At 36.4% G+C, this 72,089-nt stretch overlaps 2 protein-coding genes and 1 long non-coding RNA gene across 3 annotated transcripts; 2 read left to right on the forward strand and 1 right to left on the reverse strand.

Moving 5' to 3' along the window:
• Positions 1-10,549: 10,549 nt before the first annotated feature.
• On the reverse strand, positions 10,550-11,272 carry LOC110689130 (agamous-like MADS-box protein AGL29). The gene has a single exon (XM_021865860.1). It carries the CDS (start codon positions 11,239-11,241, stop codon positions 10,711-10,713), a length of 531 nt encoding a protein of 176 aa, XP_021721552.1. The 5' UTR covers positions 11,242-11,272; the 3' UTR covers positions 10,550-10,710.
• A 13,661-nt stretch (positions 11,273-24,933) lies between these two features.
• Positions 24,934-27,187, forward strand: LOC110691588. Its single transcript, XM_021868534.1, has 5 exons — positions 24,934-25,463; positions 25,563-25,802; positions 25,886-26,158; positions 26,259-26,492; positions 26,915-27,187. The coding sequence occupies exons 1-5, from the start codon at positions 24,939-24,941 to the stop codon at positions 27,185-27,187; spliced, it is 1,545 nt and encodes a 514-aa protein (XP_021724226.1). The 5' UTR covers positions 24,934-24,938.
• A 9,010-nt stretch (positions 27,188-36,197) lies between these two features.
• Positions 36,198-37,455, forward strand: LOC110689139. The gene is made up of 2 exons (XR_002504814.1): positions 36,198-36,385; positions 37,215-37,455. It is a non-coding gene; the product is annotated as an uncharacterized LOC110689139 (long non-coding RNA).
• The last annotated feature ends 34,634 nt before the right edge of the window (positions 37,456-72,089 follow it).

Here is a 72,089-nt window from a genome sequence, read left to right on the forward strand (position 1 = left end):
TATGGTTGGTAACTAAGGTATGAATAAACTAGAATAATCAAGAAATTCAATATGCTAAACACTAGGGATATAGGTTCCACATGCAAGCTCAATGATTATGCTAATTGACAGATCACTTAATCGATTTAAACATTAAAAGGGGAAAACAATAGTTGCAATCAAAGGAATCCAAAAGCTATCTCCTATAAGACAAGCTAGGGCTCACTATGAATGGCTAATAAGGAAATTCAATCAATTAAAGCAATTCTCAAATCAAGGGCTCATGTCATTGAAATTTGCAATGCAATCTAGATTAATCTTATAGGTCGATCACTCCTAGTCTAATTAATCACATTCACAACTATGTCAACCAATTTAATTGCAACAATTCAATCAATCAATGATTATCAACTAGCAAAAATCATCAATCAAGCATGCTTCCTCTTCTCCCTAGAAACTAATATACTCACTAATCATGGTGAAATTGAAAGACGAAACAAATTCAATCACAAACATATTCATTTCAAGTTTAATCAAGAAGGAATTTAATCATTCAACAATTTTCAAACCTAAACCAAAATTCAAATCAAACATTCAAGCATTAAAGGAAAATGCAATAAAAGTAAATTCAAAGGTAAGAAATCTCACAAACTTTCATTGATATGAAGAAGAAATCCAAACTTGATTGAAGCAATGTTGTAATACAAATCAAAATCCAAGAATTTCGATCTCTACTTTCTCTCTAACTTCTCTGTAGTTTCTCTCTAAGAAAATGAAATTATCTAAAAGTTAGCTTTGAAAAGGGATTACAAGAGTATTTATAGACAAAGAAGGTAATCTGATCGGTCACGCCCTCTCCAAGAATATCCTGCGGGCGCGGAAAAATGGGTACGGAACCCATAACAAACTCTACGGGCAATATGGGCAACTCCCACGCCGTGGGTACTGTAGCTTGCACCTGCGGCTAAAGCCACCGTGCCCGCAGCAAAAGGCGCGATAAATGCCTTGCTCCCAAGTTAATCAGGGAAGTCACGGTCTCTCCAAATTGAAGCGCCCTCTCAATTCTACCCGTGCCCGCGGCTAGGCCACGGCCAGGGCGCGCGGTGCTACTGCCAAAATTTCCAACTTTTGAGCACTTTCTCCATGCCTGCGGCCTTCAAGATCTGGGCCTGCGGCTTCTGGCAAAAGCTGGGAGCCCTCTCCAAGCCCTCTCCAAGCAGTTTGCTTCCTCCTTGCTTAGTCATTATGGATCATATTGATCCCTTTGCAAAGACAACTCCCTAAGTACCTACAAAAGCAAACAAAGGAAAGAAATAGAAGAGAAATGGATCCAAATAAAAGGAAAACACGAAGAAATACACAAAAAGGAAAGCAAAACACGAAGAAAGAAAGAAATAGAGGAACTAAAGGAAAAAAAACCAAAATAGGAGAAGAAAACCATGAAAATAGGGTGAAATCATCCTAAAAGACTACCCTATGAGTGCCATAAATTACACTCATCACTTGTACTTTCCAAAAAACGGAGATTTCGGGTGGAAGGAGTTCCACCTCTGACAATTAAGTTAGAAAGTGTTCGGAAAATGTAAAATTATGTGCGAAAAAAGGTAAAGTGAGATCTTCTCGGATTCTGAGATCAGGCGTTTTCTTTTTTGTGATGAAATTGATTGTATTATAATAAATGAAAACGCTTCTCCCTATTTGTAGGGTCATTGGAAAATGTGTCCTTGCTTAAGTAATTCTGACCTAAACAGATTGGGGAATTGCGCCGTTATTGTAGCTGTAGACACTTAATTGTATCTCCCCAAAAACCAAACCCAGGGATAATTTTTCATGTTAATTATTATCGAGCAAGGTGAAATGTGAAAGAATCTCGTGATTCCTCTGTTTTTAATAATAATACTTCTTTCTGTTTTCAAAAATCATTCATTTCGTACCCTATTTGTGAAAAACATCATTTCTTGTTTAATTTGATCCATAATAAGGGTCCAACGATAAAGTATTTGGATGAGGCTTGAAAAGAGCTTTCCAACGATATATTATAGGCCCAATTCCGATTAATAATAAGGAAGTTATGGCCAAAATACTAATCTGGGCTCAAACCGAATTTTACCTACGGCACAATGATCATGAGGAGGGGTCAAAAGTTTTATCCCATTCATAAACTAATTAGTATTTATTATCATCTTTTATAATTTTTTAAAAGATCTTAATTATCCGTTTTGAAAACATAAGATTAAAGAATTTGAAATTGAATTAAACTTTCCTTTTTTTAAAAGTCCTAATCAAAATGAAAGACTTCAAAGACAGTCATTTATTATTTTTGTGCCTCATAATTTTTTAATCCAAATCTTATATGGTTGGATAGCTCTTGAAATTATATTTCCAATGATATATTATAATATTAATTCCAAGTTATAACGAAAATGATATGAAAGAAATACGAAACTCTATCCAAAACTGACACCGTCCCACTTTTTCGGCCATATCTTTATTCTACAAAAGATTTTAATCAAATTCTAATTGGGTTGTAAAGTAGACTTTAAGAGATTTTTGACGATATATTATATGACTTATTTGGACTTCTGGATCAAAATTTATAATTAAAACAAAATACGTAAAAGCTGTTGACCGTCGAGTTTTATTTCGATTCGAATTCGGATTCTTTTATATTCTTTCGCCCCTCTATTTTTTCTTATAAATAGAGTTCATATCATCCCTTTTTAAATCACCAATAATTAACAATCATCTTTCTATTCTCTTCTCTCTCTCTCAAGCTAATAGCTTAGCTTTCTCCCTTTTTCTAAGCCTAGCCTTTTACAAATAAAATACCGCGTTCACGGATCGTAGACACACCTAGCCAAGCTCAAAGTTGTCTTCGTCTTAGACGTTAAAGGTTTATAATTTCTAAGGGTTTGGTCTCAAATCTCTATTTTAATTATTAGAATTAATTGTTTGATTTAATATTTTCCTTGAAGTTACTAACATGTGTATTGTTTTGATAGAAAGAGATACGAGGCAACAAAGTAAGTTATTTTAATTGCTCTATTTCTATAGAAATAATGCTTTAATTATAATAATTCCTAGTACCATGTTAGGATGTCTTTTATTTCTTTCTAGTATCATGCTTAGGTTGCTTCCTATTTCTTATATCATGTTAGTTTCATGTTAAGAATAAAGCTTTGATATATATTGTTTAGTGACATGCTAGGATTTGTTATTAATAATGTTAGTATCATGCCTAGGATCTTGCTAATATTATTATATATGCTTTATTGAGAATATTATGATGATGATGATTTGTTGTCTATATTTTTATGTTGCTTGATATATCATTGTTATTGCTTGATCACGTCATCTCTTGAATGATTAAACGAAATTTGTACTTGTAATCACGCTTAATAATAGAATTAATAATCTTGTTTAGGCTATCTAACATGATTATAATTCAAGTGATCGCCAATAATAGATTTGTTCGTGCATTAATATTCAACCAACATAGATTAAACAGGTTTAGGATTAATATATTGATCGTATGTTAGTCAGAAAGCACACATAAATATGACAAGAATAAAGTATAGGCCTATTTTATAGGGCAACTTCAATCTCTTTTAGGTTGGATTTGTACCTTCATCCCCGAATATCCAATCAAGGTTCCAGACCACTATGGAGTTAGCGTTCTCATGTATCGTGAAGGGGTGTAAACTTCACCCTGTGAACGGTTTACAAGTTCCCAAAACTTGTTTGCGACTCTTTTGCTCTAGTTTCCTTCCCTTTGGACGCCACCATACTTAAGTGTATGTTCACAGTGGGGCTCAAGTGTGGGATGCTTGAAATTATTACCTACAGCAGCGGCATTCTAGGGAATTGTGCTCTATTGAGCCGTCATTCTTTGATGAATATCTGAATGTCACGTGTCTTAACCAGGTAAGCCCAAGTGGACTTTGTCAGTGCGGACACATGTTGCTCTCCTATTGGCCCACGTGGTGGGGGTAAAATTCCCCAAATTACCCATTGCTGCTAGTTGCCATTATAACGTGTCACCCTACATATAGTGCCAAATGTTTTAGATTTATTAGCTCCCTTGGGATACTACTATACAAAAGTAATGAGTCAACTTACGAATTATGATTACCTCAAATAACGAATATCCCTTGGATCGAGAAATTTACTTTTAATGGTCAAGTATGTTTCTGTAAATAGCAATGTAGTGAGGGAAATTAGAGAAAAGTTAGAGCGTGTAGGCAATGTCTTGTTAACGTATCCTATCAAGAAATGATGGGGGTATTCCTACCCTCCTAGGGTGACGATTTTAGTGTATTGAGATTTAAAAAGGTGTGTTTGATTGGATACCCAATAAATGTGTGACATGTGATAGCGTTGTCACCATGTTTGAGCTAGGTATTTTTGATTTGGACTTTCAAATATTTAACCATGAATTCTAATAATTATGAGGTGCCACGTGTTATGCTATCATGCTTTAAGACATTTTCTGGCATTAGATTGTTCCACAAGGATTTTTTTACCATAAAAAATAACTAAAGTTGAAAAAAAAAAATTCAATTTAGTAAAAATTCAATTTAGTATTTCTTTTTATAAGTTTTAATTACATGTGTCACAACTTTATTTTTCCAAAATTAAAAAAAATTAACTAAAAAAAAGTGAAATTCACTAATAGAAAATATCAAAAAGACACCCCCTTATTGGCACTGGTTCAATCCAAATCGGTGCCAAAAATGGGCTAAAAAATAGGCGACATAATATACCAGTATTTAAGGCACCGGTTCACTTCAAACCAGTGGCAAAAACATAAAGCCCACCGGTTCAAGTGAACTGGTGCCATTTAATATTTAAAAAAAAAACCCACCCCATAAACCCCCCCCCCCAAACCCTACACTCTCTCCTCAGATCATGTGCCTCCTCCTCTTACCTTCTCTCTCTCCTCTCCTCCCCTCCTCTTACCTTCTCTCTCTCCTCTCCTCTCCTCCTTACACACGGGTTTTTTCTCAACTCTCCTCCACGGGTTTCTCAGCTCCTCCTTCAATTTCTCATCTCCTCCTTCACTTTCTCATCTCCTTCTACCACGAGCATCCGAAATCGAGTTCCACCACGAAGACCACCACGAAGACGAAGACATGCAACACAATTCTATGAGTTTTAATTGATTTTTATTCCTTTTTTTTTTACTTTAATCGAAGACATGCAACACAATTCTATGAGTTTTAATTGATTTTTATTCCATTTCTGGGTTTTTTTTTTCGAGTTCTGATTTTTTTTTTCGATTTTAATTGTTTTTTTTTTCAATTCAACTTTTTCGATTTTGGTTTTCTTGTTTTTTTTCGGATTTGTTTTATTTTTCGATTTTGGTTTTTATTTTCGAGTTTGGTTTTTTTCGATTTCTGGGATATTTTTTTCGATTTTAGTTTTCTGGGTTTCAATTTTGATTTTAGTTTTTGATTTTGGTTTTTTTTTTTCGATTTCTGGGATTTTGTTTTTGATTTTGGTTTTTTCAGTTTCAATTTAAATTTTGATTTTGATTTTGGTTTTTGTTTTCGATTTCTGGGATTTTGTTTTTTATTTTGGTTTTTTGGGTTTCAATTTTGATTTTAATTTTTGGGTTTCAATCTTAATTGTTTTTTTTTTTCGATTTTGGTTTTGTTTTTTTTCGATTTTTTGGTTCTTTTTTTTTCTATTTCATTTTTGGTTTTTTTTTTCGATTTTGATATTTTTTTGATTTCGATTTCATTTTCTGTTTTTTTTTTTCCATGGTTTGAACTAATGCTTTTTTTTCTGGGTTTGAATTGTTTGGATTGAATTTCTAGGTTTTTTTTTCCTAAGCTTATTTTTACTAATTGAATTATTATTATTTTTTTGTTTTAATTGGTGCAGGTACAGATTATTCAGAAAATTGAATATGTTTATATTGTAATTTTCTTTTAGATTTACGAGTATATTGTAAATTTTTTTATGATTTATAATGTAATTTTATTTATTTATTTATATGTTAGTTTTAATTGATTTATTTTGTAAGTTTGGATTTGATTTTATATTGTAATTTTGGATTTGATTATATATTGTAATTTTGGATTTGATTATATATTGTAATTTTGGATTATATTGAATTCCATTTATATTGTGATGTTATTTTTTTTAGATGATTTAATTGTTAAGTGAAAAAAAACCAAAAAAAAAATAAAATAAAATAAAATTTGGACAATTTTGGCACCGGTTAACCGGTGCCAAAAGGAGGGATAATATTTTTTTTTGAGTATTTTTGGCACCGGTTAACCGGTGCCAAATCCGGTTTATGGCACCGATTTTGAACCGGTGCCAAAATGGGGGTAATTGGCACCCCTCACATTGGCACCGGTTCAAACCAGTGCCTTAAGCCGGGTTTGAACCGATGCCCTTTGCTATTTTTCTACTAGTGATAAAATAAAAAAATTAACCACCACACTTTCCTTACCCACCACTAGACCTAGCAAATGGATCATTTCGGGTTGGGTATGGGTCAGATCATTTTGGGTCGGGTCAAGTTCGAGTCAAAAGATTATCGGGTCAAGTTTGGGTCGGGTCGGGTCATTTCGGGTTTCGGATTAATTTCCGGTCGACTGATAATCAGGTCGGATCGGGTATCGGGTCAACAGTTCGGGTCGAGTTCGGGTCGGGTCAAGTTTGGGTCGGGTCAGTTTGGATCGGGTCAATTCGGGTCAGGTCAATTTTCGGGTCCAATTTTCGGGTCAACTTCTAGTCGAGTCATATTCGGGTGATTCATTAGGTTAAATTTAACTTTGTATATATATTTATTTATTTTTTGAAGAAAAACTCACTATATTTATTAAGGCTATTTTTTCATGGATTATAGTAATTGTTTGACTTTTATTAACCTTTTTTTTTTTGTGTTTAGAACTTTAGGCTGAGAATCACTTTCAGGATCTCCTGAAACTAAGAAGGATGCTCTAACTAATTGAGTTATACCTCACTCTCTTATTGATCTTAGTTTTAATACGTACTCTTATTATCATTGTCATTGTTGTAATAATTTCTTTGAATTATTCTTATACTCCCTTCGTCCCAAATTACTCTTAAAGATTTAACATTTTGCACTATTCACACATCAATCTTTGACCATCTTTTTTAACTATTATATGAAAGTCAATGTAGTCATGTAAGACGTTATGGATCTATTTTAATGTATAATTTCCTAATATAAACTTTTTATACTACCTTCGTTAACTTTTATTTGTAACTTTGGGGTATTATTTGTGAGATATAAAATATTCCAAAATTGCAAATAAAAGTTAACGGATGTAGTAACTTATGTAATTATTTACTAAAAGAAGTTAAAGGTCGGGTCATTTTCGGGTCGGGTCGTTTCGGGTCTCAGGTCAACTTTGGGTCGGGTCATCTCGGATCGGGTCGTTTCGGGTTGGGTCATTTCGAGTTTCGGGTCAAGGTTAGGTCAGTTCCACTTCGGGTCGGGTCGGGTTAATTCGGGTTTTTAATCAATTTCGGGTCACTGATTTCGGGTCGATTTCGGGTCATGGGTCGGGTCGGGTCATCGGGTCTGGGTCAGGATTGCCAGATCTACCCACCACCCACACCAAGCCTCAATCCCCTCTCCCCCGCGTTAGCCACACCCAGACCCTTCAGCGGTGTCGTGTCGCACAAACCACCAGCCCCATTAAAATTTCAACTTCAATGCCAACAACCCCCCAACAACCTCATCGATCTCGACCTAGGCTTCGAAAACCTAAGGCAAAACGTGCAACGAACATCCAGAAGCAAATCCCATCAACAACGACGAAAATCCACTCGATTCGTTGAACAGAAAGAGCTGGGGACGGGGAGGTCGACACATCCGGAAAAAGGGATTGGGGAGGGGAGGGGGGATAGGATCGTGACAGAAAATGGGTTTTTAGGGGTAGGGAGATGCTTGGGTTTTTTTGGGGGAGGGAGGGAAGGGGTTGGTGGTTTAGGGGACGAGAGTCGATCGAGCGCTGGAGCCGGCGCTAGGTTTGGGGGCAGGTAGATCGGAGTTGCGTTGTAAGGGACACAGGGAGCTGGGAAATGATGCCTAGGGTTGTTGGTGCCTTGGTGATATTAATTTTTTAATTTTAATTTTTTTCTTTAAACAAAGAAAGAAAACTTTTTTTTTAATTTTATTGTTTCATATTCATTTTATTTTTGAATAATTAAGAAGAATAATCCCAACTTTGTGTGATTCATCCAAAAAAATTCCAACTTTTGATTATTTTTTAATAATCCCAACTTTGATATGAATTTATTGAGTATGGTCCCAAGTGACCGATAACCAGTTGAATAAGTAATTTTTTTAAAAAAATAATTTACACATGTCACTAATTAATATTCAAGTAAAATTAACACTTACTTAACTTATCTAAAAAAAAAACAAAAAAACAAAAAAAAAATTAACTAACTAATTTAAAAACTAAATAATAATACTTATACTTCCTCCGTTCTTTTTTACTTGACCCGCTTTGACTTTTACACTATTCACCACTCCTCCTTTGACCGGGTTTGGAGAATAATATTTAAAGAAAAACATATTCATGTAAGATATTTTTAAATTCGTCTCAACAAGTACTATCATAATATATTACTTTTATAATTTTTACTTATCGAGAATTAAAGTTATTGATCGCTATATTTTTACATCGGCAAGTGTGATAAAAGAAACAGGTCAAGTAAAAAAGAACAGAGGAAGTATGTTTTAAAATTTATAATAATAATAATAATAATAATAATAATAATAATAATAATAATAATAATAACAATAATAATAATTTAAAAAGCAAATTAACAATTCACCATCGCCAACGATCTAGCAACGGAGCAACCTCCACCACCTTACCTCCCCTGAGCCCCCAAAACCAACCAACCACCATAACCATATGTATGCATTACAAAAGCCTAAGAACAAGTTATAACAATATTAGCAGTCTCCTTGGATCAAGAAACATAGACGTGGACAAGGCGGCTATAGAAAAATCAATGGCGCGGTCGGATCAGCACACCAGGCATAGGTCAAGCTTTCATCCCATGGACGAAACCGACGTTGGGCAGCGCATGAGAGGAAAACGAGGGACTGGAGAAGAATAGTCTCAATGGTGGGCGACGTAGTTTAAGAGGGTTTCGCGGGAGAGGAAGGTTGGTGGTTTAGAGAAAGGGGGGCGACACGGCGCCGGGGCATGGGAGGAAATTTGTGCATTGCCGGAGTAGGGGTGTAGGGAGTCTAGGTAGAGTAGGTGGCGGAAGGGGTGGTCCGGGTTGGTGGAGTATTTTTTTATTAAGATAGATTTATTTTAATTAGTTTTTAATTAATAATTTTATATTTTTTCTTTAAGAAAATTATTAACTTTTTTATTTTTTATTTTATTTTTTCACTAACCAGGCGTCGACATGTCTCATCTAACTTGTTATAACAAGTTAAATGACTTGTTTGGACCATTTTAAGCAAATTCACATCAAAGTTTGGATTACTAAAAAATATATTCAAAGTTGGGATTATTTTTGGCGAATCACACAAAGTTGGGATTATTCTTGTCAATTTTTCCTTTTATTTTTACCAATCACAGGCTGCCACGTGTCTTGTAACTTGTTATAACAAGCTACATGACCGGTTGTAAATATTTTGAACGGATTGGGATCAAAGGTCAGATTGTTTAAAAATAATCCAAATGTGAGATTAATTTTAGCATATGCCCCAAAGGTGTGGTTATTCTGGACAATTTTTCCTTAGTAAAAACATTTAAATTTAGTAAAAATAATTCAAGTTAAACAAAAACAATTTAATTTTGTACAAATGATTTTAATTTAGTAAAAATATTTTCATTTCAACAAATATAATTAAGGTGAAAAGAGTGGGCCTTAAACTTTGGGATATGGAAATTAAAATTGCAACCTGCTAAGTTATGAATCAAGAATTTATGGAAATTGAAATACCCTACCTAATTGAAAAGGTTATGAAATATCTTTAAAACTGGCAATAAATCAAACTAATAAGGAAACATATCATCTAGTAATAATTATTGAAATGTTTTATTAAAAACTTTTTCTCACCAATTATTGACTTAGGATGTGCAATTGTCATGATACACCTAACACTTAGGTGTAATTTTAATATGAATGTCATTACACATTATAATTTTACATACTCATGTAAAATTATATAATATTTAAATATCAAATGAATGATGTAGTGTGTCATTTCTTCTATACATTGTGAAAAATATAGTATACAAAGTATATTTTAAAACATGTATTTATATATTATCAACATTGTGAATGACATGAACAATAGCTAATTTAATGTTCCATGTATCAATTTTTTTTATCAAATTAATTTAATGAATTTATGTTAATTTTAATACCAAAGCTTAGTATGTAACATTCAATTATAATTTCAAAAGTTAGGAATAAATTAAAAAGTTGTATTTATGTATTGTTTAAATAATTATAGTCATGTAATTGGAAAAGTATACTTTTGCTGGAAGTAGAAACATAAAAGCAATAATAAACTTATAATTAGACTTAAAATTTAACACCCAAATTTATTATGATTTCATGAAAATTAAGATTACAATATTACTATTCAAAGGAAAAACAACAAACATTTAAATAACTTTATTGACCATCGTCTTTATGGCTTCTATTGAAATAAGATATTATTTAATTTAGTAACCAAGTTTTTGCTAATCTTTTTGAATTGAATTACTCCATATTTGCCAAAAGCAATAAGGATTGCGATGCTTCATATTCCATCACCTGGCTATTTGAATTGGTGCAAAAATCATTTAGTTGCCTCTGAAATATTTTCAGGTGATTTAAGTCAAGTTTTTCAATTGGTTGTTTTCCCTCAAACAAACAATTGTTTCCCCATTGGTTAAATTTCTCATTTTTTTGAGTTTCAGACTCGATTTGAGCATCCAAATTGATGAGTTCATGGTTGAGCTTTTGAACTCGATTCTGAGTCTTCTTGTTCGATGCACGAGATCCATTTTTATGGCTTCTACCTCGTTTCTGATTTCTATTTTGAAATCGATTAACCACAGTTTCAATATTTGGTTTCCCAAATGAAAAGGGTTTTCCTCCGGGAGAAAAGACAAGAATTGCAATCTCTGCTCCACACAAGGTAGAAAGCTCATTTGCTTTCTTAAAAACGCCTGATCGACGCTTGGAAAAAGTAACCAACCTTGATGAGCTTTTCTCTATTTTCTTCATTTCAATCTTTCGACGACCCATTTTCCTCTCTTATTTTTTGTTATTATGTATGTTATAATTTTATTGTGAATAACAAAGCTAGATCTAAAATCGCTTTTAAAGGAGAACAACGGATGATCCGAACGTTGTTTTTTTAATAAAAAAGATGTTGATCTAACCGTTGATATTTATTTATTAAAATGGGAATAAAAATTTAAATATGGGAAGGAATCTCAATAGATCGATCTACTTTAGCAGATTTCATAGGTATTAAAAATAATATATTTCCCACATGGAATCCACTTTAGCTTATTCCATAGTTATTATTGGTCTAATAATGATATATTTCCCACCTAATAAGCCCAAGGTGTTTCAATAAGTTTTGAACAGTCAAATATTTTAAATTATTTTACATTTTCCTCATTAACCATTTGTTTCATAATGGTATAGTGATGATGTCCCCTTTTATGTCTCATATTTAACAAACAAAGTAATACAAGAAAAATTATAAAATTTATTTGAAATTCGACTTCTTGTATACGAGGAAAACAAAGAATTTAAATAAAAATTGATTTTATTTTACGTATTCTAGATATTGGTGTTAGTCTACTAGATTATTATGAGATTAAAAAATAACAAAAGCTAAAATAACATAGAGTAAGAACATCATTTGATTATTAACTACATAACATTTTGCATTCACCAAGTTAAATTTAACAAAAATATTAGAGGTGTTAGAGTTATTTATATGAGTTAACTTTAATAAGGTTTTCCAATTTTTAAAAAGTTTACAAAATAAGAGGTGAGTAAGTGGTCGTTATATTTGAAAGTGTCTTCTATTACATGTTGTTAATGAGATTTTTTTTACTTTAAGAGGGATTATATTTTAATTGGATTATATGTTATTTTGGATAAAGATGAACAATTCTAATAATATGTATTTTTAAAGGAGGAATTCAAATGGTTAGTGTAGCATAATTATTATACTTCCTAGTTTTAAGAGATATTGAATCATAGAGATTTTTATGGTTCCTAATGTGAAACTTTAACCTTTGATATGTTTAATTCTCATTACGTAAAAATTATTAAAATTTGATATCTAGAAAGTATTAATCGGGATAAGTCAGCAAGATTTCACAAGACTATAATTTCACTAAAAGTAAATCATAATAAATTTTTAAGTAGTGTAATAGTCAACATGGTGTAATATATGTGGAATGAAGGAAAGCTTATTAAACGATTTTTTCACCATATAACGCCAAGTTTTCAATTTATTCGCTATACCACCCTTGCACTTTTTTAAATTCACAGTATACCCTCGATTTTAGGGGTGCCCATATAATTAAAACCAAAATCCAATCCAATCGAAACCGAATAATCAATTCGGATCAGATTGAGATTTTTTGTAAATTTATAATTTTAGATTGGATTAGATTCACCCTAATTGGATCCAAACTAAACTGAAAACCAAATTGTAAAATTTAACATGTATGACTATGGACTTTTGTAGTTGTTTCTCAAAGTTACGGTTAAAAGTTGTTGTTTCCTGTTCTCTTAACCTCCAGCCTTGTAGTTGTAATTGTGCATTGGGTTACATTGTTAACTATTATTGTAATGGACTAATGGTGCTGCCTTGTAGTTGTACTAGTTATTTTGAACAATTTATTTTGACTGGATATTAAATAATCTATGTTAGTCATGAATATTTTCCAGATTTGTATTAATATATATTAAGGATTGGACAAAATATTATTTTTATTATTGTTTTTTATTTTTATATCATTGTATTAGTCTATTAGATGCCTAAAATTTACGTATTTTAATGCGGATTTTCGAATCAAATCCTTATCGAATTTTATTTCAGATTGGATTAAGAGAGTGATTCGGATCAAATTGGATTGAAAAATTATAAACTGAATTATATTTCGGATCGGATTGGATTTTACTTAAATCCAAACCGAAAACTGAATGGGCACCCCTACTCGGGTTTTTTCAAAAATGCACTTAATATTCTTCACGACTATTGGTCGTTAGAACCATAAGTTAGTAAAGTTAATTATGCCACGAAACTACCATATATCCCTTCCTTTACCCTTTCAAACTAACCCCTTATCCCAATTCCCATCCCCCAAAACCAAATATTTTATTAAGGGAGGATGGACGGAGGAGATCTAGGGTGATTTTAGGGTTGGGGGAAGGGAGAGGTTGTTTCAGTATGGAGAATGGGATCGGGTGGTTTAAAGGTATAATTAATCAAATTTCATTCATCCTGTAGTCATTAAGGGTATTTACAGATTTTTATAAAAACTCATAGGTATAGATGCAAATACAAAAATTCTAGAGTGTATGATGAAAAAATTCAAGCTTTAATTGTATGTAAATTTCACAATTAATTAATGAATGGGCCTAAGAAAAAAAAATTAATTTCGACTAATAAATATATTTTGAAGATATTAAATTTTTATAGAAGTTTTTTATGATAGTTATAGTTAATTAGTTACTTGAAAGATTGAATCATTTTAATTTGATTTCACAATGAGAACGAATACAAACCAATCTGGGAGCAAAATTCAATTTACTTTTAGAATAAGAATTCTATCGAAAACAAAACAATAAATAACTTATCTGGAAAGTGGCTACTAGATCAGACTTGATTCTTGAATCATCATCAATTTAATGGTATTGGTTATCACGCCCGTTATTATCACAACTCCGAGAATTGATTGTAATTTCAACGAGTAGATGGATAAAAAGAGTAGAGTATATTAACCCCCAAAATTATGTAGAGAAGGACATAATGGCTAATTTGTTTTTTTCAATGTGATTGATGTTTAATCACATTTAAAAGTATGAAGATGTTATATAAGAATGGTAGGAAATCAATAAATAGATGGAGGAAAATCATGTTGCATCATGAAAGAAGGCAATTAATTATGTAACGGCGACTAAATATATTTATATACATATAAATAGCCAAAATGGCGTTACTAGTCAAATTAGATAGCAACACCAACAAAGGCAGTCAATACATGTAACCTCTCGAAACATTTATGAAAAAGATTAAGAAAAAAAAAAATTGTTTTAAAAATTTTACAACCTTAACTATTAAGAATGAGTAGGTTGAGGTTATATTTTTTTTCTAGGTGTAAGAAAATATATATATATTTTTCCTATGTACCACTATTTTCTCTAAATAAAAATGTCTTTTTTATTTTGTCATAAAAAAAAAAATATTGTATCTATGTATCTTAATTTTCCAATAGCTTATTTTTTATTTTTAGGAAGAAAAATTGTCAGAATCTACCCATCTAATAGGTCATTTTGTCAACAACTACTCGCTTAAAATTTTATCAAAAAAATACCCCTAAATTTAAAAAGTTTGACTATCACTAACCCATTTTGGTTTTCGCGCAATAAAATCTAGCTATTAGGGAACACTTTTATTTTTCCCTACAAAACTTAAGCCTAACCTTCGTCTATAACAACCAACCTCATCCACTTTGCAACGGCTTAACCTAAAAACACAGAAATTCAAAATTTTGTCAATTATAAAAGGGGAAATTAATTGATGATGATAGAACTAAAAGATATGTTACGTTGATTCTAAAGTTAAATGATTATAAAATCAGGGTTCATTTTGAAATAAAAATTGGGGTATTGCGACATTGAGGAAATTGGTTGATTTTCATTGTAATTTGATAATATAGGGTTACAAATATACTTTTTTTGCTTTTTAAATGCCTAATTTTTCATTTCGTTCTTAACTTTTGGAAGGAAATTTTAAAAAATGGACCCCACTAACCGGATTTTGCAGCCGAAAACCCAAAATGGGTAGTGCCCTTCAAACTTTTTAAATTTAGGGGGTAATTTTTTTGATGAAAATTTTAAGCGAGTAGTTGTTAATGAAATGACCTATTAGGTGGAAAATTCAATAATTCTCGACAATTTGTCCTTATTTTTGAAAGAAATGGTGCCCTTCGAACAAGTGTATTATTCTGATATCAAGTTCAGAATTATTAGAAATCTAATATATTCAGTAAGGTCAAGTGATCAGAATGCTGGGTGGAGGCCGCTTCCAATCAGTAATATTAATGTATAATTAATATTACAGCTTAATCTTGATTGAACCCTTCGGATCACACCCAAGAAAATATACGAACCGACTCGAAGAATTAATTCGGAAGAAATTAATTCGTCGCCCGAGTATTAAAATTAGACATCGGAAATTCGAGCTTAGAGCGTCGTAACCAAGCGTCGGAAGTCGAGTCAAAAATAATAAAAGACGAGACGGAAAAATTAGTAATAAATCAACAATGACTAAAATACCCCTAGCATCGGAATCCCGAGTGCTAGGGGATTAGGCAAGCTAGCAGCCCGCACCATGTGCGAGGCTTGCTAGCAAGCTACGGCCAGCAGCCCGCAAGCATTGTGTGGCTTGCTGGCGCGCGCTACTGCTAGCATCCCGCACATGTGCGTGGCTCGCTACTAGCGCCTATCGACAGCAGCAGCCCGCACATATGTGCGTGGGCGTGCTGGGCCAAGAAGGCAGCAGCTAGCAGCCCGCGTGTGCGGGGCTAGGCTAGGCCGAGTGCTAAGGTGAGTCATAGGGGAAGCATGTGAAGGGAGTGTGTTTGTGTAAGGACAAGTGGCACAAGGAGAGGAAGGAGTGGGGAGAAAGTATGGTCCCCTCCTCTCCAAGTGGTCCTCACTTCTCTTTACATACAACAAGGACACTTGTTGATTTATTACTTGCTTGCCTATTTAATTTATTTTAGCTTTAAATTTAATTGTGAAATTTCATGATCCCACATTGATGGGATTGAAATTCTCATTCCCACTTTTCCTTATAAATACCCATGTTGGGTTTTGGAGAAAAGTGTTTGAGTGGGAGTTAGAAAGAGCATTGCACTTTTGGCAAAAACTCTTAAACTTCATTAACACTTGGGTTTTGGTCGGACCTTGCTAACTCCAAGGTAGCGGACCTAAAAAGTCGGTGTTCGTCCTTTGTGGGTGGATACCGTTGGAGGCTCGGTATTTTCGGAGCTAAAGCTTTCAAGTAAGAGCCCATTTGGTCTGGCGAAGCACGTGTCAAAGGTAAATTCCGATTTTATCCTTTTATGTTTATTTGTTATGCTTCATGGTTTTATTAATTGTGAGTGGTTCTTTAGGTCGGGGTTGTTTCCGCGGTAAGTTGGACTTATCAAACCCCAACAATTTTATCATTATTAAAAATTCCACCATTAAAAAATCACGTTCAATAAAAAAAATCCACCATTAAAAAAATCCAGCATTATTATCATTTTTTTCTTTCACCTCCGATCATCAAAACTCCCTTATTAGACCTTTATTTTTTCTACTAATTTAAATCAACCTAACCCCTACTTTTTAATTTATTCATTCTTGTTCAACTAACCTTCACAATCTTATTTTTCCGTTGAATATGAATGATTCATAATATGCGAGTTATACTTTGGGAAAAAGGGAGTATGATTTTTGATTGACATCTTAAATAGGTGAAAAAAGTAAAGCAAGAAAGGTAATATTTTAATTCAAGGAAGAAAATCAATGAGAAAGAAAAATAAGTGATATAAATTAATTATGTAATGACCACATAATAATTTGTTTAGCAAAGGTGATTTCAAGTTAGTGCAGCATAGGTTAAGGACTCTGGCTACTTTTGCAGCTGCTTCTGGTTTGGTGGCTAATGAAGGCAAGTCTAATATAAACTATTGTAATATTGAGAAAGAGGAGAAAGACAGATTGCTTCAGAATTCTGGCTTTTGTGAAGGCATGCTCCCTTTCAAGTATCTTGGAGTGAATACAGCTCCAAGAAACTGTCTAGAGATGAATGTCAATGCTTAACTGATAAGATTACTACAAGGATTAGAAGTTGGGGTTGCAGAACTCTTTCCTATGCAGGACGAACACAACTTGTGAATTTTGTGCTTATGTCTCTTCACAATTATTAAGCTAATATCTTTATTATTCCAAAAGTGGTGCTAGATGGTGTTTATGCCATCTGTAGGAATTATCTTTTGGAAGGTAGAGTTGTGTATACCAAAGCTCCCCCAATAGCTTGGGACATTGTTTACAGATGCAAGAACCAAGGTGGTTTAGGGGTGTAGAACTGTTACACTTGGAATATTACAGCTATTGGGAAACAGATATGGAATATTGCCCCAGAAAAAGACAATCGCTAGCTTAGATATGTCAATGAGATGTATTTGAAAGGTAGAACTTGGAAGATGTTCTAGTGTGCTCAAAACACTAGCTGAAACTAGAAGAAGCTTTGGTGGGTTAAGGATAAAATGAAAGCAAGTTACTCTGGGAATGTTTGGAATGACAATTCAAAAGGGTACACAATTGCAATTGGGTATAATTGCCTGAGCACTCAACATGATAAGGCTGAGTGAGGTGATTGGGTTTGGTATAAACTTAACATCCCTAAGCATAAATTTGTGTGTTGGATTATTATGTGGAGAAGGATTCGAGTTAGATCTCGCCTAGTCAAGATTGGGATGCTCTCTTATTCCTCTTGCCCTCTCTGCGAGAATGCATGGTGAAGAGACCATAGAATATTTATACTTTGATTGTGATTACAGTAGGAAGTGCTCTTATATCCTACAAAGGAAGCTAAGAATTAAGATGGAGCCTCGAAATATTGAAGAGTGCAACAACAAGATAAGAACCATTAAAGGAAGATTTCAGAAGCAGGTTGTTTACAGCTGTTATGCTGGGCTATTATTTGTCACCTGGAGATAGAGGAAATAAGTAATCTGGGATAGGTGTCTTATGCAAACAGAGAAGGTGATTCAGGGTCTTTGGTTTGAGCTTTTTCAAGAATCTCTTATGCTATGTCATCTAAGACTACCAGAAGAAAGCAGCAGTGGTTAATGGACTTATTTAGCAGTTGATAGCTTGCAGTTGTATACATTTTGTACTTTTTTGTTTATGTTTTATTATCGTTGTTTTGGTCTCTTGGGGCTCCTTTCCCTTTGGTGTATGACTTACTGTTTTGATGATTTATAAAAAGAATTTATACCTTTTTTCAAAAAAAATAAAAATATCACATAATACATATGGAAAGAAATGGTGATAAATAAAAAGATGACTTTGAAAAAGGTTGTGGTAGATCTTTTTTTTTTTTTTTTTGTGGCAAGGAATTGAAACACGCTTCTTCTGTCTTCTTTTAAATACAATACTACTCATTACAAACATGTTGATGCATTATTTTAGTCATTAATATGTTTCATCCCTAATATGTAAAAATTATACGTAAAAATCAAAATGACTTTAAAAAGATCCTACATGCATGACTATATTTGTTCTGAACTATAAATCATCAAAGCTAGACAAAGTGATGTATATGAATAGTGAAAAAACAAAGTGTTGCATTTAAAAGAAAATTGAGGGAGTATAACTTTAATGCAAGTCCTTTAATTAGAATTAATAAAATTAGTTTGAATATAATTTGGAATTCTATCGAATAAGGTTTTTTTTTTTATTTTTTTTTTTATTTTTTTTTATTCCATAAAGTAGATATGATTCTTTAAAAACAAATATCAAGGAAAACTTAAATGGTACAATTAAGATCAAGTATTAATAATAGGAAATTTCACACTGGTAGCCATAAAGAATTGCACATTTTCAATAGTAACAATTTTTTTTTTACGAATTCCCCAAAATTGCATTACTTTTGTTAAGTATTCCAAACATGACAATATTTTTGTATTTAACAACTAATCAAATTTATTAAACAATAATCACTAGTAGAAAAATTCAAAAAGGCAACCCCCTTTTGGCACCGGTTCAAGCCAAACCGGTGCCAAAACCCGGCCCAAAAATGGGCGGGATTAAAAAAGTTGGTAAAAGGCACCGGTTCAACTCAAACCGGTGCGAAAAAACTAAAAAGCACCGGTTTGAACCGGTGCCTTAGTGAACCGGTGGTTTTTTTTTAAATAAAAAAAAAACCCGGCCCTTTATTTCATTCATTCCCTCCTTTCTACCCCCTTCTTTCTTCTTCCTTTCCTTAACCATTCACCTTGCCTTCACTGTTTCATTCGAAAAACCCAAACCACTGCTGCCTTCGTCCCCTCCTTTTCCCTCCACCACTGCTGCCACCTTGAACACCACCAGAAAACACATAGCCTGGTCTCCGTCCCCTCCTTTTCCCTCCATCTCTGCTGTTCGAATTGAACAAGCCGCGTCGCAGCCCTGCTGTTCGAATTGAAGAAGCCTCGGTCTGCCGCCGCGCCGCAGCGCTGTTCTCCTGTTCTCTTATCCTTTTCTCTACTGCCGCGCCACCTTCGACCCTTCTTTTGCTGCACCACCTTCAACCGTCGCGCCGCAGCCCTGCTCTTCTTTTCCTGCGTACAGCACCGCCTTCTTTTGCTCTTTTCATCAAATTCACCTTCTTTTGCTGCACCGCCTCCATCTCCGCGTACAGCAGCACGCCTCCACCTCCATCAACACGTACAGCAGCACGCCTCCACCTCCACCAGCGCGCACAGTCTTCCAACTAATTTAGGGTAAGTTTTTTATTTTTTTTGTTAAAAATTAAACAATTATTTTGAAATATGTAATTATATTATTTTCAATAGCATTTTGAACAATTATTGTTAAGAAAATTAAAGTCAAGGAATGTATATAATTTTACCTAATTTTTTTAATTTTTGCATTGGTTGTTTATTTAGAAATTTTGAATACATATTATACATTAGAGTAATTTTGTATGTTTAGAGTAATTTTGAATACATATTATAGATTAGAGTAATTTTGCATTACCTTGTTCCTTAGTTGAAAAATTTGTATGTTTTAATGGGTTATTTTGAGGTTGATTTAATGATTAATTATGAATATAATAGAGATTAGTAAAAATGTTACTTAATTAGTTGAGTTTTTGTATGTTTTAATGTGTAATTTTAGGTTGTTTTAATGGGTAATTGTGAATATATTAAAGAATTAGTGACCTTGCTTCTAATTAGTTGTGAATAAATTAGAAAATTGTGAATAAATTAGAGAATTGTGATTACATTATAGATTTGTGAATAATTTAGAGAATTGTGATTAAGTTAGAGAATTGTGCATAAATTAGAGAAATAGTGATATTGCCACTTAATTAGTTGTGAATAATTAGAGAATTGTGAATGCATTAGAGAATTGTGAATAAATTAAAGAATTGTGAATACATTAGAGATTTGTGAATATATTAGAGAATTAGTGACGTTGCTAATTTTTTTTTTTAATATATAGATTCATATGTGAATTGAAGCAAGAGTTTAATTAGCTTGAGGACTACGTACATATTGAGCTCAAGTGGGTAGTTGCTATATTGGTATGACTACTAAACTTTACTTAGCTATATTTCTTTCTATTCATCCATTTAATAAAAGTTTATTCATGAAATTGCAACTTGTGTATTGTTTAATTGCAAATAAATACAACAATATATAGAATACTTGAATTGCATCATCATATGCCTAGATACCCTTTCAAGGCTTTCTCATTAGGAGAAAGTCTTGAATAGTCCCCGGTTGGGACTGTTCTTGAATGTGTACTCTCACTTAGGTGGTGAATGTATGTTTTCTTTTCGATTTTAAGGAACATCTCGGCTTACCATTTCCTCACTATGTTCTCTGGGTACATATGTGGGTAATTAATTATCTACATCGTGTACTTGGAGAACTAGGGGGAAATGCTGCCGGATTTTCCTTAAAATTGGAAAGTTGACATACATTCACTAGTGAGTGTAGACATTCAAGGATGGGTTAGGTTGGAGTGATAAGGACCCTTTGGAAACATGCATTTTTTCACTATATGAATGGTATATTCACGTTTTGTACTTGAATTTGATTTACATAAAATATGTAGCACTTACACATTATAATTATATGGTGCTATATATATGTTTAGAGACAATTTACTAAATGGAGAAGGATCGTGGTTGGATGTATGGTAGACGCGATACATTGGAATTTTGGAATGGGGTTCAAGAGTTTTGCGAGAGGGCTTTAGCTTATCAACGCACACTAGGAGGCAAAGGCCTTTATTGTCCTTGTGTTGATTGTAATTGTGTGAATGTGGTCGATAGTGTTGAAATCATTAGAGATCATGTATTATGTCGTGGGTTTAGGCAATTTTACCATGTGTGGATTTGGCACGGAGAAAGTGGAGAGTACAGTGGGGATCTTGATCGGAATGATGTGCGTGTTAGAAGCACTGAGATTCATGTGGACGAGGAATACGAGAATGATGAGTATATTGTTGATAATGGTGAGGATGGGGCCGATGAAGATCAGGCGGATGAGGTCGAGGATGAACAAGTGGATGAGATGTTGCAAGGTGTTGAAGGTGAAGTGTTTGAATTATTATCGGAGGCTTCCAAAAAGCCTTTGTATCCCGGGTACAAAAAATACTCCAAACTATCGGCCGTGCTAACACTTTTCAACATTAAGTCGAAGCATGGGTGGACGGACATCAGTTTTACTTCTTTGTTGACCGCATTAAGTGATATGTTGCCTGATGGGAATGAAATTCCTAAGTCTTATTATTACGCAAAGAAGCTCATGTGTCCCTTTGGTTTGGAGTATAAGAAGATACATGCATGTCCTAATGACTGTATTTTGTATCGAAATGAGTATGAAAATCTGCAGGAGTGACCACGATGCAAGCGGTCGTGGTACAAGCACATGAGTTGCAATCCTGGCACGGAGGGACCCCCTTCTAAGGTGTTGTGGTATCTTCCCATTATTCCAAGGTTTAAGCGTCTCTTCTCAATACCAAAAGACGCTAAAAACTTGAGGTGGCATGCAGAGGGAAGAAAGAAAAACAGAATGCTGAAGTATCTAGCTGACTCTCCACAGTGGAAGAACATTGATTTGAAGTTTGAGGAATTTGGTAATGAAGTCACAAATTTAAGGCTTGGATTGTGCACGGACGGGATGAATCCATTTGGCACTCTTAGTACCCAACACAGCATATGGCCGGTACTTTTAGTGATTTATAATTTGCCTCCTTGGCTGTGCATGAAACGTAAGTATGTAATGCTTTCATTGCTAATAACTTGTCCTAAGCAACCTGGAAACGACATAGATGTTTACCTTGCGCCGCTTATTGACGACTTGAAAAAGATGTGGGACAAAGGGGTTTCCGTTTTCGATGCTCATCAGAACGAGATGTTCACATTGCGTGCAGCCCTTATGTGGACCATGAATGACTTCCCTGCATATGGCAACTTGTGTGGGGTACAAGGTCAAAGGGAAAAAAGCATGCCCCATATGTATTGATGACACATCAAGCGTATACCTAACTCATTCTCACAAAGATGTGTACCTACGGACTCGAAGGTTCCTTAGGCGTGATCACCCGTACCGTAGGCAGAAAAAGGCTTTTGATGGAACCGTGGAAGAGGATACTGCGCCTAGACCATTGACTGGTGCTGAGATTAGTGCTCGGGTGAAAGGGATACAAACGGTGTTTGGAAAATAAGAAAAAATTGTGGTCTCAGCTGCTTTGTTTAAGAAAGAATCAATCTTTTGGAAGCTGCCGTACTGGAGAGAACATGACGTTAGGCATTGTCTTGATGTGATGCATATAGAGAAGAATGTGTGTGATGCTCTTTTGGGGACGCTTATGAATATCCCAGGCAAAACAAAGGACGGAAAGGGTGCACGGTTAGATTTGCAAGAGATGGGGATTCGTTCAGAATTGTGGCCTCAAGAAAAGGTCAGAAAGGGAAAGAAGCCGAGAATAGAAGATGAAAGTGTTTCGAAAAAAGGGAAGGAGACGAGCAAGGGAAAGGGAAAGGCCAAAGATGCGTCAAAGAAGAAAGTTAAGGGTAAAGGGAAGGATGAAAATAATTATTTACCCCCAGCTTGCTATACATTGTCAAGGGTAGAGAAACGTATGTTTTGTGCATGTTTGTACGGCATTAAGGTTCCATCAGGGTACTCATCTAACATGAAAAGATTTGTAACCTTAAATGGAGAATTGAAGCTGATAAGTATGAAATCCCATGATTGTCACATTATGATGCAAGTATTCCTACCGATTGCAATCCGTGGTATTCTACCGAAACACGTGAGGGAAGCGATTACAAGCCTTTGTTCGTTTTTCAATACAATTTGTAGCAAAGTTCTTGATCCTTGTACACTAGATGCTTTACAAGCTGATGTGGTTGTGACTTTGTGCAAATTTGAGATGTATTTCCCACCCTCATTTTTTGACATAATGGTTCATCTGGTTCTTCATTTGGTGCGTGAGATTAAGTTGTGCGGTCTAGTGTTCATGAGGTGGTGCTACCCTTTTGAAAGACACATGGGTACATTACAAGATAAAGTACGGAACCGAGCTCAACCTGAAGGAAGTATAATGCAAGGGACAGTGGGTGAGGAGATAGGTAACTTTGTGGCGGACTACATAGCCCTTGCTCAACCTATTGGTCTTTCTACTTCTCGACATGAAGGTAGACTTGATGGTCATGGCACAATTGGGTCGAAACGAATGTCACCAGACCGAGATCAGTTCTTACAAGCACACCTTTATGTGTTGCACCATGTTTCAGATGTGCACCCATATTTAGACGAGCACATGGCTTGTTTGCGTGCCGAATTTCCATCCAAAGGTGAAAGGGCACTTATGCAGTTGCATAATAAGAAATTTGTTGATTGGTTTCGTGAACGAGTAATGAGTGGATTGAATGATACTAATGTGACCGATACAGTACGGTGGCTTGTGTACGGTCCTAGGGATGATGTTCGTTCATTTGAGGGATATGACATCAATGGGTACACTTTTTGGACCGAGGCTCGTGATTTGAAATCTTCCTCCACCCAAAACAGTGGTGTAACTCTTGTGGCATCGTCAAGGGAGTTTGCAAGTTCTAAGGATAAATCACCTGTCGATGCAGAGTTGTCATACTATGGTCGAATTCAAGAAATATGGGAGCTTGATTATTGTGACTTCACGGTTGCTCTTTTCAAGTGTAAGTGGGTTGATAATATCAGGCGTAACGTCAAACATGAGGACTTTACTCTTGTAGATCTTGGCCACTTGAATGATAGTGCGGAACCATTTATCCTTGCATCTCAAGCTAAGCAAGTGTTCTACGTAACTGACCCAATGGATTCAAAATGGTCTATAGTGCTAGCTGGCAAAAGAAGAATCCTAGGCATTGGAGATGTTGAGGATGAGGAAGAATATGATGCGTTTGATGATTCAGCACCTTTCACTGTTCCTAGACCTGGAGTACTAAATGACATAGACAACGAAGCAGGTTATATGCGATCAGACCACAACGAAGGAATTTCAGAATGAGGTAGTTTGATTAAAAGTTAGTAATGGTTTCATTGCAAATATAGTTTAGTTATCATGTATATAGGAGCATAAGTAGGCGAAAATGATATATTTGTAGTTTGAAATTGCCTAAGTGTACTCATTATCATGCATATACAAGGTTATAGGACCATAAGTAGGTGAAACTGGCATAAATAGCTTCTACTAAACCAACTCCTTTGTTTTGTGTATGAACTAACATTTATTCATTCTAACAACCTATTTTCCATATGTAGATTGAAATTTCCATTTTGTACTCATTATCATGCATATACAAGGTTATAGGACCATAATAAGTAGGTGAAAATGGCTAAAATAGCTTCTACATAACCATAATAACTATCATGCATATACTTTACTATAAACTAATATTGTTTTATGATTGCTTTGACAGGTGCTTATATCTCATGGCGGACGATCATGATCCTCGTTTGGTAGAGGACATTGACGATGATGAGTATGAGGACGAGTACGAGGATGACGACTCCGATGATAGTGATGGTCCTTATGATGCGAATAAGGAGGATGACTTGGGTGAGCCAGAGGATCAGGCTCAAGATGAGTTCGAGCGTAGGCTTGACGATTTTGAAATGTCAGCTGAACGTGCACCGGCCATTGTAACTACAACACGTGAGATTGTTGGTGAGAACCCGACTCCTGAAAGTCAAGGCCAAGGACAAGATGAAAACAACACAGGTGGTGGAGGGGGGGAAAAGGCACCGGCTGAAAGAAAAACAAGGGGTCCGACGAGAAGCTTTAAGAAACCGGACGGTCCCATGGTCTTGGAGTATGACAACAAAGGCCAACCCGGGCCCAAATGGCGTCGACAATATGCTAATCAAGTTGGCTTATGTTCGCGGAAAATCCCCATTACACTTGTAATGCGGCAAGTACCTCCGGGTTTGATTCAAGCATTTTGGGATGATACAAGGGTAAGTGTGTTTTTGGCACATTTAGACAATTTAAGATACCTTAACCTTATGATTGTTTTTAAATATCAACTAATAATCGATTTTAATTTGTGCTTGTAGAGGCAGTTTTCTATTCCTAATGATCCCGAGAAGAAAAGGGTGTTTGTCTCTTTATTAGGGGAAAGATTCAGAGGCTTTAAGACCAAGTTGACTAATCGGTGGATCCAGAAGAAGAAGAAGGTGCAAACAAAGAAGAAGAATGCCAAAGAGGATAACCGTCTCCCGTGGCAAATATGGCCGACCGTGTCAAAAGATGATTGGGAAGAGTTCGTTAGAATGAAGAGTCAAAAGAAAGCCATTGTAAGTTTGTGTAAATCTGATGTCAATTGAATAATAGCTTGACACTTTTTGTATTAATGAGACTAACATTTTTTGTTTTGTAGGAACTTCGAGAGCAAAATCAAGCGAATGCAGAAAAGAAGGAATACGTCCATCGTATGGGTCCTAAGACTTTTGCTGAAAAGAGACCTGAGTGGGCCGCTTCGGGTTTATACCCTAAAGCGCTTCTAGTGGGATCGAAGGAACCCTCTAGTTCCACGATCACTACATTGGTGAGTCGTGCCGGTGATTTCTTTTGTTCTCTCCATTCGTTTGATAAGAAAACCGGAAAATGGTTCATCAAGGGTCCGGAAGCCAAAAAACTGGCGGATAAGCTAGTAAGTTACCTATGAATTGTTGAAATTAAGTCACTTATGCATCTAATCACTGTACAAACCATTAACTGTTTTACTTACCTCATTTTTCCTTATGCTATAGCTTGAGCACACTCAAGAGATGGTGGAGGGAAAATTTGAACCAAGTGTGGAGAATGACCCTTTCACCATGGCTTTGGGAAGGCCATACCATCCAGGACGAGTAGTAGGTTCGGGAGGGTCATTGCTTGGATGGAATAAGGTGATGGGTCCCGAATACACAAAATCGAGTAGATCTCGAGCCAGTGTTAACTCACCGGGGGAGTTGGATGCCAAGGTGGCATCAATTAAGGAACAAGTACGCAACGAGTTAGTTGGTGAATTGAATGCTTGGGCGAAGCTGATGAACTTACCGACTTTGCCGTTCCTCACTCGTACCCCGGTCGACTCATGTTCTGAACCAGAAGGACAAGGAGAAGGTGATAGACATGGAGGAGATGAGATACGTGGTGAAGATGTGCCACCTCAGGTAAAATCAATTGGGTTATTAAAAGTTTTAAAATACCGAGTTAATTGAGATTTTAGGTGCAATGATTGATGTACTGTTGCAGGTTCCTACTCCTACTCATGCGGACTCGAGGGAGCTTGAAAATCCAACACCGCATGAATTTCCAGAGTTACAGGTGATTTGTAACCATCTACCTTAATGAATTTTGTTATATCTATGTTGTTGTAAAAGTCCTATTTAACTATCTTCTTTTTATATATATACTTGTGTAGGAAGACACCCGGTGTGCACTTCTAGCCTCGGGGCATGCAAATAGTACCGTGTTGAGTTTGGTGGCGTATGGTAGTGCCCAACCGACGACGGGTGCTACGGCAGGGCCACATTATTACTCGGTTGGGATCGATTCACTGGTTGCAGGGTTCAAAGACATCCCACTACCCATACCGATAGAGGAGGTTGAGATAACAGCGCTTTGGCAAGCTGTAGGTAGCTTCGTTGATTGTCCACGTGCATGGGTGAAGTTGATTAATAAGGAGGTAAATTAGCTACTTACTTGCCTATTTTCTTCATTTCTCAACTTATAAACTCCTTGCATCTCAAAACAACTCATAATCACATATTTATAAGTGTTTGTCATTTGAAATTACATAAAAATCGCCAAGTTCTAAGTTTTTGGGTCTAATTCATCAAAAAAAGCCATTTTGACCCGAAATGGCTACTCACTCGGCTATTTTCTTCATTTCTCAACTTATAAACTCCTTGCATCTCAAAACAACTCATAATCACATATTTATAAGTGTTTGTCATTTGAAATTACATAAAAATCGCCAAGTTCTAAGTTTTTGGGTCTAATTCATCAAAAAAAGCCATTTTAACCCGAAATGGCTACTCACTCGGCTATTTTCTTCATTTCTCAACTTATAAACTCCTTGCATCTCAAAACAACTCATAATCACATATTTATAAGTGTTTGTCATTTGAAATTACATAAAAATCGCCAAGTTCTAAGTTTTTGGGTCTAATTCATCAAAAAAAGCCATTCTGACCCGAAATGGCTACTCACTTGCCTATTTTCTTCATTTCTCAACTTATAAACTCCTTGCATCTCAAAACAACTCATAATCACATATTTATAAGTGTTTGTCATTTTAAATTACATAAAAATCGCCAAGTTCTAAGTTTTTGGGTCCAATTCATCAAAAAAGTCATTTTGACCCGAAATGGCTACTCACTTGGCTATTTTCTTCATTTCTCAACTTATAAACTCCTTGTATCTCAAAACAACTCATAATCACATATTTATAAGTGTTTGTCATTTGAAATTACATAAAAATCGCCAAGTTCTAAGTTTTTGGGTCCAATTATAAGTGATTGTGAGTTGAAACTTATTATTTCACAAACTATTTCAGATTCCAATGGAAGCAAAACTTCAAAGAGAAAGAGGGTGGAGAAGCCTAAAAGAATTTATCAACCTAAGAAGAAGCTAAGTGAACAACAGTCCAAGAGTGAACAAGCGTCGAAGTTGCACTCTTCGAAAGGTTCACACATGCCACCTACTCCACTTGTTGAAGACATTGTTCTTCAATCGCTCTCTACTGACATGACCTTTCTTCACAACCGTGCTTGTCATTTGCTCGATCCCATGGAAGTTGCACTTACTAAGGCAATGTTCCACTATGATGAGGATGCAATTGCATGGATCAGCAAAGAAGATGTGAAGGAATTTCTACGTGGTGCAAAGCTTAACATTTCCCTCATTCAAACATTCATGAGGTACTTCAATGCCCACATAATCTATACTTTTTTCAAGTTATTCAAATTGATGGTGATTATCCTACATCTGATAAATTAATCAATGTTCATGCACGCAGAGCACTACAGGAGCACTTAACTGACACTAATTCTCCTTGTAAAGTTGGGTGGTTATGCCCCGAGCAGTTATCCACTACTAAAATCATAGGCAACCCCCATGACGTGTTGTACTATGTTGAACAGAGTATAAGGGAATCAACGCGTGCGGGAGACAAGTTCATATTCGCCCCATGTTATACAGAGTAAGTCTAACCATGTCAAATTCAATCGATTTGGCCTCATTATATGTTGACTCCTAAATATTAATTACCTTGTCTATTGCGAACTTATGTAGGGAGCATTGGAGCCTCATGGTGATTTGTAATTCCACTAACACAATTTATCACCTTGATTCAGCTCGATCATCGGAGAAGTGGCTCGTGAAGTCTATATTGCAAAAGTAAATATATATAGCAACCTATAGTGATGATTATTGCTAATAATAACTAATTTAGTAATCATATGACTAATCAAATTTGATTGTATTTTTTTATACTACAGTGTTATGAAGAAGCTACATTGTCGTGCTCCAAAGGGTCCAACATGGAAGACACCGTCGGTAATTTACATGATATTATTGTGATTATCTTGAAAATCTATGGTAGTAAATATTTTCTCATTTCCTTTGCATGTTTCACTGATGTGATTTGTTTTTCATATGCTAGTGCGCACAACAAGAGAATGGACTTGATTGTGCTTTGTATGTGATGAGATTCATGCTTGACATTGTGACTCATTGTACGGACACTCAACAGCTTGATGAGGTAAGTCCTAAAACCTCTTGAAATTCTATATTGATGTGATTTCACGCCTTAGACACTTAATATTACCCAACAATGGTATGTTATGAGAAACAAAAAAGCTATTTCACAAGAAAGGTAGAAAATGGGCTGAATAGAAGTCATATGTGCCATGTTAGGGCCATTTTGTGTTAATATGCTCTTTTGATGTGATTTCTTTCCTTATACACATATAACTAGATAATATTGACATGTTATGAGATAAATAAAGTTCATTTAATAAGAAATGTAGGAAATAGGCAAAGTAAGGTCATATAGGCCATATTCGGGCCATTTTGAGTAAAAAGCGTCATAAACCTTAATAAAATGCTCTCCTATACAATTTTAGGGCTTACACACATAAAACTACCCAACATTGACATGTTATGAGAAAGAAATAGTTCATTTGATAAGTAATGTAGAAAATGGGCTACATAGAAGTCATATAAGCCCTATTTGGGCCATGTTGAGTAAAATGCGTTGTTAAACTTCTTGAAATGCTATATTGATGTGATTTCTAGCCTTAGAAACCTAATATTATCCAACAATGACATGTTATGAGAAACAAAAAGGCTATTTCACAAGAAAGGTAGAAAATGGGCTGAATAGAAGTCATATGGGCCATATTAGGGCCATTTGTGTTAATATGCTCTTTTGATGTGATTTCTTTCCTTATACACCTATAACTAGATAATATTGACATGTTATGAGATAAATAAAGTTCATTTAATAAGAAATGTAGGAAATGGGCAAAGTAAGGTCATATAGGCCATATTCGGGCCATTTTGGGTAAAAACCGTCATAAACCTTAACAAAATGCTCTCCTATTCAATTTTAGGGCTTACACACATACAACTATCCAATATTGACATGTTATGAGAAAGAAATAGTTCATTTGATAAGTAATGTAGTAAATGGGCTATATAGAAGTCGTATAGGTAATATTTGATAAAATACATATTTTTTGCCTAATTAATTATTTTTAAAATAATGTTTTTGTATTTCAAGTTTTGCAAGGTCAAAAAGGATGGTCCGTTGACAATCAAGGAGCTTAATAAAGTTCGTGACATGTTGGCGTCTTTCATCACCTTCAACATGTAAATGGCATGCATTGTAATTGTAAATTATTTATGTTAACTTTTGAACTATATATAACTTATTATTCATTATATATGTGTAATTACTATTATTTGTATATGTAAGCAACTTTTTTTTTTTTATATTGCGTTTGGGAATATTTATATCTATAATTGAATTCTTGTATCTAATATTATTTTTGTATATAATAATTAATAATATTATTATTAGTTATTATAATAATAAAATTATTAAGTATTATATTTAATATAATTTCTGGAATTACAGGTTATTATTATTGCAGGTTTTTTTTAAAAATATTATTGCACGATGGAAAAAAAAAACGAAAAAAAAAAATTATACAAAAGGCACCGATTAGGCAGGAACCGGTGCCAAAACTATCCACCACCCAAAAAAAAATGGCGGGAGAGCATTATTAGGCAACGGTTAATCGGTGCCTATTCTACCCTATGGCACCGGTTTTGAATCGGTGCCAAATAGCAGGTTTTTGGCACCCCTCAAATAGGCAGCGGTTCAAACCAGTGCCTTAGACCGGGTTTGAACCGCTGCCTAATGCTTTTTTTCTACTAGTGAATAAACTAAAAATTAACAAAACAATAAAAAGACAGTTGCCCGACCCAAGCCCCCAGCCACCTAAAGCTATCAATTCGGGTCAACGGATTGGGTTTGGGTTGGGTAAGTGTGGGTCGAATCAACTCGGGTTGGGTCAATTTGGGTTAATGTCGTAACCTATGCGGGTTAGGTTTGGGTTAGGTCATGCTTGTGTCTGGACATGCGGGTCATACATCTTATCGGGTTTTGGTCAGGTTAAGATCAAGTTACATTCGAGTCGGGTGAATAATAGGTCAGGTTTAACTCGGATTGAAAACGAGTTAGGGTCGTTCTTGGGTTTGAGTCGGGTTGAAATACCCCATATTTTTATATGTATTTTAATTTAAATAAGAATTTCTTAATTTATTTAAATAAGTAGAAATTAATTATTTATGAGGTTTTATTAATTTAAAGAGTTTTATTAAAGGTCCAATTTATATATTTATTTAATAATTTTAGAAATTACTTTATTTTATAATTTAAAGTCAATGGAATTGAAAAGAAAGTCAAAATGTTAGTTTTAATAGGAAATGGATCATTAAGGGTGGTAAAGGAATTTTAAGTAAGTGGGTGTAGTCATCGTTTGAAGTGTGCCTATGTTATGCATGTGTGAATCTGGCACTCTTAGAAAGTGAGTATTAACATATACGATTAGGGACAACAATTAGGGAAAAGGAAAGTAGGTACGGAGCCGCCAACAAGTTTTAAAGAACTTGTAAACCGTTCATGGATCATTAAAGATAACCACGATTAAGGGACAACGATAGGCAACAACGATTGACCCGTGAAGGTTACACCCCATTCATAATCCATTATATTACTAACTCCATATGGTTCGGAACCATGAAAGGAGGATCGGGGATGATGGTACAAAGTCATTCATGGAGTCACATTTGCCTATATTGGCCACGACTCGATTCTTATAGTGAAATGTGATTCCTGCGATCTCATAGGCGTACAAACAAAGATTCAATTTGCTCCAAACTATTGTTATGCTAAATTGTTTGAATATTAATGCAACATATAATTCTAAAATAATGTGATCGCTTCAATTATCATTCATGGAGTCACATTTGCCTATATTGGCCACGACTCGATTCTTATAGTGAAAAGTGATTCCTGCGATCTCATAGACGTACAAACAAAGATTCAATTTGCTCCAAACTATTGTTATGCTAAATTGTTTGAATATTAATGCAACATATAATTCTAAAATAATGTGATCGCTTCAATTTACGACATGATTAAAAAGGAACCTAAACCGGTCGTCCAAATTATGTCATTAGTCGTGATTTTTCTATTACATATACCCTTTAAACATGCACTATGGTGATCATAAAAATATAATAAAATCAACATTAATATTGAAAGAAATTTAACAATAATATATTAGTCAAATCAAATCATACTAAACCTAATCATGATACTAACAACAAGAATAAAAATAAGAGTAATTAAGTGAGTAATTACTCACTTTTCGTGTTTTCTTGAATTTCTATCTCATGAATAAATTTTTAGGAACTTCAATAAAAATATAAATCAAATGGAAATTAAATTAAATTAATGTAGAGTTTATTTGGTCCAAACCCTTAGTTAATGATACCTTTCGCGCCTTGGTTTAAGGATGAAACCTCGAGTCAATTGTGGACTCCTTGGGATGCTTAATGGATGTATGGTGGAAGAATAAGTAAGGCTGGAAATTAATTTTAAGCAAGAGAGAGAAAAGAGAGAAGGTTTTGAAGTATAAGAGAGGAAGACAAAATGGTTTATTATATGAGAGAGGAAGAGAGAATGATTTGATGCCCCCGGACTATAGAAATGAGGAGGGTATTTATAGAGGAAATAAATAGAGAGATGCACGGAACCCTAGAAAGATAAGATTAGCGGAAAAACCGTAATTGGGTACCATGACACGGTGTGTGTACCGTGACACGATATTGGGCGCCGTGACACGGTTTTGTCAACCGTGGCAAGGTACAGTATACCTTGTCGCAGTGTATAGTTGGTCCAAAAATGCGTCCAAATTCATTTAGCTCGTGATAAAAAACGCGAAAAAGACACGTGAAAGCAGCGTGACACAGTACAATGCACTGTGGCACGTTGGCATACACCGTGACGCGTCATTTTAGGTGTTGCGCTGTAATTCCAGTTTTTTTATGCGTTTTAAATGCTATAATAACTTTTAATCTTTAACATGGAAGAAGGCATATAATATATCTTTGCAAATAGTATCAAGTCTAATTTCCAACCCAATTGGAATCAAGTCAAAATAATTTATAGATTTTAAGATATAGGTGTTTGAGTGAAAGGGTATCGATTTTGGGCAGAGTTTAGTGTTTTGCTCATATGTACTTCGTTTCAAATAGGAATTAGGCTTATGATATACTGTTGGAAAGCCTATTGAAATGCTTATCAAACCAAATAATATTTGGAGCAAAATTATAGGGCCAGAAAATAAGTTTCTCTCGGTTTTGCAATGTGGATACGAAAAGTGGAAAGTAAGTTATGGTTTAAAAGGGGCTAGAAATTTGGTTGGTTTATGCGATGTATTGGGATTGAATATGAATTTTAGCACTCCAAGATTAAATACTTTACCTGACTAATGTTTGCGGTGAAATGTTGTTCATCATCAGGTTTGGGTTTGGGGAGACATTTTTAGGTGTCTACAAAAGCCACAACTTTGACTAAGTTTGTAGAAACGTCAGTTTCGAAAACGATAGTCAAAGTAGTAAATAGGGATGGAGAATGATTTAAGACATTCTACGATTCTAAATCACTGTGTATATGCCGATACCTGGAGAAAAGCGTTAGTTCTACAGATAAAAGAGTGAAGAGATAGAACGTGTATCTAACACCAGTGTATCGGTGATGAATATGTTCAATAGTATCTAACACCAGTGTATCGGTGGAAAATAAATTTGGTAGTTTTCTATGCCTGAAGAAATCCACCGGATAAAGATTTTCCATGCTTGGGGAATGTTGATAGATGATATAATCGTTGACTTCTTCGCCTTGACTGGTGGCCACGGCCGACAATTTTTCATGCATGAGGAAAAGCTTGTCTGATGATGAGATTGCAAGTCTCTGTGTATCGAGAACCTTGCGCCGTGAATTGTCTTCGCTTTGGGAGATGATCACTAATGTTTTTAAAATGATGATTGTTCGATTATCCTCAAACATGGGGTGTAGATGGTTCACTTATCCCCCAAACGTGGGATGTAGCTGGTTCGATTGTGCCCGAACGTGGGCTGTGACAGGCTAAAGTCGTATCACCTTATCAAAAATAATTCCTAAGTCCACTAACTATGCAGATAGGGAAGAAGGGTCGAACCACAGGGAAACAAGTCAATTTATTCCTAATAAATTAAGAGTAATCTAAATTATTAAGTAACCAATTTGTTGTTATATAAAGAAACTATACTACGATGAATAAAAGTAGGGAGAAACAAAAGTAAGGGGAAATCCATGAATAAAAGACCTAGGGCATAGGTTCACCAATAAATAATATTCCAGGGTAAAACATAATAATCAATCATCGATGCATCAATTAATAAGATCATAAATGGCTTTTGCTACGTATTACAATCACATAGTTAATTTAACGGTATTAAATCCCATCTCTCGAATCTCGACTTAACCATTTATAAATTAGTCCGCGTATTGAAACTAAGCCTAAACATAAATTCTCATCTCTCGAATCTCAAATCAACATTTCTAAACTCAAACATAAAATACCTGCGCAAGTCTAGTTGCATAGCATTAAATCAATCATTAGGAAATTATTTAAGCATTGACAATCAACAACAATAAATTACCCCTTCATATTATTAATGGATCCCCACAAACCCTAGAAAGAAAACTACTCACACATAATTAAATCTAAACCAATCAAAGCAATTAAACAAGTCATGATGAATTAAAGAAATAAAAATACTGAAATTAATAGAGAAGAAATTATTACCAAAGTTAACGGAAATAATGAGTTGAATCAAGAACAAAGAGTAAAGTTGTAGAGAGAGAAAACAAGAGAGGAAATAAAACTAAGTAGAGAGAGAAAGTCTAAGAGAAGATCTCCTAAAATTACTTAACAAAATCGTATTATTTTAAAATCCAAAATCCTAAATTAAACAAACTAAAATCGACTTAATTAACTTCCTAAGACACGCGCCCGGTTGAGCGCGCCTTTTCTCCCTCAAGTCTTCTCTCGAGCCCGGTCGGGCGCGAGATCGGGCGTCTTGCTTCTTCCGCCCCTCCTGGCTGGGCGTGCCTTCGGGCGAAGCCATCCTGGCCAGGCAAGGCCACTTTGGGCAAGTTGGTTTTCTTGATTGGGCCCCGATCATTCAGCCCAATCCGAGTTTCCTCCTTGGGGCTTGACTACTTGGTCCAATTGCCTCGGTATATCGGTCGTGCTCCTCCAATGCTCGTAGTAGCTTCATAAAATCCCGGGAAAATGCCCCAAATGTGCAATTTCCTGCAAAACTCAACCAAAACTACGAAAACATTAAAAAACAACAATTAGTAACTAAAGTGGCTCAAATGAGATAAAAAACACTACCAATTACGACGAATGGATGGGGGTAAAATACTATATAATATAGATATATTAAATTCCCCTAAGCCAAACCTTTGCTTGTCCCTAAGCAAAGAGCTTATCAATGAATACATAAAACATGCCAAACCCCAAATAATCAAAATCAAGAGCAACCAATTCAAGGCAAATACAACAAGCATGCATCAACATCAACCAATCTCATCCATCCAATCACTCATCCTCCCTAACAATTGTCAAATAGAGCAAACCACAAGAGCATATAGAATTCATGACTAGTGCTCACACACTCAATGCTCATTTATGTGGTGAGTAAAAGATGTATTCGATCGCTCTCCTTCCCAACCCCTTTATGTGAACAATGCCCTCCCAAACTCACAACACTCGTGTGTAAAAAAGAAAACATACACTCAACCTAAATAGTCGACTCGGAATATGTCCAGTCATTCTTTGCATTGATAAACAACTAACACTACTACAAAAAGTGGAATAGAAAACGCAAGATAGAGAACGGTTAGGTTGGATAAGCGTTTCATAGAACTATATAGAACGCTTTTCATGTTCAGGCGTTCTATAAAGGAAAGAGTATAGAACGCTTTACTATATAACCGTTGTGTACTACTTTCCAATGTAATTCAAATTGGTGGGCCTTGTGCTCTTTCATAAATCACGTACAACCTTTCTTCTTTAAACCTAACTCAACGTCTTCACCCATTTTTTTATAGCCGCCATTAAATCCTAAAGATTAAGTTTGCAACTTCCTATATCATATTCACGGACCCCAAAAAATACTAATGGTGATTAAAATCGGTGGTCTAAAGTTCGATCTTCAGAATTTTGTGTTGTTCCTGAATTTCTTATCATTGATGGAAATGGTATGTTCTTCTTGTTCATTTTCTAGATCTATCTAGTGAATTCTTTGAACAGTTGGTGTATTTTTTTTTTTTTTACATTTTTAAACAAAAGAATTTTTGTATCTGTTAGTTTTTTTTTTTTTTTTTTTTAGAATGAAGTATACTAATGGTTGTATATTTAATTGTATCCCAATGTATTGATTTCGAAATAGAGATGCATTTCCATTATCGATTTGATTCATGTTATAGTAACTCCAATTATTAGATTCAATTACCAGGCCATTAAACAAGTTAAGATCTGAAAATTTTTTTCTTATAATTTCCTCCGTCATATCTTCTCCTATGTAATCCCCAACTCCTATGAAATTAAAGATGCGTATTTTATGATATATATGATACTCTGTATCAATTACTCAATTAGTCCGAATTCTCCCTCTTTTTTATACTAGATCTATTTTTTTAATCAATTGCTCCCATAAATTTGGTTATATATTTTTAGATTAAATAACTTGTTTAACTTTATTTGATTTCTGATGATCTGATTGGAGTTCAAATAAGTTCCACTTGTATATTTTTAGTTGATTTTAGGGGACGGATATGCTTTTGTTAGTATAACTTTAGGATGATTGAGTTCATTCTTTTTCTTTTAATTGATAAGACTTAGGATTATGATATTCATGGATATAAGTTTTACAATACATTATTTGAACTTTGTATCTTGCTCTTCTTGTTTTTTTTTTTTTTCTTCAATTGATTATTTTCTAAATTTAATTTATTGAATATGGAGTGTGTTTTTATTGTTGATATATTAATCTAATATACAAAGTAACACTTTTGTTTGCATTTGCAGATATTTTGAAGTCAAAGAGTTCATAAGTGATATGGAGTAATTGTTTGAAGCGGAGTAACAAAGATTTGTTGAAGTTATAAGTTAAAATGTTTTAGTATACAAGGTTTTGTACATGAGCTTATTGGTTTTCAATTTTCAGGGTAGTTGTGATGATAGGGTAAAAGTTGTAGTTCTATTTGATATACTTGGTAATAATACTCCGTATTTTATTAATTAGATGAATTTATTGTATATTTACTAATACTATGTATGTATTTTACATTGTATTGTATAGTAGTATTTTAACAAAAGTTCCTTCCATGTATAAAAATCCGGCAACAATATAAATTAGATATTATTATTTTTTAAAATAAAAGAAAAATAGAGAACAGTTATCTAACTTGACTGTTCTCTTTTGTAATATTATATAGAACGGTTAAGTAGCCTAACCGTTTTGTTTTCCTACATTATTTTACGATTTTAGGAAGGGAAAAGAGAACGGTTGTGACTAACAACTGTTCTCTATTTGTCAGTACATAGAACGCCTATTTGACCCGTTCTCCATACTTTACACATCTCTTAGCAAAAGAACGCTCCTAAGACGTTCTATAAAGCCTATTTTAACCGTTCCCTAAGCCCTTTTTTTGTAGTAGTGTAATTTCACAGTCACACAACTCCGCTCTATGCACAAAGGTCAGAAGGTCTTTAATGCTTGTAATGTAAGGCTAGGGTAAAAGGTAGGATAAATTTGGGAAAATGTGAGAGTAAAGCCATGCTCAAGGGAGCCATATTCTAACAAACCCCAAGGTCAAAAACAAGTAATGACCGTATCATCACCAACACAACTCAACTCCACCAAAAATTCACCAAACAACTCCAATCATATCAAACAAATCCCAACACTTACAATTTCATTCACAAAAATATAACAATGTAAACTTGAGTGAATAAATAACTTTAACTTCCAAACTTGAATTTGTTTCTCATTGAAATACAATTTTTTTTCCTTCTTGATCAACCTTCTACTAGAACATTTGAACATTTACATTTTTTTTCCCTCTTTGCTCTTTTTTTCTTTTTCTTTTGAAGTTCACTCTTTTTCTTTTTTTCTTTATTTTTTTTGAACTTATTTTTTCAAAGAAATTTAATTTCAAGATCATCAAAAATAAAACACAATTAAGAACAAAAACAACTCCTCATATCCACCCGAATTGTGCAAAAAATATGCACACAACAAAACACCCTCACCTCACTCATTAATAGCTCCCGGAAGCCAAGCTTAGGACTAGTAACCAATTGGGCAAATTGGCTTGTAATGTGGCTAATAATCAACAAAAATTCAAGGCAACAACATGGGTAGAAAGAAGGGAACAAATGTATCTACAATCATCTAAAGGTCAACTAAAAGAACAAATGCCTCAGGCAACAGTTTTATTCCAATTAAAAATCTGATTTGTTTCTATCGATTCTGGACAATTTTGTTTTAAATAGGGGTCTTATCTCCCCGTTTTTATTCATTGAAAATCACCAAAAATTTCTCTCTTCTCTCTAAATCTAAAAGCTTATTCCCTCTCAATTCTTTTTCTAAACCTTCCCTCTTACAAAACTCCACATTCACAAGTTCTAGACACACCTAGCCAAGTTCGAAGTTGTCTTTGCCCTAGACGTGAAAGGTTGATAATTTATGAGGGTTTGGTCCCAAATCCCTATTTCAATAATTTGATTTGATTGTTTGATTTAATAGTTTCCTTAAAGTTACTAACGCGTGTAATTTGTTATTAGAAAGAGATACGAGGTATCCAAGTAAGTAATTTAATTTTTATTCTTTTAATGTGGAAATCATGCTTTAATTATATTAATTACTAGTATCGTGTTAGGATGTCTTTATCAATCCTAGTATCATGTTTAGGGTAATAACCAATATTTCTAATATCCTGTATGTTTCTAGTATCATGTTTAGGTTGTTTCCTATTTCTAATATCATGTTAGAGCTAAAGCTTTTATCATTAATGTTTAGTGACATGCTAGAATTTGTTATTAATCTTTTTAATATCATGCCTAGGATCTTACTAATATTATTATGCTCTATTGAGATTATTATGATGATGATCATTGTTGTTGTTATGTTGCTTGATATATATTATTGTTGTCATTTCTTGATCACGCCCTCTCTTGCAGGTTTAAAAGGAATTTGTACTTGTAATCACGCTTAATAAGATAATTAATAATCTTGTTTAGGTTAATGTGATAATAATTCAAGTAATCGCCAATAATAGTTTTTCTTATGTATTAATTTTCAACCAACGTAGATTAAACATGTTTAGGGTTCACCTATTGATTGTATGTTAGTCAGAAAGCGCACATGAGTATGAGAAGAATAAAGTAGAGGCCTATTATTAGGGAAGATTCAACATCTTTAAGGTTTGATTTGTACCTTCATACCTTCATCCCCGAATATCTAGTCATGGTTCCAGACCACTATGGAGTTCAAGTGTAACCTTCACCCTACGAACGGTTTACAAGTTCCTAAAACTTGTTTGCGACTCTTTTACTCTAGCTTCCTTCCCTTTGGATGCCACCATGCTTAAGTGTATGGTCACAGTGGGGCTTAAGTGTGGGATGCTTGAAATATTCCCTATAGTTTTTTGGCGACTCCGCTGGGGAGGATTTCTATTTTAATTCCTCAAATTTATTTTGGCAATAATTAGAATGAGTGGACGAGACTCGAAAAGTTCTAAGTATTCATGTGCGTAATTTTCATTGACATTATTGACATATGCATAAAAAAAGGTCCGTAGTGGAAAGACTAACAGTAATGCATCAAAAACATAGGATTTTTACACGTACAAAATTTGAGAAATATCTTTCACAACTAGGAACGAAAAAACGCTATGAAAAATCGGAAAATTCAAAGAACACAAAGCTGCTTAGGCATGTAGGAACCGGCGTCGAGAAAATAGACTATCGCCATGCAATAGCTCTGTCACTGCGCGACATCAATTTTGTTTGGCGACAAAGCTATCTTATGGCGACGGTCTCTGTTTTCTCGCGCCATGTTCTTCCAATACCAAGCTATAACTCTACCTTCTTTGTTTCGACTGATTCTAGTTTATTGTGTTTTTCTCACTTTTTTGAACCTATATGTGTTCTACATATGGCCATAACCCTCTGGGACTTCGTGCTCCATTTACCCAATGGAACGCTTATGGCAACAAAAGGTACATCCGAATTTGTTGAATTCACCAAACCGTGGAAGTAAGTTTAACTTGCGAGGTCCCATCCACTCGCGCCAACCCTTCTAAAGGTAAGGCTTCCGCGCGGTGCATTTGAACTCATAACCATGGACCCTCTTTGACTAACCCATATCATGAACATTAGAGGAATAGAGCCATGGTTAGTTTGCACCTTATTGCATCATATTGTGCCTACTTGACTACTTGGGCATTCTTTGCTTGTGCATAACCTATATGTGTTTACACTAACTGTTTGTTTGACTTGTGAGTGAGTTTAAACTAAACTAATTAATGACTAAAGGACTTTGCTTAATTAATTAATTAATATGAGTAATTAAATTCTTAAAAAATTATCAAACCTGATTTAGTACGACTTTAGTCTCATCCCTTTAGAGTAAAATATTAGAAATAGTCCCAGACTAATGTTCCAGCAATGGCGCAAAGGTTTAGACTATGGCGCAACACACTGGTGTTTAGCGCCAGGCGATAAAGTTGTCGTCTGGCGTTGGGATCCAGCATGTGGCGATAGTCTTGTTGCTCCGGTGACAGTCTAGTTTTCTGCTCGAGTCTTCACGACGAGTCTAATTAATGAATTTATTAATTGGTTAAACCAGTTTATTAATGACCGTAGTCATGTTTAGTCCTTAATTGAGTCTAAGTACGTAGACACATGGTCATGAGACGAGTCAAAATTGTGATCTACACTTATTAGTCTTAGCACACACTTTGTGCATATGTCACCCTGACCATGTTTAGGTTCATGCATGGGTTGTTTTTTCGTCATTTGAGTTGGGGGCCTATTCTATTCCCAATTCTCCCATATTTCTCTATTTACATCATTTTTTCACTCATATTATTCTTCATTTATTGCATGTTTAATAGAGCTTGAGTCAAAATAAAAATTTACCCCCAATTTCCCTTTCCATAGCACTTAGTCAAGGATAGAAGGGCGTTTAATCAAGGATAACACTTTTGTCCAAGTACTATTGTTTGATAAACCGATTCGACAAAAGAGAAAAGCAAAGAAGAAAATGGCGTCTCAGGAAGAAGTCAATGAACTTAGGAAAAATTTGGCCAATATAACTAAGATGATGAAGGCTATGGCTCTTCAGATTAATGAACCTATGAAACAACAAAATATGGAGCGAATGCAAGAAAGCTTGATCAAGCTCTCCAATGGTTATAGGTTCCAAGGAATTAGCTCACACAGGGTCTTAATGGACTAGGAGCTTCTTCCGCAGAAGTTCAATGCCAATGACATTCCTAAGTTTAAGCCAAATGACAATTCTTAATTTCACTTAAGGCCTTTGGAAACTATAATGAACATTAAGGGGATTGATAGGAATATTTTTCACTCTTTGTTCTCACTATCTCTAGAAACCGTTTGTCAACATTGGTTCTTTTCTCTTGATAAAGAGAAGACCGCTTCTTGGGATCCCATAATAAACGCTTTCATAGATAGATACAAGTGCAACATCCAGGTCGACACGGACCATAGACAACTTGAGATGCTAAAGCAAAAAGGAAACAAAGGGTTCACCTCTTTCTTCAATAAGTGGAAGGAAACTTCCGCTAATATGGTTGCAGTTGCTACTGAAAGGAGTCTATAAGGATATTTATCAAGAACCATCCAAACAAGTATTCAAAACATTTTAAATATCAACATAATTTGAATACTTTCAAGGTCGTCTATGACATAGGTATTGAAATCGAAGATGACCTTGCAAAACAGAAAGCTACTAACAATAACAACAACAGTGGCTGGAAAGGAAAGAAGAACGACAATCCTTCTTCTTATGAAAACACCCACTCTAGCAACAACGTTAGTACCTTTGATTTCAATGAAGTCTTAGCAATAGGTAGTCAAAGACCTAAGAAACAACTAAGGAAAGAGTTCACCCCCATTGGGATGAACTACAATACCGCTTTCAATCGACTCCATGCAAAAGGACTCATTACTCCTATTGGACCTCTTCAAGATCCATCATCCAAAAACAGGTCACCCAACTGGAATGCTAACGCTCATTGCAAGTACCATCAATGTAGGAGACACACTACTGAGAGTTGTTGGAAGCTAAAAGAGGCCATCCAATATTTGATTCGACAATAACAAGCTTCCCATACCTCTAGATGGCTAAAAGAGTGAGTGATGATAAGGCACAAGATAAGAGGCGAGCTTCAACAACCAGATTTTGTGACCTCTTTTCCTATTTTTATTCACCAATTCCCTAATAAGTCTAGCATAGGAACTTTTCATTTTCCTTAGATTTTATTTTGTAAGATTTTTCTTTCTCTCTTTAATAAAACGAGCATTTGTTTTGTTGCATATGATTATCGCATTGCATTGCATCAAAAAAAATGTCAAACTAAGCGCAAGGTATACTAATGATTTGAGGCACCCCTTATAGCCTATCATATCACCTTCACCTTTCAAATTAACAATCTTTTCTTGAGAAACCACTTTGAGTCTTGTCTAATGATAGCCCTCTTTTATTTTCAACCCACATTTACCTAACCTTGGGATGGGATGATGTGCAACTTATGAAAACACAAAAGCTTGAGTGATTTTACCTAGATCTCAAAAAAAAAAAAAAAAGCAAAGATAGCAATAAAAGTGTACAAAAGGGCAAGTGTTCCAATGTCTTTGACATGAACATGTCTCTGATATGAGCACATCTCAGATTGCGTCTCTTATGGAGTACTCGGTACCGTGCCTGAGAACCATGAATACCAAGTGAGTGATAGACCGTACGACCGGGATTTCCCACACTGATAAAAAAATGCAAAAACAAAAAAAAAAGAGAAAAATAATAAAAAAAAAAAAGAGATAGTTCAAGAGTGAGAAACCTCAAGCATAATAATACAAAGATTCAAAATCAAGGTTGCACATCTTGGGGGCTTATATAGGTTCTTGAGCCTTTATCCCCTTCTTCTTCAACCATTATCCTAACCACGTTACAAACCTTCAAAGACCTCTTTGAGGCATACACATATTTGTACGAGGAGTTACAAACCTTCAAAGACCTCTTTGAGGTATACACATATTTGTACGAGGTTCTGCTAGAGCTACGTTTATCCTAATTCCTAAAAGATACGTAGGCAACCTCACATTGAGGTACGGATGTAATAAAAATACATTCACATTCATGCATGATCATATCAAGGGATCTCCAATGCTCATCCCTATCCATTTAGAGCTAGACTTGGGGGCTTGATCCCTACATTATTAGCTTACCTAGCCTAAGAGTCACCACTATTCGACTCTTTTCAAAGTATTTTTCCATACACTTAGCCTTTGCATCATAGCTTTAGTGTCACTTTCACACACATCACAGATACATAGACAAATAACCCTCCTTATAGGAACCCTTTGTCATGAAATCTTAACACAACAATGAAGCACGCCTTGTCATATCAAGATCACTCATTATCATAATTCTTATTGCATCACAAAGTATGAAGTACTTCGCCTCTGTGCCTAAGTTACCCAAATACTTTCATCATCGAGTCAACTATCGAGATAGCCTAGGATGTTATAATACTTGCACCATGAGAAACAACATCAATGCATACATTTGACTAATATCGTTCAACATGCACCTCAAACACTCACTTCGATTATGTTTTGTGTCTTTATTTTTCGGGAGAAAGTCGGTACCCTCCACAAAATGACGGAAATTTTTTGCAAAATTTTTGTTGTTTTGAATTTGAGTCAAGCACATCACAATATAATACACACGCGAGTCATGAACATTGAGTCATGTCATGTCATATCACATCCAGTTGAGTCTAACACACGTGTCAATCACCTTGAGTCAAACTCAAGTCAAAGAAATCATAATGTCAAGCACAATAAACCTTAGGTCAACCCTAAGGAAAACATAAGAAAATTAATGTAGTCCAAAACATATATGTAGGTGCACTAAGTCCCACACGGACAAGTGATCTTTACAAAGATCTAAGATAGAAAACGCAAATTTTCAAAAACATGCAAAGCTATCACTTCCAAGGCGAGGAGATGAAATAAATTTGAACAAGACGGCTCAAGGCATAGTGGTCTTTGACAATATTCCCTAGGATGTGAAAGTTGTCATCCTATTTGAGAAGATAGCTCAAGGCAAACCAATCTTGGACGGCGCTCCCCAAGATGTGGAGGTTGTCAAATAAAACAACTTTGATTCAACAAAAATTAATTATGCCTTAAGGCACGGACGACTCGCATAGAAAGTTTCTCAAGACGAAGAGACTCATAATGTTGATACACACTTCTCGAGGGGTAGAAGTTGGCGATTGCATCCCAATGCGTGGGTACTTAGTGGAATTTCACTTAAGAGTTATTTAAGACGACGGACTCTATGACATGAGGCGAGAAAATTTTTCATCAATCATTTGTGAGTTGCTTAAGGCGAAGGAGCTCATGATAAGAATTCCCAAGGTGCGGAAGACCGTCATTTGGTGGATCGCTCGAGGTGTGGTGGTTCACGACCGAATTCTCGAGACATGGAATGACGTCACATTAAAATTGAGGATAGCTACAAGCAGTGGTCTTCGACGATCTCTCGAAGCAGAGAGGAGATTGTCTATAGTAGTGAGGCACAGCCGTGGCGAGGCACTGCCACAACCCCTAAAGATGGTGAGGTACGCTCACCTTCAACAATGTCTAGAGGCATTGAGGGGGATTGTTGCAAACAATCGAAGATAACTACAAGCAGCGATCTTTGTCAATGGCGTTCACGAGGCACTGTGGAGGTCGTCACCAATAAAATGCAACAAAATCGGTTACCCTAGAGACGTGTGCTCGACGATGGTTTCTTAACTCTTTTATCTATTTAACTAATTCTAGTTTTCATTTATCGGCGTTACAAGAATGATTTAGGATCGCCACACGTTTGAATCATTCTCCGTCCCTGTCACTACTTTGACTTTTGTTTTCAAAACATGCGTTTCTCCAAACTCAGTAAATAGCATCTGTTGACGCTGGTCAAATAATCAAAATGTGCAAAGTCAAACAAACAATGCAAATGCTCAGTTCGTTATTGTAGACACCCAAATGTGTCTCCCTAAAAACCAAACCCAGTGATGAATATATTTTCACGTCGCTTGATTATCAAATGAGGTTAAAGTGTGAAAGGTCTTGTGATGTTTTTATCTTTCTGTTTTTGAAAAGAACTCTATTTTATGAAAATAGCCAATATAATTTAGTTTGGTCCATGATAAGGGTCCAATAATAATGTAGTTGGATCAAGCTCGCAAAGAGCTTTCCAATGATATATTATAAGCCTAATTCCGATGAATAATGAGGAAGTTATGGTCCAAATACTAATTTCAGTCAGAAATGGTTTTATGGCCTAATGATCTAGTGGAGGGCCTATTATATATTATTTCTAAAATTATTAGGATTTATTATAATCTTTTAGAATGGTCTAGAAGGTTATTTTGAGTTCTAATAGCATCAGGATTGATAATTAATATTTTAGAAATAATGTTGAATTTCGTTTGAAATAAAACAAGCGTTTTATTATGATAAATCTGATTTAAAATTTATTAAACAGAGTTTAAGTCGCTTAATTATATTAAAAAAAAGGATTTTGTACAAAATCGCGTTTATCTTTTAAGCTGGCGCATAACGACAAGCATGTCGCCAAATGACGGGCTTGTCGCCATGCGTGATTCCTATCGCATGGCGATAGGCTTTTTCGCTCGCGACAGGCAACAATTTTATTCCGATTCGAATTCTAATTTTTTTTCTATCGATTTCGGGACTATTTTCTTATAAATATGGGTCGTATCTCCCTGTTTTTATTCATTGACAATCACCAATAATTTCTTTCTTCTCTCTAAAGCTAGAATCTTATCCCCTCTCTATTCTTTTTCTAAACCTTCCCTCTTACATAATTTCACATTCATAAGTTCTAGACACACCTACCCAAGTTTGAAGTTGCCTTCGCCCTAGACGTGAAAGGTTGATAATTTCTAAGGGTTTGGTCCCAAATCCCTATTTCAATTATTTCATTTGATTATTTGATTTAATATTTTCCTTAAAGTTACTAACACATATTTTTTGTTATTAGAAAGAGATTTGAGGCATCCAAGTAATTTAATTGTTATTCTTTTGATATAGAAATCATGATTTAATTATTTTAATTTCTAGTATCATGTTAGATGTCTTTATGAATCCTAGTATCATGTTTAGAGTAATAACCAATATTTCTAATAGCTTGTATGTTTCTAGTATCATGTTTAGGTTACTTCATATTTCTAATATCATTTTAGTATAATGTTAGGTCTAAAGCTTTTATCTTTAATGTTTAGTGACATGCTAGGATTTGTTATTAATCTCTTTAATACCATGCCTAAGATCTTGATAATATTATTATGCTTTATTCTGATTATTATGATGATGATCATTGTTGTTGTTATGTTGCTTGATATATATTATTGTTGTCATTTCTTGATCACGCCCTCTCTTGCAAGTTTAAAGGGAATTTTTACTTGTAATCACGCTTAATAAGATAATTAATAATATTGTTTAGGTTAATGTGATTATAATTCAAGTGATCGCCAATAATAGACTTGCTTGTGCATTAATATTCAACCAACATAGATTAAACAGGTTTAGGGTTAACCTATTGATTGTATGTTAGTCAGATAGCACACATGAATATGAGAAGAATAAAGTAGAAGCCTATTATAGGGCAAGTTCATTCTTTTTTAGGTTGGATTTTTACCTTCATTTCCCAATATCCAGTCACGGTTCTAGACCACTATGGAGTTAGAGATCTCATGGATCGTGAAGGGGTGTAACCTTTACCTTGTGAACGATTTAAACTTGTTTGCGACTCTTTTACTCTAGCTTTCTTCCCTTAGGACGCCACCACGCTTAAGTGTATGATCACAGTGTGGCTCAAGTGTGGGATGCTTGAAATATTCCCTACAGCTACCCAACATAGGTCTTAGAGGCCAAGATCTCAACCTGATAGATATCTTGGTATAGCATTAACCGAGAATCAGGACATTCTGATTATGGATGGAGATGAACTGGCAAATTACAAGCAAGCGATGGCAAGCACTGACTCTGCTTAATGGCAAGAGGCCGTGATATTTGAAATGAATTCCATGTTTGAAAATCAAGTCTTTGACTTGGTTGACTTACCCGAATGCTACACACCTATCGGATGTAAGTGGATTTTCAAGTTAAAAGCAAACAAAGATGGAAATGTATTCATTTAAAAAACTATTTGGTAGCAAAAGGTTACAGGCAAGTTCATGGTATTGATAATGATGAAACCTTTTCTCCAATCGCAATTCTTAAATCTATTCGGATCCTCTTATCAATTGTTGCAGATTACAATTATGAAATATGGCATATGGACGTCAAAACCGCCTTCCTCAATGGTATTTTGGAAGAAACTATGTATATGACACATCCTGACGGTTTTGTCGACCAAAACAATGCAGGGAAAGTTTGTAAGCTTAAGAAGTCCATTTATGGGCTAAAGCAAGCTAGCAGGAGTTGGAATCTGCGATTCGATGAAGCCATCAGTAAGTTTGGTTTTATCAAAAAGCAAGATGAATCTTTTGTTTACAAGATGGTCAGTGGGAGTGACATCGCCTACATAGTGTAGACACCCATTTGTGTCTCCCCAAAACCAAACCCAGTGATGAGTACCTTTCAAGTCGAATCATAATCGAATGAAACAAAAGTGTGGAAAAGTCTAGTGTTGCGGAAAGTTTTATTTTCTTTTCTCTTCTCCCTGTTTTTGAAAACTTATTTTAAGAAAACAGCCAAACCAGTTTGGTTGGTCCATGATATGGGTCCAATAGTAGTGTAGTTGGATGGGGCTTGCAAAGACCTTTCCAACGATATATTATAAGCCCAATTTCGATGAATATTGAGGAAGTTATGGCCAATTTACTAAACTGGGCCCGGTTTGAGCTTTATATGCGGCCCAATGATCTAGGAGAGGGCCTAATATGATTTATCACTCCTAATGCAATTAGGAATGGTTTTAGTCTTCTAGATTCTTCTAGAAGGTTCTTTTCATTCCTAATTCAATTACCATTGATAAATTGACTTTGTTGACTTTTCTGAGTTTTAATCAAAATCAAATAGCATTTTCGAAGAAATTATATTATTTTATCCTCCAGTACGGTAAACTTATCAGATTTTCGAAAACGCGTTAAATTTGAGCTTGGCGTTTGACCCCAGGCCTTGGCGCCTGGAACCAGGCCTGGCGCTAGCCATTGGCGCCTGGCGCTAGTTCTGGTGCCTAGCGCCAGCTAGCCAGGGTTGGCGCCAGCCCTGTTTTCTGAGCGTTAGACTCTGTTTTGCTAATTTATCTTTTTTGGCTGATTTTCTCTATAAATATCGTATTAAAAATTCCGTTTTCATTAACGATCATTCACCAATTCTCCTCATTCGCAAGTTTTCATCAACAATCATTAATTCTTTAGCGTTCTCTAAATCATTCATCTCTCTTAAACATTCAATTCTTTCTTACTTTGCTTTTTACATACAAAATTCCGCATTCGCAAGATCTAGAAACACCTAGGCATATTCGAAGTTGCCTTCGCCCTAGACGTGAAAGGTTTTAATTTCTTAGGGTTTGGTCCCAAATCTCTCTTTCAATTATTTAATTTAGTTGTTTGTTTATTATTTTCCTTGAAGTTACTAACGTGTGTATTTTGTTATTAGAAAGAGGTACGAGGCATCAAAGTAAGTACTTTATTGATTTATTGATATTATGATGTAGAAATCATGTTTACATTGTTATTATGATTCCTAGTATCATGTCTAGGTTAATTTTAATATTAAATATGATTCCTGCGATGCTTCCTATGTTCTTCTTAATATTTATGATTGTTAGTATCATGTTAGGGCTAAAGATTTGGTTTTTATTGCTTAGTGACATGATAGGGTTTGTTATTAATCCTGTTAGTATCATGCCTAGGATCTTGCTATTATGCTTTAATATTAACATGAACATGATTATTATAATAATTTATGATGATTATGAATATTATCATTATAATTTTGATGATGATTATTATTATTCATGTTTATTCTAATGATTGATTATTTATTATTATGTTGCTTGATTATTTATTTTATTGCTTGATCACACCTTTTATTGCATGTTTAAAGGGAATTGGTACTTGTAATCACGCTTAATAAGATAATTAATGATCTTGTTTAGGGTTAATGTGATTATAATTTAGGTGATCTCCAATAATAGTTTATTTGTGCATTATATTCAACTAACATAGATTAAAGAGGTTTAGGGTTAATCCTATTGATTGCATGTTAATCAGAAAGCGCACATGAATACGATCAGAATAAAGTAGAGGCGTATTATTAGGGCAGGTTCAATCTCTTTTAGGTTGGATTTGTACCATCATCCCCGAACCTTATTTGGTTCATGACCTTATGGAGTTGACGATCTCTTGGATCGTTAAGGGGTGTAACCTTCACTTCGTGAACGGTTTACAAGTTCCTTAAAAAACTTGTTGGCGACTCTTTTGCTCTATCTTTTTCCCTTTTGGACGCCACCGTACTTTAGTGTATGATCACAGTGGGGTTCAAGCCAGTGGGATTTACAGGCTTGAAATTATTCCCTACAGTTTTTGGCGACTCCGCTGGGGAGGATTTCTATTTTAATTCCTGAATTTGTTTCGGCAATGATTTAGAATGAGTGGATGAGACTCGAAAAGTTCTAAGTATTTCATGTGCGTAATTTTGATTAACATTATTGTCATATGCATAAAAAAGATCTCATTGGAAAGACCATCCATAATGAGTTAAAAACATAGGATTTTACACGTAGGAAATTTGAGAAATATCTTTCACAACTAGGACTGAAATAACACCGCGCGAAATTGGAAAATTTTATCGAGCATAGAAAGCTGCTGAGGCATGTGGGAAGTAGCGTCAGGGGCTAGAGCTTGGCGCCAGTATTTTAGTTGTAGCGTCAGACGCCAGTATTGGCGTCAGGCGCTACAGTTAAAAGCTGGCACCAGTCTCTGATTGCTGGCGCCAATTTCCTCCAATACCGAGCCAGAAATATGCGTTCTAATTTCGACCGGTTTTTCGTATTGTTTTCTCGATCCTACTTCCTGATTGAATTTTTTCTCACTTTTTTGAAACCCATATGTGTTCTACATATGGGCATAACCCTCTGGGAATTCATGCTCCATCTACTCGATTGAACGCTCCATGCAACAAAGGGTACATCCGAGATGTTGAATTAACCAAACCATGGAAGTGAGTGTTTTCTAAAACTTGTGGTGTCTCATCCACTCGCGCCAACCCTTCACGGTTAGGCTTCCGCGCGGTGCATCCGGACAATTAACCATGGACCCTCTTTGACTAAACCATATCCCGAACTTTAGAGAACTAGAGCCATGGTTAGGTTGCAAACGCATTGCATCATATTGTGCCTATTTGACTAATTGTGCATTATTTGTTGTGCATATATATTCTATGTTTTTCTTAACCTATAGCTCGCAAGAGGCTAGCAAGGGTTATAATGGCAACTCAAGAAGAAGTCAATGATCTTAAGAACAAACTGGCTACTCTGACTGAGACACTGAAGCTTCTCGCACTTAGGATCGACGATCCCGTGAAGCAACAACAATTGGACCTCATGCAAGAGAGCCTAAGCAAGTTGTCCAGCGACTACAAGTTTCAAGAGCTTACATCACAAGGGGTCTCGGTGGACAAAGATCTTCTTCCGCAGAAGTTCAACGCCAACGACATCCCAAAATTCAGAGCAATTGACAACCCTTACTTTCATTTAAGAGCATTTGAAACAATAATGAGTATCAAGGGTATTGATAAGAAGGTCTTTCCTTGTCTTTTTTCAGTATCTCTCGAGACCGTTTGCCAACAATGGTTCTTTTTCTCTCGAGAAAGAAAAAACCTCTACCTGGGAGTCTATAGAAAACGCTTTCGTTGATAGGTACAAGCGCAACATTCAAGTTGAGACTGACCATAGAGAACTTGAAATCCTCAAGCAGAAGGAGAATGAAGGCTTCACCTCTTTCTTTAACAAGTGGAGAGAAACCTCAGCTAAAATGATTGAGGTGCCAAGTGAAAAAGAGTCTGTGAGACTGTTTATCAAAAATCTCCAAGAAAAATATTCCAAGCATCTTAAATATCAAAATAATCTCCATACCTTTAAGGCTGTTTATGACATTGGGATCAATATTGAAGATGACTTGGCTAAGTCAAAAGCTGCCAATAATAACTCCAATAGTGGCTGGAAAGGAAAGAAGAACGACAATCCTTATTCTTCCAAAACCGCCCACTCAAATAATGTTAGCACCTTTAATTTAGGAGAAGTTCTTGCCATGAACAACCAAGGACAGAAGAAACCATTTAGGAGGAACTTCACTCCTATTGGCATGAGTTATGACACCCCGTTTGATCGATTAAATTCAAAAGGTCTTATAACTCCCATTGGACCATTTGGGGACCCACCAATTGAGAAGAGGTCGGTTAACTGGAACCCCAATGCACACTGCAAGTATCACCAAGGTAGGGGCCATTCCACTGAAAGCTGTTGGAAGCTTAAGGAAGCTATCCAAGACTTAATCGACAATAACAAACTGCCATTGCCCCCTGCCAGTAAGAAGCCAAGCATCGACAATGCACCTCTGGCTCATACTCTAGCCATCTCCGATGAAGAAAACGAGGTTGACCCCTCCTCTCTCATTAAACATGTCGAAGATATCAATGCCATAGAAAAAGAAGAGGAGATCTTTTTCGATGTCAAAGATAGCCTTCCAGAACCGGCAAATAAAGAAGATATACAATTGCTCACACTGTCTATGAAGGAGGCATCGCAATTACTACGTGAAGCTCTCAAAGTTATGAACGAACTCCATAAGAAATATGATGAGCTTCCACTTCCAAAAGAAGAACCTAAAAGAGAATTCACACCAGTGAGAACGACTTATGAGGCAAAGCCCTTCCCCTTACAAGTCACTGAAAAACCCAAGAGAAGCAATAGAATCTACAATCCAATTGGGATCCCATATGCGCAAATGTTCGAAATGCTCTCCGAGAGTGGCGAGGTCAAACCTCTCGAACCGAGACCATTTGAGTCATTAAAAAGGAAAGATAGATATTATTGCCAATATCATCAATCAGGGGGTCACACTATAGAAAACTGTTTCATATTCAAGGATTTGGTACAGAAAATGATTGATGAAAAGAAACTAGTCCAAGTCCAACAAAAAGAGGATATAACCATTAATGGAGTTTGAGACAGTGATGAAGAAGATGTCTATCTAAAGGACATAGTAGGACCTTCACCCTCTGTGTCATACACGACAGATGACATTTGGGCTGAAGAAGATTCATCAATAGATGTCCTCACAAGATCCGGGAGAATGCAACCTCCCGTTTCAACGCAACCTATGCCCACCATACATCAAGTTCCCATACCTATCATCGAAGACAATGACATTGTTAAACAGTTTAAGAAAACAAAAGTTGAGATGAATGTGTGGAAACTTCTGGCAACATCTCGAGAACATAGGTTGGCTGTAATGAATGCCTTGGATAAAATCAGGATAGATTCTGACACTACTCCTGAGGGACTAGCTAACTTCCTCACAAGTGAACTTCCTAGTCCGATTAATTTGATCACCTTTTCTGACAAAGATTTACCCCCAGAAGGTGACAAACATTACAAAGCATTAAACCTCACGGTAGTCTGCAAAAGGATGACTGTTCCCATGACTCTTGTAGACAATGGATCGGCTATCAATGTATGTCCACTTAGAACTGCGAGGATGCTCGGCATAAGGGATGAAGACTTAACTCCGTCCACACAAGGAATAAGAGCCTACGATAATACTCGTCGTCAAGCTCTTGGCAAAATAACCCTAAATGTGACGGAAGGAGCAATAAAGCATGCTACTACTTTTCAAGTAGTGGAAATCAAAGCCTCATTCAACTTGTTGTTGGGATGCCCTAGGCTTCATAATCTAAAGGTCGTCCCTTCATCTCTCCACCAACAAGTGAAAGCTATAGTTGGAGGAATTTGAGATTTTCTTGGATTGCTACTTCACTGATGAAATCCCAACTCCCGTCCATAAGGAGAAAGCACCCCCATGCTTTGACTTTAACGTCATGGGATTACTGTTTGGGCGAGAAAAGAATGAGCCAATTTATAAAGAAGATAGCTCCTCGCTCATTCAAACGGTCCTACAAAGTGAAAGCTTTGACCCCTCGAAGATAATTACTCTAGCCGAAGGCTCACTACAAGGATGGAGCAAGACTATCAAAGTGACTACTCCAAGCGGAAGGAAGATATCAATCACGACAGGACATGGACCGATGTTTGAAGAGTCGTCTGAGTCAGAGTCTTTCCCTTTTGAGTCTTCTAAGTCTTTAGTAGTAACACCTCCTCCTCCTATCTCTTCTTTTAGGATAGTTAGTGATCCAGTCCCTGAGGACATATCACTCTTTGATGTAATGATCTCAGAGTATAATAATATTTATCATTCTCCTTACTTCTTGTGTTCTTCCCTAACCCAAGATGATGAGCATTGCTTAGCTAAAGATGAAAAAAATAAAGATATTATTAAAGCAATGGAAACACTCGAAAATAAAACACCGGTAATTGAGGAAACTGAAACAGTTGATATCTCGAATGATTCAACTCATAAAAAAGAAGTTAAAATCGGATTAACATTGAATAAGCAAGAATGAACAAATTTCATTAACTTACTTAAAGAATTTATCGATGTATTTGCTTGGTCATAAGAAGATATGCCAGGCATTAATAGAGAAATAGCTCAACACACTATACCACTAATTCCAAGAATGAAACCTGTAAAACAAAAGTTACGTCGAATGAAACCCGACGTTGCACTTAAAATAAAAGAAGAAGTCCAAAAACAAATAACTGCAGGTTTCATCAAGGTATCCAAATACCCTGAATGGGTCGCCAACGTCGTCCCAGTTCCGAAGAAAGACGGAAGGGTAAGGATGTGTGTCAACTATCGAGATCTAAATAAGGCAAGTCCAAAGGACGACTTCCCTTTGCCACACATCGATATTCTGGTAGATAACACGGCAAATCACGCGCTTCTTTCGTTTATGGATGGATACGCAGGGTACAACCAGATACTCATGGAAGAAGAAGACATGGAGAAAACAACCTTTATAACACCACGGGGCACTTACTGCTACACGGTACTGCCATTCGGGTTAAAAAACGCGGGTGCTACTTACCAACGTGCAGCAACTGCCTTACTCCATGACATGATGCACAAAGAAGTTGAGGTATATGTCGACGACATGATTGTAAATCAAAAGACCGTCCAGGCCATCAAGTAGCCTTAAGGAAATTTTTCGAAAGGCTAAGAAAATATAACATGAGGTTTAATCCATCAAAATGTGCTTTTGGAGTCACCTCAGGCAAGCTCTTGGGATACGTCATAAGCTCTAGAGGAATAAAGGTAGATCCAACCAAGATTAAAGCAATCATGTCAATGCCACCGCCCAAGACTGAGAAGCAGATTCGAGGATTTATTGGCCGGTTGCAATACATAAGTAGGTTCATATCAAAACTGACGACGATATGTGAACCAATCTTCAAGAAGCTCAAGAAGAATGTACCAGTAATATGGGATGACGAGTGTCAAAAATCCTTTGAAAAGATCAAAGCCTATCTCGCAAATCCTCACGTATTAGCACCAGCACTTCCCAGAATACCTCTTAGGTTTTATTTGACGGTTACCAAAGAGACAATGGGAGCCATGCTAACACAAGAGGTAGAAAGTAAAGAGAACACAATTTACTACCTAAGTAAAAAGATGCTCGAATACGAAACACGATATACACCGCTCGAGAAATTGTGCCTCGCCTTAGTGTGGGCCTCAACTAAGTTAAGACATTACATGTTGGTGCATACCGTTTTCTTAGTCTCCCGATTAGATCCACTCAAGTATCTGTTCGAGAAATCTCTACTCAATGGACGCATTTCAAGATGGATAGTCAATCTAGCCTAGTTTGATGTAAGGTTTATGCCGTAAAAAGCTATTAAAGGATCCGTGGTGTCAGACTTTTTAGCAGATTTTCCAATAGAAGACTTGACGCCAATACAAGACAATGACTTTCCAGATGAAGACCTAATGGTCACTGAAGATGATACTTGGACCTTGTATTTCGACGGAGCCTCAAACCAAAAGGGATGTGGCGTCGGAGTGCTACTAGTATCACCTAAAGAAGAGCACGTTCCAATCTCAATAAAGCTTGATTTCGACGTTACCAACAACGCTGCTGAATATGAAGCATGCGTGGTAGGCCTTGAAACAGCTTTGGCATTGGGAGTAAAGAAGTTAAGGATATTCGGAGACTCTTTTTTTATCATCAATCAGATATCTAAAAGGTGGAAAGTAAGGAGCGAAATCTTAGCCCCTTACCAAACTTATCTGGAAACTCTTACCGATTAGTTAGAGAAGGTAGAATATACATATCTACCTAGAGAAAAAAACCAATTTGCTGATGCCTTGGCAAGATTAGCCTCAATGGTTAGGATTCCCACGGAAATCGAGCAAATGCCTCTAACTATCAAAAAAAGGAACAAACCAGCATACATCCAAGCTATAGAAGACGACGACTGAGTCCAAGAAGATGAGGAAAAAGAAGAAGAACCGTGGTACACGGACATACTCAATTATGTCACCAATGGAGAATACCCTCCCCATGCTGACAAAAGAGCAAAGCGAGCGTTGAGACTTTTGGCTTCTCAATATGTACTCATAGACAACGAGCTACATAAAAGAGTACCTAAAGGTCGAGCTCTCTTATGTATAGGAAAGATGGATGCACAAAGAGTGATGAGAATAGTTCACGGAAGAATCTGTGGCACTCATGTAAATGGAAAAATGTTAGTCCAGAAAATAATGCGAGAAGGATATTATTGGACTACAATGAATAGGGATTGCCATCAATATGTAAAAAGATGCCCTAAGTGCCAAATTTACGCCAATTTACAACATGTCCCTCCATCTTTGCTCTACACCTACACATCGCCATGACCATTCTCTACATGGGGAATTGACATAATTGGAAAAATCACTCCCCCAGGAACAGGAGGCCACGAATTTATTCTAGTAGCAATTGATTACTTCACAAAGTGGGTCGAAGCGCAATCATACACTAAACTCACTACAAAACATGTAGCACTCTTTATCGAGAGAAATATTATTTGTCGATACGGAGTCCCACATGAGATGATAAGTGACAATGGAACTCACTTTCAAGCCGAATGTGAAGAATTGCTACAAAAATACGGCATCAAACATCATCATTCTTCCCCTTATAGTCCTCAGGAAAATGGAGCAGTCGAGGCAGCTAATAAAAATCTAAAGACTATCATCGAGAAAATGACAGAAAATTATAAGGATTGGCCTGACAAGCTTCACTTCGCATTGTGGGGTTATCGCACGTCAATCCGTACATCAACAGGAAATACGCCATTCTCCTTGGTATATGGAATGGATGTCGTACAACCTGTCGAATTAGAAATACCATCTCTACGCATCGCGTGAGAGAGTAAACTCGATGAAGTTGAATGGACTAGGGCAAGATATGAAGAATTGATTCTACTCGATGAGAAACGACTAGATGCTCTACATCACACTCAGTGTTACCAAACTCGTATGGCTAGGAATTTTAATAAGAAGGTCAAGACAAGAAATATCAAAGTAGGAGATTTGGTATTAAAAGCACTTAGGAAAAATGTTTTGGACCCAAGGGGAAAATTTAGACCTAACTGGTCTGGACCCTACATTGTCAAAACAATCCTGTCAGGAGGTGCAGCAAAATTAACTGACATGGATGGCAATGAATTCTCAAACATGACCAATCTTGACCAACTTAAAAAATACTACCCATAATTACTTGAGTAGGATACTCAAGAGAGCTACGTTCGGCCTGATTCCTTAAGAAAGGATACGTAGGCAACCCTTTACGGGTGCGGCCACTTTATTTTTCGACATCTCCGCGTTCCAGAATCAATCAAAAATTCAACAGTAAAATCGGCGAATTATTGGCGTCGCAGAACAGAACCTGGCGCCAGCCAGAAGTCATCAGCGCCAACCGATGGAATTGGCGCCTGGCGCCAGACCTCAGTGGCTGGCGCCAAATACAATGAAAGGCGCCAATTCGGGAATAAAATCTGGGCGAATTTCAGTGTTTTTCAGAAAATTTTCGACTTTCGTACTCGAAGATTTCTGGAAAATTAATTTTTCGATTTTCATTGCTTTAATAAAATAAATTTAACGTAAATAATTTAATTGAAAGCTAAAATTTCATTAATAAAATAAAATTACATTGTTGATGGAATTTAAATAAGGATGAAATAAATTAACTTTAAATAAAAATAACAATCTAAGTCTAATAAATCTAAAGGTAAGCAATGCTTTTAATCTTTCTTTTCCTTTCTAGCTCTTTTCCAATTCTTGTCTGCTTTCTCCTCTTCATCCATAACTTTGGCCAGTAGGCATCCTTTAGAGGACCTACATTCAATTTTGATGTAGATAGTCTCCCCTTCAGCTAGCACTCTATGTTTCTTTTCCACTCAAGCTTTCTTGTCTGTTGTGTTAGCTTTCCTTTTTCCTTTGTCTTTAGTAGTATTTTTATTCCTAGGCATTGCAGGTGTTTTGAATTCAATTCTTGCACCTAAGCGCTCTTTGGCAGGAGTCACCCTGTCACCTAGAAGATTCTTCACATCGGTTCTACCCTGATCAATCGAAGATTTCTTCAGCAACCACTTCTTTACATCATTGGGCAAAGAAGGAGGAACCTTTCGGGTAATCACTTCCCATAAAGGTCTAGCGCCCCAGTAAGCATCAAATCTGTCTACTTCTTGAGAAATAGGGTACTTAAAGGGAGGACGAAGATCTCCGGAAGGAATATTCTGAAGCAAGCCGTATTGTCTTTTTACCCTGCAGGGATAATAATAAGTTACACGAGACAAGCTTGGAAGACGGCAGAAGGGTTGCTTGTTAACACCAACCATCCTTTCTATTTTCCACCATGGGATGACCCACTTGATAGTAAAATCACGTGATTCAAAGACTTTTTTCCACCCATGGCGCCCAATTTTAGGGATGCGCTTCTTCCTTCTCACGAAGCAATTGGGAGTATATTTTTCATTGTCGTCCGGAGGGCTAATTAATCCTAGCCTCTCCATTAGCCACATCTGTAAAAAATTGCAATGCAAATAAGTTATTATTACAATACAAAAATATAATTTTTGATTTCTGTAATTAAAAATATTATTTTTCTACCTGTAATAAAATTGGAGAGCCGCGAAGAGGCGCTTTTGGGTCCCTTTTCAATTCATCTAGACTAATCATAGTCTCTCCAACTATTAATGGCATTGGATTTCTCCCTGATTCAATTTGTTCTAGTACAGTGGTTATAATTGATTGACCCTCGTTACTTTTACCATTACTAAGAAAAAATTGATTAAGCATGCAAAATAAGAACGCCCTTCTTCTATATATGAAAAGATTCAGAAAGAGGTTTATAAAAATAATAGCGTGCAAATTCTTTCAAATTCACTATATTGCCATCTACTATTTTTGATAAATCCCTTTCTTTTAAATTAAAGAAGCGCTCAAAATCCTTATAATAGTATGCATCTACTCTAGGGATTACTACGAGGTCTATTGCAGGGAAGCCTAAAATAGCACCAAATTCCTATGCAAAGGGCTAATCTCATCATACCCCATTCTGAAACAATGAGTATCAACATTCCAAAATTCTAAAGCGGTATGTATGAAGTCTATGTCTAGATCTACCCCTTTGATGCCATAAATTCCCCCCAGGTGAAATAAATTTAATTCTTTTCTCTCCCTCGCATTAAGAGATCGACACCATTCATGAGTGTATTGGGTAAAGGTCTTGGTGACTAAAGACATGATTATTGTTTTTCTAAAGAAGAGAATTATTTTATTCGCTGGAATTATGAGAAGAATCGGTTGGGCAGGGGGTTATTTATACACAAATTGCGAAGAATTTTAATCAGAATAAAACGCGGAGTCAGCGTCAATTGGCGTCAAAACCCCGTGATTGGCGCCACCCGCCAGCGCTTGGCGCCACACGCTAAGTGTAGCGCCTGGCGCCACGCGCCATAGTGTGGCGCCACCTGGCGCCAAGTTGCCAGTCCAGCCGCGCGTGCTCAGTTTGCGTTTTTAATATTAGACTCGAGTCGGTTAATGACTTTATGGCTCCGTTTAATTTTCCTAAACATCTTTTCTATCCTTTTTTTCCTAATTAATTAAATATAGATATTATTTTTTTAATTTTTTATTATTCTTTTTGGACTTTTTTTTTAATTTCCAAACACGCGACATTTCATTCGATTTTTTCCTTTATTATTTTATTTTTTTTCTTTTTGGGGGAGAGAGTCGGATACCCTCCATCAATAATAAAAATGACGGAATTTTTGCGCAAAATTGTTGTCACATTTGTTCTTGCACACACTAAACATGCACATAACAGTAAATAAATTCATGATAACATAAATATACAAATGTGTCTATAAATAATGAGTCTGAGGCAATGTTCTATAAAAAAAGTCAAAATAGAATATACACAGGAACAAACTACGGCGCCGGAGGACGTAGGCCCATCATGTTATAAAATTGCGCCGTACGAGGAGTCACCTCCCCACCATCTCCAGCTCCAGTCTCCGTAGGAGGAGGAAGACTCAATATAGGACCACTCCAGCCAAGATCAACCTGAGGCTGAGGCCGCGGAGGCTGCTGCGATGACGATCCAACCTTGTACATCCCACCACCTCTGAAAGTCGAGGTAGCCTCTCCTACCGGTGCAGCGTGAGCACCCTCAGAGGAAGATCTCGAGCCCTTTGCAACATCAGCTCGAGCAGCCTCAGAGCGACCGCCTCTACCCCCTGACGAAGTGCGATGACGTCTCGAGCTAGACCTCGTTGGGTCCCTCCACCCCTCAGGTCTCGTGCGGGTGTGAGAAGCGATAGGATGGCCCTGCAAAAAGATTTAAATCAGAAACAAAGTTAAATTGAAGCAGCAATGCAAAAATAATGAGCAAAGAAAGGCTACCTCTCGGATGACGTCATCCCGACGGCAAGTGGCCGCGTTCCTCATCCGGACGAGCTGGCTCCGGAAGGCATCTATGCATCGTGCCATCGCCAAAACCACCTCGCGTGAAAACTGTCAGAAAAATGAGTCAGTAAATATACATGATATATGAACACAAACATTCTGAAAAAACTAGGCTTACTCTAGTCTGGTGGCGAGGAATCGACCGCTCTACGAAGCGCTCGCCCTCGGGAGCCTGAGAAATCATCTCCTCGATAGGCCTGTACATCCCCTGGTAGTGGATTGACATACGGGGTGGCACGAACTCAGCAGCACCATCCTGATAAAACAGAAAAAATCTTACCCTCACATCCTCAGCCGGTACGGGGGCTACTTAGTGGAAAGTAAAGCTAAGAAAATCTTACCCTCACATCCTCAGCCGGTACGGGGGCTGGAGCTAACAAAGGTAGTAGCTCCTCAGTATAACACTGTCCGAGGATCACATGGGACCACCAAGGGGTATCAGCTCCCTCAGACATGCTCCACAACCGCGCCTCGTCGAACATATGACGTGGTGGAGTAGCAGGAACGACGAAGACATCAAAAGAGTGTTGTCTAGCAACCCTCTCTCCTAAGTACGCGACCGCTCCGTAAGTCCCCAGAAAATAGCGAAGCTCAATAGAATACTGTGCGGCTAATCCAAGGACTGTCCAACCGCCCCACGACCGGTATACCACCTCATATCCCTATAAAAAGAATCAATCAGGCAAGGATATATTTAAAGCACTGCAGAAAAGCAAGATGAACAATAAACGTCGTACCGAGATGATCCAGTTCCGGACACGTTCAGTGGACATGTCCACGTAGTGCCGCTCCAAGAGGCGCTCACTGGAAATCCCCACGGCGATGGTCTCGCCGGCGCAACGGAAGGAAAGTACTCGTAGAACCAGATCTACAAAGAGCTAAAAGTGTGAGTAAAAGTTAACTAATATGTAGGGCTAAACTTTATAGGGAATAAATGTTTACCTCCACGACCTTCCAAAAAGCAGACAAAGCAACGTTCGTCCCAAAGGACCAGTGGCGACACGAGTCCCTCAGTCCACGAACGAAGTCAGCATAGGCGAAGCTGGCCCAGTCATAAGTCTTGATCCGCTGGAGATCACGGACAGCAGGGAGGAAGTAAAGCAATGCCCTACTACCCTTGTCAGGGGAGAATGTCCCTGACAATAACATCAGCATAAAGATGCGCACCCGCTGCTCTCGGGTGGTCGCATCGTCATCAAGAGCCGCTGCCAGCGTCGAGCGGCGAATTCCTCTAGCACTGAACTGAGTCGTCTCGACCTCAGCTCGGGCCCGAATAGCGATCGGTCCCAACAAATCCTCGACCTCCAAAGAGAAGACGTCGATTCCACCGTCGAACGACAGTGGAACAGAAGTGAACTTCAGTCCTGTGATGAGACTGAAATCCGTAGGGGTGACCATCATCTCGCCCCAGGGGAAATGAAAAGTGTTGGTGGTGTCCCAGAAGAACTCCACCAAAGCACGCACTACGTGGTGACCCTCGCTGGAGGCAACCATAACCTCAGAGGTCTCGAACAAAGTAGCAAGCCCGCAAGACTCCCATAGGAGTCTCGTCTCAAGATCCCTGGCGATGTACATCCTGTACAAATTGCCTAAGCCGTCACAGCCAGAGCCGTGATGCCGTGTCCTCCCGAGCTCGGTGCCCTGCCTCACCCTCTCAGAAATGTGGTGAACAGGGGCAAAGAACAGGGTCCGCTCATCCCACTCTGGAAGTCGACCAAGCGAAGTGGACGGCGTGGCGTCGTCCTCCACGGGCTCATGCTCCTGTCTAGTGTTTTGGGACCGTGAACCCGAGCCTCGCTGTCTAGCCATGCTACATTGTGCAGAATCATCATAAATTAAGGTTCTATAGTATCTAAGGTTCGCCTAGCCGCATGATACTATGTTCGCAAAAACAGAGTACGTAGTATTAAAACAGAGCACAAATTCAAATTGAGCATGACAGCATTTTTCAAGCAATCAAACAATTTCTTGCAAAACTATAGTGATTATTGTGACAAATTGAACAAGAATTTCTAGCAAAAACATCAAGAACAAGTCTCATTGTTCTTCACGACCTTAAGAGGTCCAACAATGGCAAACTGCTTATTTCTTCACCAAATTGAGTCAAACAAGTCTCAAATTACTCCCAAGGCAATATACAAACATAATCAAGCAATTTCATGGCATAAAACGTGACAAACAAAGCAAATTGAGCATTATAAACTTCGAATTTTCATGAAATTCGTGAATAATCATGCCAAGAATTCATAAAAACTGATGTGACTTTGAAGAAAACTTACATAGATCAGAAAAATAGATGAAAAGAGCTTTGATTTGCAACAAATTTGAGCGAATTTGGTAGAGAAACGAGCGAGCAATGAGCAATTGAAGTTTCGGACTTCTTTCGAGCAGTTCGCGACGAGCAGAGCAGAAAAATGAAGAGGAAAGGGGTATTTAAGGAAGTCCCCGTGCTAGCGCCAGACCCTTTGCATTGGCGTCACAAATTAGGCTTGGCGCCTAGCGCCAACATCAGCGCCTGACGCCAACACTAAATAGGTGGCGCTGATGGTTTTTCAGCGACGCCAAAGCACCCAGCCACCTAATGAGGTTGTGCTAGTCTTCTGCAACATATTTTTGGGTTCCTTGGTACGCCAGTTAGCCCCTCTAAGCAATTTGACATGATTTAGTAATCGGCTTGATTACATAAAGTGATCGACCTGATAAGACATCGTCTCACTTAGTTTAAAGTGCCTAAGCATTGGCTCATTAGCAAAAAGGCACCGACATATAGGTTCAAAAGCAAAAGAGCGCCGACGTACAGGCATAGCGGAAGCAAAGTTCAGGCAAACTTTTAAAGATCGACAGGCGTGGATCTCTGGTAATTTCCTTTGGGAAGTTGTCGCATCAAACGAAGGTGACTTCAAGAGAATATATCTTCGACAGCGTTCCCTAGCTTGCGGAGGGTTGTCACGAACAACTGGAGATTGTTTCAAGAGAAATAATCTTCGATGGTATTCCCTATGATGTGGAATACTATCAATGCGGATGAGGATTGTTTCAAGAGAAATAATCTTCGATGGTATTCCTTAGGATGTGGAATATTATCAATGCGGATGAGGATTGTTTCAAGAGAAATAATCTTCGATAATGTTCCCTAGGATGTGGAATATTATCATTGCAGAGAAAATCGTTTCAGGCGAAGCAATCTTCGAATTTGGAAGCAGTTACAGGCGTAGCGGTTTTCAAGCGGGATGGCATTCTCTAGCTTGCAGGAGGTCATCAAAACGAATCAGTTACATTCAGAGACGTGCGCTGGACGGTGCAAGATACGTGTTTCTTAACTCTTTTATCTGTTTAACTAATGCTAGTTTTGCAGGTATCGGCGTTGCAAGATTGATTTAGGATCGTAGAACTTTCTGAATCATTCTCCGTCCCTATCGCTACTTTGACTTTTGTTTTCGAAACTTGCGTTTCTCCAAACTCAGTCAAAGTGGGGACTTCTGTAGACACCCATTTGTGTCTTCCCAAAACCAAACCCAGTGATGAGTACCTTTCACGTCGAATCATAATCGAATGAAACGAAAGTGTGGAAAAGTCTAGTGTTGCGGAAAGTTTTATTTTCTTTTCTCTTCTCCTATTTTTGAAATCTTATTTTAAGAAAATAGACAATCCAGTTTGGTTGGTCCATGATATGGGTCCAATAGTAGTGTAGTTGGATGGGGCTTGCAAAGACCTTTCCAACGATATATTATAAGCCTAATTCTGATGAATATTGAGGAAGTTATGGCCAATTTACTAAACTGGGCCCGGTTTGAGCTTTATATGCGGCCCAATGATCTAGGGGAAGGCCTAATATGATTTATCATTCCTAATGCAATTAGGAATGGTTTTAGTCTTCTAGATTCTTCTAGAGGGTTCTTTTCATTCCTAATTCAATTAGCATTGATAAATTGACTTTGTTGACTTTTCAGAGTTTTAATCAAAATCAAATAGCATTTTCGAAGAAATTATATTATTTTATCCTCCAGTACAGTAAACTTATCAGTTTTTCGAAAACGCGTTAAATTTGAGCTTAGCGTCTGACCCCAGGCCTTGGCGCCTGAACCAGGCCTGGCGTCTGGCGCTAGTGTTGGTGCCTGGCGCCAGCTAGCCAGGGTTGGCGCCAGCCCTGTTTTCTGAGCGTTAGACTCTGTTTTGCTAATTTATCTTTTTTGGCTGATTTTCTCTATAAATATCGTATTAAAAATTCTGTTTTCATTAACGATCATTCACCAATTCTCCTCATTCGCAAGTTTTCATCAACAATCATTAATTCTTTAGCGTTCTCTAAATCATTCATCTCTCTTAAACATTCAATTCTTTCTTACTTTGTTTTTTACATAAAAAATTCTGAATTCGCAAGATCTAGAAACACCTAGCCATATTCGAAGTTGCCTTCGCCCTAGACATGAAAGGTTTTAATTTCTGAGGGTTTGATCCCAAATCCCTATTTTGATTATTTAATTTAATTGTTGTTTATTTTTTTCCTTGAAGTTACTAACGTGTGTATTTTGTTATTAGAAAGAGGTACGAGGCATCAAAGTAAGTACTTTATTGATTTATTGATATTATGATGTAGAAATCATGTTTACATTGTTATTATGATTCCTAGTATCATGTCTAGGTTAATTTTAATATTAAATATGATTCCTGCGATGCTTCCTATGTTCTTCTTAATATTTATGATTGTTAGTATCATGTTAGGGCTAAAGATTTGATTTTTATTGCTTAGTGACATGCTAGGGTTTGTTATTAATCTTGTTAGTATCATGCCTAGGATCTTGCTATTATGCTTTAATATTAACATGCACATGATTATTATAATAATTTATGATGATTATGAATATTATTATTATTATTTTGATGATGATTATTATTATTCATTTTATTCTAATGATTGTTTATTTATTATTATGTTGCTTGATTATTTATTTTATTGCTTGATCACACCTTTTATTGCATGTTTAAAGGGAATTGGTACTTGTAATCACGCATAATAAGATAATTAATAATCTTGTTTAGGATTAATGTGATTATAATTCAGGTGATCGCCTATAATAGTTTATTTGTGCATTATATTCAACCAACATAGATTAAACGGGTTTAGGATTAATCCTATTGATTGCATGTTAATCTGAAAGCGCACATGAATACGATCAGAATAAAATAGAGGCCTATTATTAGGGCAGGTTCAATCTCTTTTAGGTTGGATTTGTACCATCATCCCCGAACCCTTATTTGGTTCATGACCTTATGGAGTTGACGATCTCTTGGATCGTTAAGGGGTGTAACCTTCACTTCGTGAACGGTTTACAAGTTCCTTAAAAAACTTGTTGGCGACTCTTTTGCTCTATCTTCTTCCCTTTTGGACGCCACCGTACTTTAGTGTATGATCACAGTGGAGTTCAAGCTAGTGGGATTTAAAGGCTTGAAATTATTCCCTACACATAGTCTTATATGTCAATGACATATTGCTCATTGGAAACTACATTCCGTAGTTAGATTCTGTAAAGGCCTAGCTCAGAAAGTTTTTTTTCAATGAAAGACTTGGGAGAGGCTTAGTACACACTAGGCATCAAGATCTATAGGGATAGATCGAAATGGATGATTGGATTAAGCCAAAGTACTTATATTGATAAGGTACTGGCTCGATTCGACATTGAGAAGGTCAACATAGGTCACCTACCCTTGCCACATGGCATAACCCTAAGCAAGAAGTAGTGTCCACAGACACCTGATGAGCGGGAAAGGATGAATCAGATTCCATATGCTTTCTTATTGGATCGATCATGTATGTCATGATATGTACTAGGCTAGATGTATCGTATGTCTTGAGTGCTACGAGTCGTTACCGATCAGATCCAGGAGAGGCCCATTGGACTACGACCAAGAATATCCTAAAGTACCTGAAAAGGAACAAGGATCCCTGGTTTATGGTGGTTAAGAGAAATTAGTTGTTGAAGGTTATACCGACGCGAGTTTCCAAACAGACAGATACAATTTCAAACTATAATCTGGATATGTGTTCAGTATAAATGGAGGAAAGTTTATTTGGAAGAGTGCTAAGAAGAGTATAACTATAGATTCTCCAACTGAAGTCGAATACTTGGTAGCTTTTGAAGCAGCTAAGGAGGGTGTTTGGATTCGTAAGTTTGTTGGTGAACTTGATGTTGTACCCTCAATCAAGGTCAATACCCATCTACTGTTACAACAATGGAGCTATTGCTCGGGCTAGAGAGCTAAGGGAACATCAGAAGGTCAAACATGTCAAGCGGCGGTTTAACATGATTCGAGAATGGAATTTAGAAGGTGAAATCAGAATTTGCAAAGTTGAAACGGATGACAATTTAACCGATCTACTTACTAAACCTTTGCCTCAAGAGAAGCACAACAAGCACGTTGAGGCAATGGGATCAAGCATGTTGGAGATTGGCTTTGATTTAGTGTTTTAGCTAATTTTTGAACATTTAATGTAAGACACTAAGAAAAACCATTCAAGTTTTAGAGTAAATTATATTTCATACAATATTTTATCACTCCGTTTGCTATTTAATTTTGGTTTAGGATTAAATAATGAGTCCATTTGATTATGAGAATATTCAAAATAGGGTATCAAGACTAGTCTTGGTAAGGAAACACCCATTAAGTGAACATTGTTTCTTATGCTATAGGGACATGATTGTCATAAATCATTTGCACAGGTATTGGTTTAGAACCATACTGAATCGACCTATGAGAAAACTTTAAGAGATTAAAAATCATCATAAGTATACTTCTCATTATGGCTATCTGTAAGGAATATTTCAAGCATCCCACACTTGAGCCCCACTGTGATCATACTATTAAGCATGGTGGCACCACTGTGATCATACATTTAAGCATGGTGGCACCAAAAGGGAAGGAAGCCAACAAATTTTAGGAACTTGTAAACCATTCACAAGGTGAAGGTTAAACCCCTATGTAGACATCTACTTTTGGCCTCCTGTTCCGAAAGGAAGTGCAATGACGATAAATAAAACCATCTTCGTGTTGGATTAACGTGAAGAACACTTATGGATAACTGATTGAATTGCAATAACATAAAAATAAACTATCCTAACCCAGAAACAAATGGATTAAGGTCAAATCAACTAAGCCCGATCATAATTAGGCTTAAGCCCAAGCTTAAAAAATGACGGATTTAGAGGCGCCTAGGTAAAAAATCAATGTTGTCGCAGAAAAATCCGCACGCATCCCAATAAGTCGCGCTGGTCTGGCGCGTGCAACTCACAAGGTTTCACGCAACACCAAGCGCAACTAATAGTGATGCACTTACGGAAGATTTAAAATTCCAAGAACATATAAAATCAAATCTTACCATAATACCGAGTGCAAGACAATTAGTTGCGCTGCCTATAGCAGCTCATCCAATCCACTTGCGCTGGGCTGTCATTCGCAACCCATTCAGATGTGCGCAACACCAGCTGCAGTAGAATGTTTAAAAACCTAATTGTACCTATTACCTATAAATAGGGGCTTAATACGAGGCTCAAACATACATAAATTAACCTAAAACAATGGCAGAAACTTTGTGAACTACCAAACCCCTTGTCCTAAAAACTCATCCCCTTTAATACTTGTTACTACGGTGGAGGTTTTCGAACAATAAGGAGTCCATGAGTGTTCTAAACAAAGATTTAGCAAAGAGAAGTGGTAAATTCCCGAGCACTTAGATCAATCACCTTTTTGTTCTTGTTTAAAATAATTTAATTAATTAATTTGTGTTGTTTGATCACATTAAACGAACCTTTAATTAAGTAAATTCACATAGTATCTTGCATTAAATAAGAATAGAATTAAATAATTAATTTTTAGTTGATCACTTAAGCCAAGGCGAATCTTGGTTATTTTGTTTAATTCCAGAATATTAAATAAATAAAAATAACGACTTTTGCAATGTAATTCCTATGTGATTAATGCATGTAAATAAAATGAACTAACTTAGTTTTAGGTACCACGTTGAATACATTGTTCGGTGATGAAATTGTGAAAAAGGAAGAGCTAGTAGAGGCCGTAACTAGGGCTAGAATTGTGATTCCTCCCTAAAGGGAACGTTATTTTAGTACCCTCGCTCCCGAAGTCATTTTTGGTACATGTAGACCAATTTGGGCATGGGTAAACTTAGATTCGTGCTAATTATCCCTTGAACTCTACTTGGGAGAAAGACATGAACGAGGTTTCTGGCGACTCTTACTTGTTTCTTACAAAAAAAGCGTGATGAGAGGATCATTTCTAATTCAAGGTCTCCCAAATATTAAGGAATTCAAATCCTAATACACCCTAACAAGTGTAAAGTCCTAGGATTTTAAAGGGCCATGGGCATCTAAGGAGAAAGATCCCCTACGATGGGAACACCCTCCTTACAGTTGCGACTCCACTGGGGACTTAGAGGTTACAAGATTAATTTTTGGTTATGGTCCAAGATTTCCAACACTAGGCTGCCTATGGATTGTAATGAGAATTAACTTGGATAATCTCTTGTTAGAAAGAGACTTGAACGCATAATATCTTCCTTTTTCACAAAAGTAAAACCAAACAAGCAACATTGCGTCATGCATAATCATAACACACTATAACCTTTGGGGATTGGCTCATTGACTAGGGGTTGCCAACACTAGGCTTCTATCCCGAAATCAATAACAATCATCCCACTCATATCGCCAAAAAAATGTTGGGAGGACTATGTCATGAGTCAACACGTTGAGTGAATGATTTATGCACCGTTCCTTAAGATATGGTACCTTTGGACATCCAAGCTTGCGACCTTAGAAATGCATCGTGTGAACCTTGGCTTATTGTATGCTGATGTGATTACATGACTACGTTTGACGTATTTAGGATAGCTTTTTTCTTTCTTTTAGCTTGGTTAAGGTTCCCAATTACAAAGTTGTCTCTTCGTAATTTTGAGTCGTATTCGGAGAGTAGAATAAGAAAACATCAAAAAAAATGAAATACAAAACAAAAAAAAATTGCTAAAATAAATTAAAAATTGCACGAGCAGGTGGCGCGCGCAACTCATTGAGTTGTGCGACCACGTCCAGCGCAAGATCCAAGGACGCACGCGTGTAGGCGTCGTTTGAAGTGCGCCTACACTGAGCATGTGTGAATATGCTCGGCACTCATAGGAAGTGGGAATTGACATATACAATTAGGGACAAATAAAGTAGGGAGCCGCCAACAAGTTTTAAAGAACATGTAAACCGTTCACAGATCATAAAAGGCAACCACGATTAAGGGACAACGAAAGGCAACAACGATTAACCTGTGAAGGTTACATCCAATTCATAATCCATGAGATTACTAACTCCCTATTTTTTGGAACCACAAAAGGAGAATCGGGGATGATGGTACGAAGTGGGTCATGGAGTCACATTTGCCCGTATTGACCTTTACTCGATTCTTATAGTGAAAAGCATTCCTGCGATCTCAAAGGCTCCAAACTAACATTACGCTAAATTTTTTGAATATTAATGCACCATATAATTCTAAAATATTACGCTAAACTAACATTAACAACAAGATTAAAAAGGAACCTAAATCGGCTGTCCAAATTATCTTATTAGGCGTGATTTCTAATTACATATTCCCTTTAACATGCAATATAGTGATCATAAAAATATAATAGAATAAACATTAATATTGGAAGCAATTTAACAATAATAACATTATTCAAATCAAATATTAATCCTAATCATGATACTAGCAATAAGAAAATAAAATAAGTAATTAATTAATTACTCACATTTCACGCGCTCCTTTAAATTGCTATATCATGAATTAATTATTAGTAACTTTAATAAAAATATAAATATGTAGACATATAATTTTGGCCTCCTGTTCCAACAGGAAGTGTAATGACGATAAATAAAACCATCTTCGTGTTAGATCGAAGTGAAGAATGCTTATGGATGACTGGCTAAACCGCAAAGACACAAAAGACTAGCCTAACCCAAAACATATACAAAACAAGGTCCAATTACCTAAACCCAATCATAATTAGTCTTAAGCCCGTGCTTAAGACACAATAATTACGGATTTAGAGGCACCTAGGTTAAATTTAATGCTACCGCAGCAAAAACCGCGCGTATCTCAATGAGTCGTGTTGGTCTGGCGCGCGCAACTAATTCAGTTGCGTGCAACTCCCTGTGGAGGGTACCGACTTTCTCCCGAAAAAGAAAGACACAAAAAGTAAGAAGTTTTTGATGGTTAATGTTGAATGAGGTTAGTCAAATGTTGTTTGATACTATCTCTCAAGGTGAAAGGATTAATTCATCTTAGGCTATCTCAATTGTTAACTCAATGATGAAAGTATTTGGGTAACTTAGGCACAGAGGCTAAGCACTTCATACTTTGTGATGCAATGATGAGTGATGAGTGGCTTTGTTATGACAAGTATGCTTCAACGTTGTGTTAAGATTTCATGACAAAGGGTTCTTAAGGAAGGACTATTTGGTCATGTATCTGTGTAGTGAGTGAAAGTGACACTAAGGTTGGGCCGAAAGGGCTAAGTGTATGGGAAAGCATATTAAAAAGAGTCAAATGGTGGTTACTCTTAGGCTGGGTAAGCTAAAGATGTAGGGATCAAGCCCCATGTCTATCTCTAAGTAGATAGGGATGAACATTGGAGATCCCTTGACATGATCATGATGAATATAAATATGAATGAATGAATGCATTTTTATTACAAACGCACCCCTTTGTGAGGTTGCCTACGTATCCGTTAGGAATCAAGCCGAACGTAGCTCTAGCCGAACCTCGCACAAGTGTGTGTATACCTCAAAGAGGTCTTTTAAGGGTTGTAATGAAGTTAGGATAAACGTTATAGAAGAAAGGGATAAAGGCTCAAGACCCTCGATAAGCCCCCGAGGTGTACAACCTTGCTTTTGAAACTTTATATTTTTATGCTTGAGGCTTTTAACTCTTTTTTTAGCTCTCTTTTCTTTTTTTCATTTATATTTTTCTCTCTCTTTTGCATTTGAATTTAATTTTTTTTATCAGTGTGGGCAATCCCGAACATGCGGTCTATCACTCACTTGGCATTCATGTTTCTCAGGCATGGTATCGAGCACTCGATAAGAAATGCAATCCGAGACGTGTTCTTATCAAAGATATTTTTATATCAGAGACATTGGAACACTTGCCCTTTTGTACACTTTTATTTTTTTATTGCTTTTTTATTTATTTTGATCTTTTTAAATCACTCAAGCTTTTTAAAATTGCATAAGTTGCACACTGTCCCATCCTAAGGTTAGGTAGATGTGGGTTGAAGAAACAAAAGTCTATCGTTAGACGAGGCTCAAAGTGGTTTATCAAGAAAGGATTGTATATTTGAAAGGGTAAAGATGATATGATAGGCTACAAGGGGTGCCTCAAATCATTGGTATACCTTGTGCTTAGTTCGACATGATTTTTTTTTCCAATGCAATGATCATAT

This window comes from Chenopodium quinoa, unplaced genomic scaffold (assembly GCF_001683475.1).
Source record: "Chenopodium quinoa cultivar QQ74 unplaced genomic scaffold, ASM168347v1, whole genome shotgun sequence".
NCBI classification, from domain to species: domain Eukaryota; kingdom Viridiplantae; phylum Streptophyta; class Magnoliopsida; order Caryophyllales; family Amaranthaceae; genus Chenopodium; species Chenopodium quinoa.

Coding starts and splice junctions, on each gene's coding strand:
- LOC110691588 (XM_021868534.1), top strand. CDS start 24,939: ATGGCGGACGATCATGATCCTCGTTTGGTAGAGGACATTGACGATGAT. Junction 25,803..25,885: donor AGAGTCAAAAGAAAGCCATT/GTAAGTTTGTGT, acceptor TTTGTTTTGTAG/GAACTTCGAGAGCAAAATCA. Junction 26,159..26,258: donor AAAAACTGGCGGATAAGCTA/GTAAGTTACCTA, acceptor CTTATGCTATAG/CTTGAGCACACTCAAGAGAT.
- LOC110689130 (XM_021865860.1), bottom strand. CDS start 11,241: ATGGGTCGTCGAAAGATTGAAATGAAGAAAATAGAGAAAAGCTCATCA.